This window comes from Arachis ipaensis, chromosome B9, assembly GCF_059453495.1.
Source record: "Arachis ipaensis isolate K30076 ecotype BB chromosome B9, ASM5945349v1, whole genome shotgun sequence".
NCBI classification, from domain to species: domain Eukaryota; kingdom Viridiplantae; phylum Streptophyta; class Magnoliopsida; order Fabales; family Fabaceae; genus Arachis; species Arachis ipaensis.
In genome coordinates, this window is record NC_142444.1 from 100,816,064 (window position 1) to 100,888,152 (window position 72,089).

The following is a 72,089-nucleotide window of genomic DNA, read 5'->3' on the forward strand; positions in this document are numbered from 1 at the left end:
CTTGGGACCTTTCGGGTCCGAGCTTCCTACGCTTCTATTGCACTGGCCGAGAACCTGGGTATACTGCCAGTTTATGGCATATTAGCTTGGGGTCTATGCCCGGCATGTCTGCAGCCCTCCATGCGAATAGGTCGAAATTATCCCTTAGGAGTTGTATCAGGGTCTTCTTTACGTCCTCATTTAAGGTTGTCCCGATATTTGTTGTTTTGTCCTGGTCATCTCTGATTTAGACTTCTTTGATCTCGCCTTCAGGTTGTGGACGGAGTTCCTCCTGACCTCGAACTCCCCCAAGCTCGATGGTGTGGATTTCTTCCCTTTTGCCTCTGAGGTTCAGACTTTCATTGTAACAACGTCGTGCTATCTTCTGATCTCCTTTTATTGTAGCAATCCCTTCTAGAGTTGGGAATTTCATGCATAGATGTGGAGTCAAAACTATTGCTGCGAGCTGATTCAATGTTGCTCGACCTATCAGGGCGTTGTAGGCTGAACTTACGTCGACTACAATGCAGTCTATGTTGAGTGTCCTTGACCGGGTTCCTTTTTCGAAGGTTGTGTGTAGTGAGATGTATCCAAGTGGTTGTATTGGAGTGTCTCCTAGTCCAAACAAGCTGTTCGGATATGCTCTAAGTTCTTTCTCCTGCAGGCCGAGTTTATCGAAGGCGGGTTTAAATAAGATATCCTCCTGATGGATATTTTGGAAAACAAATTCCAACACCCAAAACTCACCGGCAAGTGTACCGGGTCGCATCAAGTAATAATAACTCACATGAGTGAGGTCGATCCCACAGGGATTGAATGATTGAGCAATTTTTGTTAGGTGGTTGATTTAGTCAAGCAAACAAGAGTTGATTTGAGTGATTTGTATCCAATAGAAGCTAAATTGCATGAAATTTAAAGGGAGAGGGGTAATTGACTGTAAATTAAAGGGCAAAGAAAGTAAAGAAGCTGAATCTTAAGGTGCAAGTAATGTAAATTGCAGAAACTTAGATTGCAAGAAATGTAAATAATTGAATCTTAAAGTGCAAGAAATGTAAATTGCTTGAATTATAAAAGGAATTGGGAGTTGGGATTGCAGAAATTAAACAAGTAGAAGTAAAAGACAATTAACAGAGCAGTAGAGGAAGAATTAAGATGCAGCAGAATTAAACAAGAAAAGGAAAATTTCTTTAAAAACCAGACAGAAAGTAGAATGTAGTTCAATTATAAAAACTAAAGGGAAATTGAAGATCTCAGGGGTGGAGGAGACTAGAAAATAAGTCTAGATCTCAAGTCCTTCCTTGATCCAATAAGAACAAATGCAAAAGAAATGGAAGAGTGTATTGCAGAAGAAGTAGAAAAGAAAGCAGTAAAGAGAATTTGGATTCAAATCTTAATTGCTGAAATTTTTGCAGAAAAATAAACAAAGAGATCCCAAGGTGAGATTGAAACAGAATTTCTTCAATTCTTCACCCAAGATCCAAGACAAGTAGAGAATGCAAAAGTAAGAACAAGGAAGAAGAGAGATCAATTCTCCTTCCCAATTCTCCAAAATAAACTCCCAGATCCAAAATCAAAGTAAAACTTTCAAAATTACAAGTTAAAATTCTAAAAGAAAGTAAAAGTTCTATCTAAATCAAACTAGCTTCTATTTATACACTTCCTATTTTTGGATTTTTGAATTTGGAGTGGGCCTTTTAATTTGGTGAAGAATTGAATTAAATTGGATTTTAATTTGAAATTTCAGCCCATATGTTGCTTGCTCCCAGTGGTGTGCTCTGCTCCTGGTGAGAGCGCAGCATTGTGGCTCGTGTCCTTGGCCCTTTGTTGCGTGCCAAGCTTGGGTAGCACCAGGGTAGCGCTCTGCTCTCCTTGAGAGCGCAGCATCATGCTGCCTTGGAGCTTGTCTTGTGTGCACCAATCCTCCCTGGGCCGTGTCCATGTTGTGCGCATCATGCCTCCTTGGCCGTGTCACACTTGCACAAGGAATAAGGAAAGTAGCACTCTGCTCTTGGCAAGAGCGTAGCATTGGTGCTCCAAGGGAGGGTTCCTGGTTCGAATCTTGCTGGAGGCATGCGCTGGCCAATTTCTTTTGTGCACAAAGTGGCGCCTTGCTTCTTGCTTCCTTGATGTGCTTTGTTCGATCCTTGGGGGTAGCATTTTAGCCATTTTTGGCTTATTTTCCTTTGTGAATAGTGCTCCCTTCCTTCCTTAGGTGCTTGGTTCGAATCTTGTGGCAAGCATTGGCAACCATTTTCTTTTAATTTATTTTTGGAAGGCCCCCGATAATGCTCTTGACAAGAGCGGAGCATCATGCTTCTCCCCTTTCTTTCTTGGTTCATTATTATGCTCCGCTCTCAAGGAGAGCGTAGCATCCAAGCCTTGCTTCCTTGGTTCATTATTGTGCTCCCTTGGAGAGCACTGAGCTCTTGGAGAGAGCATTGTGGCTTTCCTCATTCATTGTGCCACGCTTCCTTGTTTCTTTTGCCACACTTTTCTCTTCCTTGGGCCATACTTCTTAGGCTATGCTTTCTTGTTTTCTTCTTTTCTTCACCTACAAGTAATCAAAACAACCAATCAAAGTATCACCAAATTCACAAGGTTTAAAATCATCTAAAAATCAATTAAATTCAGCTTAAACCTCAAGATTTAGTATCAATTAAATAGTGGTTGATTGATTCAAAGAAACCATGCAATACCAATCCAAATTACTAACTTACAATGCAAGAAAGTGTATAAAACCTAATGAAACAAGTGAAAAATGCTTGAAAAATTGGCATAAGATGACTTGTCATCACCTCCGAGCTTCCTTAGTCTACCAGTGTGCGGTGGAGATTTGCATTGGCCAATATGATAGTGATTACCATAGGATCGTCATGTCCCAGGATGATGCCTACTACGTCTTCTTGGGTGAAAGTAATTGTAGGGAGGTCGGATGATCCTTCTCCTCCCTCGACGTGATATATTTCTTTGAGGTGCCTTTTGCGAGATGATTTTAAGATCCCCCTCCTGCAAATCCTCCGTTTATCATGTGAACGTATCTTTCTGGGGTGTGAGGTGGTCGTTCTCTTCGTTTGACCTCTTCGTCTCTTCTTCTTTTTTGAGGCTCATCCGATTTGTTAGCTAAATACTGATCTAGTTGTCCTTCTCTTACCAATTTCTCAATAACATTTTTCAAGTCGAAGCACTCATTGGTAGGATGTCCGTAGATTCGGTGATATTCACAGTATTTTGTCCTATTTCCTCCTTCTTTCTTGCTTTTGAGTGGACGAGATGGTGGGATCTTTTCAGTATGGCATACTTCTCAGTAAACATCTATAAGAGGCACCCAGAGAGGAGTATAGTTGTTGTATTTTTTAGGCTTCTCGCCGTATTGATCTTCTTTTTTCTTGGACTCTTTCTCCTTGTCCCGGGATGAGTAAGAGAATCCAGATTTTGAGGTCTCTCCTAGCCGAGAGTTTTCCTCCATATTGATGTACTTCTCCGCTCGTTCCTGTACTTCATTCAGAGATGTTGGATGTTTCTTTGATATGGAATGACTAAAAGGTCCTTCACGCAGGCCATTGATGAGACCCATAATGGCTGCTTCCATTGGTAGGCTTTGTATGTCTAGGCATACTTTGTTGAACCTCTCCATGTAACTGCGAAGACTCTCCCGATCTCCTTGCTTGATCCCAGTAAGCTTGGGGCATATTTGGCTTTGTCCTTCTGGATGGAAAATCTGGCAATAAATTTTTTGGCCAGGTCGTCGAAACTTGTGATGGATCTAGGGGGCAGAGTGTCGAACCATTTAATTGCTGTCTTTGTTAGGGTTGTTAGGAGGGCTTTGCATCGAATGGCGTCTGAGGCGTCCGTGAGATACATTCTACTTCTGAAATTGCTGAGATGATGGCTGGGATCCGATGTGCCGTCGTATGGGGTCATGTCGGGAGCTTTGAAATCCTTTGGGACTTTGGCCTTCATGATCTCTTTGGTGAATGGATCTTGATCTTTGTGAGAGCTGCCTTCAGGGTCAGGTTGGATGTTTTTTGTTTGAAAGTCGGCTTCGAGCTTTAAGAGCTTGTCCTCTAATTCTCGACGTCGCCTAGTTTCTCTCCGAAGGTCCCTCTCGGCTTCCCGTTGATGTTCAGCCTCTTTTTTGAGCTGTTTGAGGCGATCTTGTTGAGCTCGAAGTGCCTCCATGATTTCCAAATTTGGCAAATTCTTGTCTTTGTTTGGTTGAGAAGTACCCTTTGGTGTGGTGTCTGCGTTCTTGTGCGGCGTCCTGTTTTCTAGATCAGAGTCGTTGTCATTGTCAAGGTTGTCTGCCGTGATGGTGGAATGACTTCTAGGTAAGCCGGCAATGGCGCCAATGTTCCGAGGGTTACCTGAAACTGTAGGTTGATCTCGGACGGGATCTTCTGTGCTGGTCGGTGTCGATGTGTCCGACTTATGGGTGGTGCTGATCCTTCATCACCGGAGGATGGTGGTACCTGTAAGGGACTCCGATGCTTAAGTTAGCAAGGGTATTAAGTAGGTCTTTTGTAGAATCAGAGTATGAGTTATACCTGGGTGACCTTTTGGAGTGACCTTTCTGGAGATAAGATAGTTATCTTATCTTATCTTTGAGTTAAGTCATCTTATCTTTAAGGGAACCACCCTTATCTTTCTAGGCTTGGGCTGCCTTTGGATTTGGGTCGTGTTCCTCTGTTTGGGCCCTTTTTGGGATTCTCCTGGTGATTTGGCCGAACTCTTTAAGAAGAGGTCGGATAATCATGATTTGAAGAGGTCGGTCGACTTGTCGCCTATCAGCCCGGGTCGTACAGCTCGACCCAGGGCATGAACAATTACAGACTCTTCCTTCCAATACAAACAAAACAGATACTCATCCTTCTCATTCTGCTAAAAAGGTTGGACTCCCTCAACAGGTCAGACTTTGAAATAGTAATCTTTGAAGTCATAGAAAGACTCTTCAAAAATAGAAGAAAACTTTCCTACCTTGGATAGCACGAAAGGAAGCCCACTACTATTTTTTAGAGCTAAGAGACTTAGTCAGTTGAAACAAATAAAAGAAAATCTTAAGGGACAAGGTTAGATCAAGTTTTCGACTAATTAGTTGATAAACCTTCATAAAACCCTATGATTTGGGATGAAGTTGAGTAGGAGCAACTTGGGAGTTCAGCAAAACATCTATTTCAAAGTCAATAAAAGGGAGTCTCGCACCTAATAAAACAAAAAGGTACTCGTACATAAAAAGAAAGTGGGTTTTGACCTATTAAATTGGGCATAGCAGATCATCTCCTCGGGATCGGGGGCTATAAGAATGTACTTCTCATTGTTTTGTTTTATATAGATAGGGTGTTTAACTTGAAAATTCTCTAGAGTTTTCCTATCCATAACTGACATAACAGCTAAAATTGTGCTATCTACCCAATTCAACTCATAAGGAATGTTAGAAGGCATTATTTGCACTTTGAATGAGACATATAGAGTATATACCTACAAAAAAGAAAGCAACTAAGTTACTACAAGTCAGATAAAATGCAAACAAGTCGGATCATCCTCAAAGGCAAGCCCAACGCAACATTTTGCCATTCCCAGTAAAATAGAAGCCAAAGCAAGGCTTTACTACATAAAATTTCAAGTGGCACCATCAGCAGAAGTGATTATTGTACTGCTAAGGGGCAAGATAAGGCCCCTAAAATTGCAATGAAATTAAACCAAAAAAGATCAAGTATGTTACTACAGGAAACAAGAACTAAAAAAGAATGCATCCCCAACAAGCTCAACAAAAAATGACATTTTTGTCGTTGCAGACAAAAACATCAAGGATTCAATAGAATCATTTTTCAAAGAACAAGCAAATATTTCTAACCCTTACAAAACGAAGAAATTCCCAGGACACACTTATGCAACGAAATAAATCCACAAACAACATGCAAGGATGACAAAACAATAAAGAAAAAGAAAAGAAAGCAATGCCAACCTTGATAATGGAGAAAGGAGAATGGCGTGCATGGAGAGAGATTGTCCCAGAAGGTGCAAAGAAGAACTCCAAGGAAAAGAAAGATCACCACGAACAAAAAAAAGTTGGAAAGAAAAATGGCATTGCAAGAATGTGAGAGAGAAAATGAAAGAATTTTTGTGAAATGAAAACGAAAAAAGAATATGAAGAAGGAGAATAATCGAAATTATATAGCCTCAAATAGGGGCAAATTGGTAACTTTATCCTATTTTTAAAAGCTTTTAATGACTGCGCACAGTTACCTTTACCAAGGTAACTGAAAAGATGCGAGAGCGGTTACAAAATGTCCGAAACGTCACATCAATCCAAAATCACATCGAGCTAGCCGACCTCTTCAAATGAGGTTACGTCGAGAAGCCAACCTGACCGACTTGTGCAAATAACAATGGGAACTCAAGAAGCGACTTGGTTGAATGCTCAAACCCAACTTGCAAGAACTCAGCCTCGAACAGAGACACTGTTCATGCCATGGCCCACAACTTAGTCAGGCCGAAAAACAGATAAGACCCAAGCTACAAAGAGTCTACCTACGTCTCGTTGCCACGCTCGATCTCTACGAACCGATTGCGACTCGGAATCTCAACTACTCCGACAATGAAATTTTAATAACCCCTAGATAAGAGAGAGAATAACTACCCACCATGGTAAGAGGAGAAATTACAAGAGTAATGATTAAGCCATCATTTCTTCTATATAAGTACCTTCTCAAAAATTAGGTATAGCTCAACTCATAACTCATAAATATATATTAAATCTTTTCTAGTTTAAACATTAGAGTCCCTTGTAGATACTACTACTAAAAGGAATTTAAACTTTACGTTCAGGTCTAAACCACTGATTTCAGATAACTTCCAAAATAGATATTATTTCTCTAAATTGAGATCAGTCTCATTTAATTTATTATTTTTAAAATAATTCACCTTTAATAAATATTAGAAGTAATATTCCAAAAATATTTTATTAAAATTGCTTGTATAATTTTACTAGACAATTAATTACTCACGAAGCATCAATTTGAAGTACCACGTAACTTCAGTTATTATATATACATAATAATTTATTTATGTATCTCTATATCATTTCTACCATTTCTGAAGCATTGAGTTGGAGGGGGAATGTTGTCCACAAACTTCATAATAATACAAATGTGTCCCTGTATGAGTTCAAGTTCATTATTATAGTTGTAAAATCTAAACCACTTTATTCGACCGAAACGAAAAATCCATTCGTTGATTATTAGGCTAGATGATTTAAAAAAAAAAAAAAAAAAAGTGAAAAAACTGTCGACCTCAGTTTAAAAGGGTTGAGTGTTGACACCAAAAAAAAAAAGGTTGAGTGAAAACGAAAATATATTGTTTGATTAAGATATGGAATGACGTTGAATTATGAGAGGTAAAAATTCAACAATAATAGAGGGGAATGAATGATAACAGAAAATGATTGAAAGGAAATAAATGAATTTTTCATGTGGTTGTTTCGTGAAAAGAAGTAAAGGAATCTTAGTAAAAAAAACTATATTAGTATTCTTTTATATAGAAGGACAAAAAATATAAATAAAGTTGTGAACAGTAAAAAAAATTATAAATTCAATTTCTACTATTTTCATTTCATTCTTTGTTCTTAATACTTTTATCGAAAAGTTGTGATCTTCTCTATTATTATGAAAGGGATTGTACTTATTCTACTACTTGTTAAGAGAATTGCCTAATCTCTATTACCATCATAATAATAATAATAATAATAATATAAAGTATTATTTTAATTTTTAATATTTAGGTCAAATCCTAATTTAGTACTTAACGTTTTAAATATTTTATTTTTGTCCCAAAATATTTTAAATAGGTTCAATGTTATTCTACTGTTAAATTTAACACGAATGATTAATAGAGTGATAGACGTAGATGTTAACAACATTGTTGTTAAGTCATGTGTTAAAAAAACATAACAAAAATCTTTTTATAGCACTTCTTCTTCTAGATCTTTTTCTTGTAAAAAAGTTTCAAAAGCCATCAATAATTAATACTCCAAAATTAAAGAAAAGGCTTTTACATTAGTGATAGTTGGTGGGTCTATTTTTATTACGCACTGAAATTGAACGTTATTGGCTCTTTAATATGATAATTGTTCATGTCAAATTTAATGGTGGGACAATATTGAATCCATTGAAAACTTTTGGAAACCAAAAGAGGATGTCTGAAACTTTAATTTTTAGAATTAAAATAAGACGTTTAAAATATTAGGGACTAAATTAAGATTTGATCTAAATATTTTGGACTACTTAAAATAATACTTTATAATAATAACAACAACAACAATAACAATATTATTAGAGATATGCATATTATTGACAGTCGTTCCAACGACCTCTGACGAGGCGTGATTTACCTTCGACTTAACTATCAGTGATAGAGGTAATCATCGCTAATAAAAGCACAAATTTTTTTTCGTACTCTTCATTTATCATCGGTAAATTAATTTAATAATTATTTAACTATTGTAATTAAAAAATTATCGTTATTAATTTTATCAACGTCCACTGCCATCCGTAAAAGTAATGTTTTAAAATTTTTAAAATAGCATGTTCACTAAATTTATCGGCGACTTGGCCGTCGTAAAATATATTTAAATAAAACGCAACATTTTGGGACGTCAATAATATAATTTATCAATACCTTGATCGTCAATAAAATTAATACACATAAATCAAATGCCTCAACCTCCTTCTTCCTCCTTTCATTCAGAAACTTCTCTCTCTCTCTCTCTCTCTCTCTCTCTCTCTCTCTCTCTCTCTCTCCCTCCCTCCCTCCCTCCCTCCCTCCACCTTCCAGGGCTGATTTCTCACTGGTGAAAGCTCTGTTTGCCATTCCAAGACTACTGTCATATTTGCAGTGAAAAGACCTTCAGTTTAATCAGTTTACTTTTTTATTTATCGCAATTTTTTACACATTTTAAATCTCCCTAGTTTTTTGAGTTTTTGGTTAATTTGGAATAATGTTAATCAAAATGTAGGTTCTTGTTGCTGCTATTATTAGAAGTCGAAGGAGTCAGTAGGTTTTATTACCTTTCGGTATGTTATCAAAGTTTACTAATTTCATTGTTATGAAAATATAGTTAAAATTATATTTAATAAGTTTAATAATGATATCGAAACTAAATAACGAAAAAAAAATTTTGCCAATTATGCATATTTAGGATAGAGACTAAAACCTTAAGATAGATTGTAGTGTTGGAGACGCGAAATGATTCTATGCAGCCTAGAGATCCTTTTGGTTTGTTTGATGTGGAGTTTGTTTGCATTTATTCCGTACTTGTTTGTAGGGTATAAGGTGATTAGTACAGTTAGGATTAACAAAGTAAATATTTTTTGCATGTTGATTGTTTATGTTGGGTTATGCTTCGTTAAATTTATCAAATACACGACTAAGATTGGTAATTGAAAAATTTAGAGTTTCCTAATGAAAAATATTCTGAAAAACTACTAAAAAATCAAGAAGGTTGTTTTGTAAATGAAGTCAAATGATGTTAAGATAGATTGTTGTATTAACGCCTGTATTATATATTACAAGAAAGACGAAAGACTAACCGAGTGCAAATTATGTAATACAATTCTCCTATATTTGATCCAAAAAATGTGCTAAGAAGATTCCATACAAGAGAATGCATTATTTATTCCTAATGCATAGACGCCAAAAGTTGTATGCATCAATGAGTTATGCTCCTCACGTGACCTGACATTTCAACAATCGCCGAATAGACGATGTCATGACCCACCCTTTACATGAGAAAGCTTGGTCTTTGTTATGATGGATTTTTTCCAAACATCCACTTTTGCATCTCTTATTCATGTTGGCCTATCATTGTTACCCCTTATACTATTAGAGATACAAGGGAGAGATCAGGAGCTTCCAGAAGGTTGCAAGAACCAGATCGATCAATGAAATGGTCAGGCAACGGATTCACTGGTTTAATGGTCCAACCAAGGTTCAATCGAAATTCAACCGGTTTAATTAAATATTAAACAAAATTATTAAAAATTCAATATATATATAATTTTAAATACTTAAATTCAATCATTTCTAATTTAATAAGATTCAAAATTTCACAATTTCACATAATACATTATCCATAATTTATCAATAAAAGTTCATAAACAACTTCAGATATCAAAGTTTGTAATTAAAGTAGATGAAAACACACGTAAATAACAAACACATGATGTTCTACCACGAAAACAACAACATTGACAAACAAGTTTTCAATTAAACAAAGACACTAATAATTAAAAACCATAATCGTCATTAAATGTTTCAAAATTTTCATCATAGGTAGGATTTCCAAAGCCACCGTCATCACAGTAGTAACACAATCTTGCTAAAACTTGCTATCCAAGACAATGGAACTAACATTCTTTCTATTAACACTTTTTGCTAATTTATGAGAAGTGAGAATTTTGTCTACCATCAATGTTTGCAAATTTTCTTTGTGATTGTATTTGTAAGGTCCCACATCGGTTGGGGAGGGGAATGAAGCATGCCTTATAAGGGTGTGGATACCTCTCCCTAGCATGGCGCGTTTTGACGAGTGAGTGTGGGGGCTTCGGCTATCATCCCTATCGTCAAAGGCAAAAACTGTGAGACCTTGTGTGCCAAAGCGGACAATATCGTGCTAGAGGGTGATTTGGGCTGTTACAGATGGTATCAGAGCCGGAGCCCAGATTGATGTGCCAGTGAAGGCGCTGGGCTCCCTTAGGGGGTGGATTGTAAGGTCCCACATCGGTTGGGGAAGGGAACGAAGCATGCCTTATAAGGGTGTGGATACCTCTCCCTATCATGACGCGTTTTGACGAGTGAGTGTGGGGGCTTTGGCTATCATCCCTATCGTCAAAGGCAAAAACTGTGAGACCTTGTGTGCCAAAGCGGACAATATCGTGCTAGCGGGTGGTCTGGACTGTTACAATATATACATTTCAAAGTAATGAAAACAATAGCAAAATGTATGACTCTTGATCAAACAATTTTTTTCCAACTTTTTTTTAAGTCAAGACAAGAACAACATATGATATACTATTCAAATATTAAACTAGAAAGTTAATTAAAGTTTGTTATGTTTGATCAGTTTAACTATCTATCATCAGTGTACAATCGAATTAAAATTTGATTTAAATATTAAAAACTAAAATACTACTTTATCTTAATACTAAAGAATAGGAGGAAGAAGTTGTTATTCCTTTCTGTGTTATTACTAATCAGTCATCATCCTTGTAACCGATTAGCCAAGTCTCCTACTTTTCTATTATTGTGTTATATAAAACAACAATAAAACTGTTTTTCGGGTTTTATTCATGAATATTGTAAAAAATATATATTCTAGAAGAAAGCCAAAATAATAAATTAATACAAAACTTAAAAATGTTTATATGATTTTTTTAGTGGATTATATGTAACTTTATATATAAAAGTGTTGCTTTTGATGAGAGATTTTTTCCCCTTTTTTCTTCTATTACAAATTACAATATCTTTTCAGGAGTCTTCCCTTGATTTGAAGTCCTAATCTTGCGACAAAAGTTAGTAAAAAGTTGAAAATGGCTAAATTTTTAAAATGATATATAATTTATACTATAAAAAACTTCTTAAAACTTGACTTTACGCACTACAAGATTTTTACTTATTTATGGGAGTTTTTTGTGGAAGTTTTAAAAAACCTCCATAACATATTTTATGTATGGCAAAATATAAAATCCCCATTGATTAAAGCTAGTTTAAACTTTTTAAGCCCAATTTTCTAAACCAATAACCAATCTCTTAACCTACTTTGATTAAACCTAAACAATGCAAATTTAACTCCAACCAAAAATTGTCCAAAAAATATCGAAAAGGGAGAAGATTGAGAATGAACCCTAGATCTACTAGCCGCCGCGGTATTCATCTCTTCGCCATTGTCACCATCAGGCATCAAGCTCGTCGTAGCATCTGAGATCAGAGGGAGAATAACCGGCGACGCCCGCGACGCCTCCTTGCCGAGGTCTAGGAGCAGGTTTCCATCCTCAACTCCGCTTTCTCATGGAAGGAGTCAGATCGAGCCGCCGCCAAGCGCGCCACTCACGCGCTCGCCGATCTTGCCAAAAACGGTAAATCCTCCGTTCCTCTCCCTCGATCTCTTAGCGTGTTGCTCCCTTCGTTTCGATTTTTGGCAAATTCAGTCGTGCATGTCTCAAGGTGTAAATTCTTCAGTGGTTGTGTCTTGTAGAGGAAGTGGTGAACGTGATTATCGAATGAGGAGCTATTCCGGCTTTGGTTCAGCAATCAGCACCTCCAAGCTCCTCCCGTGACGGAAGAAGACCCCGTTCCGAAGCTGTTGCTGTTTGAGCATGAGGTTGAGAAAGTGAGTGCTTTTGCACTTGTACTTCTTGCCGCTGTAGTTGCCGCGTTAAAAGCTTCTGAATCGAACCAATGTTTCAGTCTGTTTTCTTTTCTTCTTCAGTTTTCATTTGTTTTCATGTGGAGTGATTCCTGTGGTTAAAGTTCTCTAACTAATTTACTGAACTATTTTATCTATTTATCTTCCATTTTGGTTCCTTACTTTCCAAATCAGATTTGACAGAAGCTGGTAACTGGAGTTAAATTTTGGAGCTGAGCACTTCCTTTTCTTTTTGTTTTTACATGTATATATTTTTAGAAATCAGGTTAGAATACATATTCAAGAAATGTTCACATCAGAACAAAGTTAATAAAAAGTGATCTGAAAGGAATAAAAAGTGAGTTGAAGATAATATCTGAGAAGTTCTTAGTACTATAACTGAAATTTCCTTCCTTTCTCAGGTGAAAGCAGTAATGGAATCAAAGTGCTTAATGCTAAAAACACAATGCAGAAAGCAAAGGTAAGATAATATTAGAATAGTAGTTTAACATGAAAGAATTTTAGCAGGATCAATTAACAAACTTAATATTGTGATTTTCAGGAAAAGAATCTAAAGGGTTCCAGAGAGAAGCAACAATTCTCCACAGAGTCTTCAATAACTTCTATATGTGTGGTGGAAACTGCAGGTGGAGTTGCGAGTCCCGATGCTTCTGGATCACTTTAATGTGACTTATATAAGTGAATTTGGTGCTCCAGAATTTTGGTACCTCAGTTATAATTTCAATTTCAAATGAATATATGTCTCAATTTATATGTTAATGCAAAACGCTTGCACATTTTTCTAGGTTCACTATTTGCACATTTCTGGAACAATTTCTGCTTATGAGAGCTTGACTCTTCGAGGTTATGATGTTGTTGCTGTTGTTTTGGAAGATCACGGCCTTCTAAACGAGGGTCGAATAATGTCTTATATGTGGAACAAGTAAGCTTGATCATACTAGTTGCTATATTTGCTTTCTGCTTGTGGCATTACATAAAGAGAAATCTTCATACTCTTGAAGGATAAGCTATGTTCCTTATTTTTGTCTCGATTTTTCTTCTGTTTTTCAGTATGATCTCTACTTATATACTGTTGTTCACTTCTTCATGCATGCTTCCTGTTCTAGTGCTACCCCCTGTTCCAAAAGGTTTGTTTCGAGTGGAATATTTGGTTTCATCCTCAAAACTTTTTTGATTAATTGCCATTTGTCTTTTATCTTTTGTTATTACTATATTTATCTATCTAGTTATTTTTAATAATGCTTCTTAAATCTATGAATTTTTATTTTGCAATACTACGTGGAATATCTTAGGAGACCGAACTATCTTAAACTTGCTACACTTAGTGTTTATTTTAGAATTAGAGTCATGAATTCTATACAATTACTACAGGTGTCATATATGGTGATAAGTGATAACTTGTTACTACATGATTCTAGTTTGTTGGTTTTTTTAAAGGCTCAGAGCACAGAAGTTGTAGCTCTGCTATTTGATGCCTGTGCTAGTTGGTGGACTCAAGGACCTAATGCTATATTACAAGTCATCCTCTCTTCTTTCTTTCTTCTTCTTCTTCTTCTCTCTCTTTTTTTCTCTCTCTCCAGCTGGTTATTCTGAAATATGTTCTTTATGTCTTTCTTTTATTGTTAGATGGGATTGTAAAATTGTTGGCTGATTGTGGAAAAAACCTTGGTGGTTATTTTGCTTGTAGTAGTGTACTTAGACTTGGTATGTATCTTGCTATTATATGCCAAATCTTTGCAAAGCTTATTAAGAGTTGGATGCACCTTATCTAGTACTCATAAAGTTATTTTTAATGTATTTATTTCTAATATTATTAGTTAAATTAGATTAAGATTGTTATATTTTTTCTAGATTATATCATTGGAACCGAAGCCATTCACAGTTTGTGAGATAAGTCTGAGAAGTGTTACATTCTAGATTATATCATTACGCTCAGAGTCTTGTAGCTGCTATTTCCTCATATCAATTCTACTCCATAATGTGTTGTTTTGCCAAAATAATTGACTCTTGGGGTTACTTTCTTCAGAGTAAAATAGTTAATTACAATGTGTAGCAGATACTAATCCACAAATAACTTATAGAAAAAAGTTCTCAATATTGAACCAATAACAAAGTAAAATATCTTCTCTCTGTATCCATGCTTAAAGGGATGCCTCAGCTTTCAGAGTTGGAAATTTCTCAATGCAATCTTATGAAAAAGGTAGTGTTTGAAGATGATGATGCAAGTACAATGAATGATGAAACTGGCGAAACTATTCAGTTTCCATTGCTCCATTCTCTGTCTCTGCAACATTTGGATGCGCTTGAATGCTTCTATTCTCATCAGCCAACATCTTCTCCAATATTCCTTTTCAATAATCAAGTAAGTGTTCTTTAGTTTATTTATTTCTTTCATTTTATGGAGTATCGTGGATTTGAATAATTCTGACCCAACATAAATAATATATGTAATAAAAAAATAGTAAAATCAGTATCAGTAGTTGCTATATTTTATAAACTAATAAATATTAAATATATAAAAACTAATAAATATACTTATATTAACTTTGTTAACATACTGAATTAGTAAATTATTTTGTTAACTTATATTACTTTGCTTCTATTTCTTTTGCAGTGTGCCTCGGTCATTCTTTTCAGGGTTGTATTCTCTTGTAACCGAGTATTAAAATCTTGAAGGAGTTTCATTTCCTTGATTGGCAGATGCTGGAGATGCATCAATATTGTAGTGAAGCTTTGTACGTATGTCAATTGGCCTTGTTAATATATCTAACAGTCATGTTTAGTGAAATGAAGATTGGTTCTGACTTATTTTCACCAAGAATAGAGATGTTTTCCTTGCATATGTTCACATGTTAACCACTAGCATATTATTAATTCAATGGCTTAGTAACTCATTTTCTCATTGTGCTGTTTAGACTTTCTTTAATGTTACAAAGCATTTAGACAGCTTTATTTTTGGAATAGGTTTATTTGAGTTGTTGTTAGATTCTACTGGTATAAATATACTATTCATTTGTAGTTGTAATTAATGTGATTGAAAAATGATGGTAGTGTACTATATTTTGTTTTAAAGTATTTTTTTATTTTAATTTTCTTCTACTTTTTAATGTCTTGTTTAAATATTTCTTTTTAATAATAAATGATCAGTAGTATAACAATAATGTAAATTAATTTTTAAAAATTATATTGACAGGTTTGTGAAGGTTTGAAACCTCCACAAAATAGCTATTATTTTTAAAATGGAAAAGTCTTTTTGTGAGGGTTTTGAACTGCCATAAACATTGACCAAGAACTGTCACAAAAATTCAATATAAAACCCCCACTAAACACACAGAAAATTCCCACTGAATAAATTGTGGAGGTTTTTAAAAACTCCCACAAAAGACCTCGTGGCACCTCAAATTTTGGGGGTTTTAGAGACCTCCACAAACCATTTGGTGGAGGTTATAAACCTCCACAAATAAGAGAAAAAACTGCCACAAATAAATAAAAACCTTGTAGTGATGAATAAAACTAAAGAAATGACACCTTTTCATTTAAAATATAGTTAAATGACATTTTTTTTTAATTTATAAAATATATACTTTCTTTTTATGTAAGATTAAAATAACTTGTTTGTAGTCTATTTAATAAAAATATAATTTAATAATCACTATAATTATATATAAATTAGTGATAATTTTTTGGTGATTCATGTAGTAGTAATAGCAACATCAATAATATATATATGTTTTGGCAAGGATACTCCTCCGAGTTGTATCCTCGTGAACTCGACCTAGATGCGAGTATCCTCGTAAATTCGGATCCAAGCGTGGTATTAACAAAAAGGGACTCCGACGCTCAAGTCAGTGAAGAAATACTTAAGAAAGATGAGTATTTAATCAATATTGTTGTGTTGGGTAATCTTCCGGCTATAGTCGGCCTTATGCCCGATTTATAGACTGGTTGATGTTGAATGAGTCGAGATCTTCGTGACTGACCTCGTGGCGAGATCGTGCGTGGTGGTTTGTTAGGATAGAACCGTTTTTTATTTTTAAATGTGTATCGTGCTAAGGTATAATTCGGTTTGTCCGAGATATTAGGGGTACAGTACATAGCCCCAAACTTGACTTAGAAAACGTAGTTTAGCAAATTGAGCTTTATGTAGTTATACCTCGGTACTTTATTGTAGCCCACAAACTCAACGTGTGCTAATGACATGTCAGGCTTGGGTTATGTTGTTTCAGATATTCAAAGGTTAAAAAGAAAAAATATAATCTAATAATTTGCCTTGTTAATTGGTTAGTAATTAATTGTTTCGTTGATTGGGATACGGACCGTTTGTATTGGGTATGTAGACAGTTTTTTGTTTTAACTTCCCACTAAATTAGTGGGTTGCAATTAAAATTTATTACCGTTTCCTTATTGGGAAGAAACACTACGCACGAGTCACCTCCCTTCTGCTTAAGTGAAAAAAAGACATATCTTCGAAAGGTTTGTCTTCTTCTTTTAGCTTTCTTTGAAAAAATGGTTAGAGAAAAAGATAAAATCAAGGTTGTTGAGGATAACAAAGAAAATCCTTACCACTGGGTTCACGATGATGTGAGGACTTGTGCGCCATCGTATAATGACACTGCATCACTTCGTGATCTCCAAGCTTTAAAGCTTGCTAAATATGGGTTAGGTGTTGACATGGTGAAAATTGGCGAGTCAAGAATTGTTATAAGATATGCGTTGCAAGTATAGTTCTTAACCAACCAGAAATCTGCTTATCAATTTAGAAGGGTGTCACAAAAATTAAAATTAAAATACTGGGAGTATGAATCCCAGGTCATCTCCCAACGAGTTGTAGAAAGGTGTGATATTTTATTAATCAGATGTTTTCAAAATAGTTTAAATTGAATAACAGGAAATTAAATTAGAGAATTTATGTAATTTAAATAAAAGCCTTAACTGTGAGTAGATTAGCTGGAAGCCCTATTCTTGTTGGAGTACTCTCAAGATTAATTGACAATTGAAGGTTGTCCTGCTTAGTTATCCCTTACTAGGTAAGGGAAAGTCAAACAAGTTGGAATGCTACTTCTATTCACAAGTTCCAACCCACCCAATTAAAAGGGATTGGTGTTAGTGACTAGAGGGCAATCCAACAATAAACCCAATTACAATTTTTCTTTTTGAGCATTCCAACTCAAGGGTTCTTTTCAATTAACTCCCCATCAAGTTAGGGAACTACTCGCTCATTGTGAATGTAGAATTCATAACATAGGAAAGGGAATTAAAGAACGACATGATAAATAAAAATCAAAGAAATCAATTAAAAATAAAAGTAATTCTTGTATTAATAAATTCTAAAAATAATTCAATAGTAAAATTGAGTAAATTAAAGGACATGGAAGAGTAAGAGCCAAGTAAAGAAAATGAACTAGAATGACGAAGTCTTGATGAGGTAATAACTCTTCTCAATATCCCAATGCAAAAAGCAATAGAAATAAAATCCTAAGAACTATGAATGTGTACAGAGAAAACCTAGAGGAGGAGTAAAACTAGATCTAAAAACTAAAAATTGTGTAGAATCAATGTTGTTCTCGATCTCTACATGTTCTCTGGCTCTAGTCTGCTTTTCTGGGCCGAAAACGGGGTCAAAACAGGGCCCAAAATCGCACCCAGCGAATTCTGCAGATTATGCAGATCGCGCACGTCACGCGATCGCGTCATTCATGCGGCCGCGTCATTCGGCGTTTTGTCCTACCACGCGAGCGCCTTGTCTACGCCTCCGCGTCACTTGTGCTATTCCAATCTGCGCGGTCGCGTGAGCCATGCGGCCGCGTCACTGCGAATTCCTCTCTTTCGCGCGGTCGCATGAGCCATGCGGCAGCGTCACTTCTCGCTGGTCATCTCCTCAATTTCTTGTGTTCCTTCTATTTTTGCAAGCTTCCTTTCCAATCTCCAACTCATTCATGCCCTATAAAGCCTGAAACACTTAACACACAGATCACGGCATCGAATGGAATAAAGAATAATTAAAATACATAATTAAAAGTCTCTAGGAAGCAAGTTTTCAATCATGTAATAATTTTAGGAAGGAAATATAAATGCATGCTAATCATATGAATAAGTGGGTAAAGATCATGATAAAACCACACAATTAAACACATTATAAACCATAAAATAGTGGTTTATCAACCTCCCCACACTTAAACATTAGCATGTCCTCATGCTTAGTTGAAGGAGATAAAATAAATGAGTAGGAACTTGTAAAACTCATGCAATGCAATGCAACGTATATATGTGAATACAACTATATGATTCTTATCTACTTGATCAATAGTAAATAAGCTCTTCAAAACAATTACAAATCAAATTCCACTAATTCAATTCTTATACAGTAAGAACAGATAAAAATACAAGAAGGCAGCTCATGAAAGCAGGGAACATAGAATTTTAAGCATTGAACCCTCACTGATGATGTATGTACGCTCTAATCTCTCTAGTGTATAGGGCAATCACTCTATCCTTCTCTAATCATGCTCTCTAATTTTTGTTCTTCTCCTAACCAATCAACAATATTTAATATACCAATACAAACATCATGAGGTCTTTTCAAGGTTGTAATGGGGCCAAGGTAATGGTAAGGATACATATGTGGCTAAGTAAGCTTATAAACTGAATCTTTAATTAACCCAAGATTTAACATAACCTATATATATTCTTTATAACTTTAGAATTCATACCTAGCTACCCAGAATTTCCCTTTTTCACATTCCATACTCGTGTATCAACTTTTTATTTTAATTTTATCATACATGCATTGATCTTTGAATTCTTAACTTAGCATTGGGGTAATTTTGTCCCCTTATTTATTTATTAAATATTTTTGGTTTTTTTTTAAATAAAAGTAAACATAGCTTATCAATGCACATAGATTTTTAATTCTTATAGTTTCACATGAGTAGGTATCCAAATTCCCATTATATTATCATGACACATTCCCTTATTATCTTTTGTTCCCATAATTTCCCATACTTAATTAGCACACACAATTCTATCTTAAGCTAACCAAAGATTCAATTTGGGATATATAATTATCACAAAAATATATACTGACCGACCTCCCCACACTTAAGGCTTTGCACCGTCCTCGGTGCCATCTGTTAGGAACAAAGGTGGGCTGGTAACAGTATCTCCACAGTTGGGACCATCATGGCTTCCTGTGCTGGTAAAGGAAGTGGAGTCTGGGGTGTTTGAGTCCTTGAATTTTCCCATAATTAGCTCCTTGAGGTATGTAAATCGGCGCTTGTTACGGCGCTCTCTCATCTTAGCTTTGTGTTCCTACCGATCCAACCTTTCGAGTATCTGATGGAGCAGTTGGTCTGTTGTAGGTGCTTGTGGTGTTGAAGAAGGAATATCTTCAACCGGTTTAGTAGGATGGCTTGTGGCAGCTGGTGGAGGTCGATGTATTTCCCGTTAGGGACATACTGATCATCCCGTGGGAGCATGGCTTTGGTGTTCCCAGCTCTGTAGGAAATTTTGGCTGCTGAGACAAGATCTGAGACCAAGGCAGGAAAAGGTAAGTTGCCCGCAATTTGTACGTGTCCCATGGCATTCCGGATGTGTCTTGGTAGGTTCAAAGGTTGGTTTGTAAGGATGCACCATAGTAGAACGGCCATGTCCGCAGTGAAGGAGGACTCGTGAGTGCTCGAAAAGACGTAATGAGACATGATCTGTGCCCATACGCGAGCCTCCAAGGTAAGTGTTGAATCCGATATTCCCTTAGGACGGGTACGATAGTATCCGTAGATCCAACGGCTTCCAGGTAGTGCGATAACTCTGAGAACGGCGTCCCAGTCAAATTGGTACATATGGCGCTTGAGTGCGGCTTCTTGAAAGGCGTCCAATCCTTCTGGAACAGCGGGAAGACCTAGAGCTTTTTGGATGGCCTCTTCTGTAATAGGGACTTGCTTCTGACAGACAAAGACAGACTGCAGGGTAGGCAGGTGGAAGTTGGAGTAGAACTCGACTACCCAAGAAAGATTGACCTGCCTCGGCTGTCTCTGTAGGAAACTCCATTGTCTTGTGCAATTTGCGGTTCAACAAAAGTAGCAATATGGTTTGGGAGGAGAAGAAGGTATTTGTTGTTGTAACTCCTTTCTGCCAGGATGGGGAACATCTGCTCACAGTAGCGATTGGGAAATCGCACAGTGTCCTTTGTTGGGAAGGCTTTTTCTTTATCATCAACCTTTATAATCCTCTTAGTTCTTTTTGTTGAGGGTTTAACCACAGTTGAAGAGGCTCTGCCACTAATGCTCTTTTTGTTCCTCTTTTTGCTGGTGGTTTGGGAGTAGCTTTCTCTTTTTCTTTCTTGGTGGCCATCCTGAAAAGGGAAAAAAAGAAAGTAACGTAAATTCAAAGAGATAGAGCAAGGAAGAGGGTTGTATAAGTGATAAACAATGCACGGTAAAGAGGATGTTGTTAACACATGGTCATGACTACATGTGAAAAGTTCATCAATGGAAATATAGCAAGTGCATTGGAGGATAATTAAATGCAAGGGGTTTATTGGCATGCAGGCAAAGGCATGAGTAGCATAGATCAAGTATTTAATTAGTTGAATGTGTTATCACTCGTAACAAACTAGCCATCACGTTTGTATTGACAATTAAATTCAATTAATACAATAGTAAAGGGAATTTGTGAAAAGTAAGCATTGAATAGTAAAATAGAATAATGTAGAAAAATGCATGATGCCATATGGGCTTTTCCACAAACACATAGCATGCATGGTAAATAAGGTATAGAAAGTATTGAGGTGAACATGCAAGCAACCCTTTAAAAAAGGTAATATATAATTGCCAAACAATTTTACAACAATCTACAAGCATATAATGAGAAATAATGACTCAAATAAATTTCCAACACCAAGTAAAAAGGAAAAAAAAGAAAAAGAAAATATGGATAATGAAAGTAAAAAGAAAAGAAAAGAAGATAACAAATAAAAATAAGAATAATAATAGAAAAGTAAGAGGGGAAGAAGAAAAGAAAACCTTGTTAATGGGGGTGAGAGAGAGAGAGAGAGAGAGAGAGAGAGAGAGAGAGTAGAAAGTGAGAAGGAAGGAAGAAGGAAGAAGGAAGAAATAAGGAGGGAAAAGAGAAAATAGGATTTGGGGAAAAGAAAGATAAGATAATTGGCAAATCAGGGAAGCTGTGCGGTGCAAGCGACGCGGTCGCATGGGGCACGCGGTCGCGCGACTTGCACTTATACTAATTGACATGGTCGCGTCGGTCACACGGTCGCGTGACCCGTTTTATGCTACTGGCGCGAGGGCAGCCTCGCACTTGCACAACTCTCTGTTCAAACTCTTATTGCGCCAAATGTTGGGTGATGCGATCGCGTAGGGCATGCGATCGTGTGAGTGGCCATTAGAAGGATATGACGCGGACGCGTGAGCCATGCGTCCGCGTGGGAAGAATTGTGCGTTCAGCACCAATCCAGCACCACTCTAGCACAACTTTCGGTCGTGCACCCTTTTCACGTCGAATTCCAGGGCACGCGGCCGCCTAAGTGATGCGGTCGCGTGGGAGGCCAATGTTCCCACCCGACGCGGACGTGTCAGCGACACGGTCGCGTGGGGCGATTTGTGCCGCGGGCACGCCTCTAGCCACGCTCTCGCGTGACTCTCTGTTTGTTTTATTATTTTCTCCAATCACCTGCGACGCGGATGCGTCAATAATGCGGTCGCGTCGCGTGAATTTTTTTTAAATAAAAGTATGTAAATGTAGATGCACGAAATGTACTAATAAAGAGAAGAGTTATTGAATAGAAAAACTAAGAATAAAGAAAAGAACGATCATACCATGGTGGGTTATCTCCCACCTAGCACTTTGCTTTAACGTCCGTAAGTTGGACGCTCCACTAGCTCAGTCTTCGGCTCTGTGGAGAGGAAGATCTCGAGCTCCTTATTTTTCTTCATCCTCTCTCCATGGTACAGCTTTAAACGTTGTCCATTAACTTTGATAAGTTCAGAGCTTGAAGGATGACTTAGGTGGAAAACTCCGTACGGTTCAGCCTTCTCTACTCTGTATGGACCTTCCCATCTTGATCTCAACTTGCCTGGCATGAGCCTCAGTCGAGATTTGTAAAGGAGGACTAAATCTCCAGGTTGGAACTCTTTTCTCTTGATGTGCTGATCATGTAGAGCCTTCATCTTCTCCTTGTATAGTCTTGAGTTCTCATAAGCTTCTAGGCGAAGGCTTTCCAGTTCTTGCAGTTGTAACTTCCTTTCAGCTTCGGCTTTCTCAATTCCCATGTTGCACTCCTTTACTGCCCAAAAGGCTTTGTGCTCTACTTCAACAGGGAGATGACAAGCTTTTCCATAAACTAAGCGGAAAGGACTCATCCCAATGGGTGTTTTGTATGCTGTTCTGTATGCCGAGAGTGCATCTTGTAGCCTGGTGCTCCAATCTCTTCTATGAGGTTTGACTATCTTCTGCAAGATACACTTTATCTCTCTGTTTGACACCTCGGCTTGCCTATTAGTCTGAGGATGGTAGGCTGTTGCAACCTTATGAATTATCCCATGCTTCTTCATTAATCATGTTAGTCTCCTGTTACAAAAATGGGTGCCTTGATCGCTCACGATTGCTCGTGGTGATCCAAAGCGACAAATAATGTGGTTTCTCACAAAGAAAACAATAGTGTTAGCATCATCAGTGCGGGTAAGAATTGCTTTCACCCATTTGGAAACGTAATCCACAGCTAACAATATATAAAAATAACCATTAGAATTTGGAAATGGACCCATGAAGTCAATGCCCCAAACATCAAAAATTTCATAGAAAAGCATAATTTTTTGAGGCATCTCATCCCTCTTGGATATATTACCAAATTTTTGGCATGGGAAACAAGATCTACAAAATTCAGCAGCGTCTCTAAAAAGAGTAGGCCACCAGAATCTACAGTCTAAGATTTTTCTAGCTGTTCTTTGAGGGCCAAAATGTCCTCCACTCTCAGATGAGTGACAGGCCTCTAAGATGGACTGGAATTCTGATTGAGGCACACACCGTCTAATTACCTGGTCAGCGCCACATCTCCATAAATATGGGTCATCCCATATATAATATTTAGACTCGCTTTTCAGTTTGTCTCTTTGATGCTTAGAAAAGTTTGGAGGAAAGGTGCGGCTAACTAGATAATTAGCTACAGGTGCATACCAAGGGACTACCTCAGATACTACTTGCAGGTTATCAAATGGGAAATTATCAGCTATAGGAGTGGGGTCATCTGTAATGTGCTCAAGGCGACTTAAGTGGTCTGCCACTAAATTCTGGTTACCACTCCTATCCTTAATTTCCAAATTAAATTCTTGTAATAGCAGTATCCAACGTATAAGCCTTGGTTTGGACTCCTTTTTAGCTAATAGATACTTTAGAGCTGCGTGGTCTGAGTACACTACTACCTTTGTACCAAGTAAATAGGCTCGGAATTTATCCAGAGCAAAAACAATAGCAAGAAGCTCTTTCTCAGTAGTAGTGTAATTGAACTGAGCGGCATCTAAAGTTTTAGACGCATAAGCAATAACAAAGGGGTCCTTACCTTCACGCTGAGCCAGTGCTGCTCCTACTGCATGGTTGGAGGCGTCGCACATTATTTCAAATGGCTGGCTCCAGTCTGGTCCTCTCACAATTGGAGCTTGAGTCAAGGCGGTCTTCAGCTTATCAAACGCTTGTTTGCAATCCTCACAGAACTCGAACTCAATATCCTTCTGCAGTAGTCTGGATAAGGGAAGTGCTACCTTACTGAAGTCCTTAATGAATCTCTTGTAAAAACCTGCATGGCCAAGAAACGAACGGACTTCCCTCACAGAGGAGGGGTACGGTAAACTAGAAATAACATCCACCTTTGCTGGATCTACAGAAATGCCAGTATTAGACACAACATGTCCTAGTACAATACCTTATTTTACCATAAAGTGACATTTTTCAAAATTTAATACAAGGTTTGTACTGACACATCTATCTAATACTCTAGATAATCCATCTAAGCAAAGGCTAAAGGAATCGCCATATACAGTAAAATCATCCAAAAAAGCTTTTATACAGTCCTCAATAAGATCAGAGAAAAGACTCATCATGCACCTTTGGAAGGTAGCTGGTGCATTGCACAAGCCAAAGGGCATTCTCTTGTAAGCATAAGTCCCAAAAGGACATGTAAAAGTGGTCTTTTCCTGATCCTCAGGAGCTATATGAATCTGGAAATAACCTGTGTAACCATCTAAAAAATAATAATGTGATTTACCTGACAGGCGATCCAGCATTTGATCAATGAATGGAAGAGGATAGTGATCCTTACGAATGGCCTGGTTGAGGCGTCTGTAGTCAATGCAGACCCTCCAGGCGTTCTGAACTCTGGTTGCCATGAGATCTCCATGCTCATTCTTCACTGTAGTGACTCCAGACTTCTTGGGCACCACTTGTACTGGGCTTACCCATTCACTGTCTGAAATGGGGTAGATGATATCTGCCTCCAGTAGTCTGGTCACTTCCTTCTTGACAACCTCTAAGATAGTGGGGTTCAGTCTTCTCTGGGGTTGACGGACAGGTCTTGCTCCCTCTTCTAAAAATATCCTATGCTCACAGACTTGAGGGTTGATGCCTACTATGTCTGCCAAACTCCAACCAATTGCCTTCTTGTGCCTCCTCAGCACACTAAGTAACTGCTCTTCCTGTTGAGAAGTGAGTTCCCTTGCAATAATAACTGGAAACTTATGCTCGTCTTCCAGGTAAGCATATTTGAGGTGTGGAGGAAGGGGTTTTAATTCTAACTTCTGATCATGGTCAGGCTCTGGGTTGTCTGGAGCTGGTAACAATGGTAAAGCACTGTCATTGTCCTCTGAGAATGTCCCCACACTTGGACCTTGTCCTATGTACTTCTCTTCAAATTCCTCCTGGTGAACTTCAGCCACGGTTTCATCTATGATGTCACACTAGAGGATAGAATGTTCCTCTGGATGATGCTTCATAACTCCATTCAGATTGAAGATTACTACTCGGCCATCTATTTCAAAAAAGTATGTTCCTGAAAAAGCATCTAATTTGAACTTCGAAGTCTTCAGGAATGGTCTTCTGAGTAGGATTGATGATGGCTTCTCTGAGTCATTTTGGGGCATCTCCAGGATATAAAAATCAATGGAAAATGTGAGCCCCTTAATACCTACTAATACATCTTCAGCAACTCCAGCCACTGTAATAATACTTTTATCTGCTAACACAAAACGAGTTGCCGACCTTTTTAAGGGAGGGAGCCTCAAAATATCATATATAGACAAAGGCATTATACTCACACATGCAGTCAGAAAATACTACACCACCAATAGTACAATTAACCATACATGGACCTGGGTCACTACACTTTTCAGGTAAACCTCCCATTAAAGCAGATATGAAACTACCTAAAGGAATAGTTTCTAATTCATTAATTTTGTCTTTATGTATACATAAATCTTTTAGAAACTTTGCATATTTAGGTACCTGTTGAATAACATCAAAAAGAGGAACAGTTACCTCAACCTTTTTGAATATCTCTACCATTTTGGGATCAGGTTCTAGCTGCTTCCTGGGCTTCCTTGCAAGTTGTGGAAATAGAATGGGAGTGGTGTCTTCTGCAGTATCTGCGCCCTTTGGTGCTTCCTCCTGTGGTTGAACTTCTTCTTTTTCAGCCATGTCCTGTATGTCCTCTTCCTCTTCAACATCTTCTATTTCCACTACCTCTTCAGCTGAGGCGTGTTCTGGTGGGCTTGGCTGCTCCTGATTCCTCTCCTGCAGTGTGGTTCCGGACCTTGGGGTGATGGCATTAAGGCTGGTTCTGGTTCTGCTGCCTATTGTTGTTATTATTCCACCTCTGATTTCTCTGATTGTCTCTGCCTCCTCTGTTGTTGTTGTCCCTCCAATTCTGGTTAGAATTGTCCTGCCACCCATGGCTGTAATTGCCACCTTGATTGTGCCCTTGGTTGGGGCAGTCATAGAAGTTATGAGTTGCTGCCACGGTGTTGTCTTCCTGCTAGAGCTGCGGACATTCATCAGTATAATGGCTATAATCAGCATAGACTCCGCAAACTCTCTGTGGGACTAACTGTTGGCTTTGCTGTGGTGGAGAAGGTTGAGCTTGTTAAACTTGTTGTTGATTCAATTGCATCTGCTTCAGCAAGTTGGTCATTTCACAGATACTCTGAGTTAGAGCATTAGTCTCTCTGCTAGAGGATACTTCTGCAACGGCTTTTGAACAGCCTTGTTTCTGCCTGTGATTCCGAGTAGATTCAGCTAAGTTGCTGATCAATTACCATGCCTCATCAGTGGTCTTGTACTTTTTCATAGACCCATTGCTAGCACTTTCCAATGTGGTCTTATCTTTGGGCCTCATGCCCTGTGTGATGTAAACGAGTAACACTATCTTGTCAATCATATGGTGGGGGCATGCTTCCAGAAGATTATTGAAGCGCTCCCAATATTCATAGAGAGTCTCGGATTCGTCCTGAACAATCATGGAAATGTCTTTCCTCAGTTTATCAGTAACTTCAGCTGGAAAGAACTTTTCCAAAAATTCTCTTCTAAGTGTATCCCAGTCGGATACAGTTGCTACGGGTTGAGTGTAGTACCACTCTCTTGCCTTTTCCTCAAGAGAAAACGGGAAAGCTTTCAACAAAATTGAAGTTTCATTTGCACCATCACGCCTGACAGTAGAACAGGCTGCTTGAAAATATCTCAGGTGCTTGATAGGCTCTTGAGCAGGTAAGCCATGAAACTTGGGCATCAAATTGAGCAGTGCAGTCTTTATTTCAAAATCTGTAGCCACCGCTGGGTGATGCGCTTGAAATGGTTGCATTGAAAAATCAGGGGCTCCAGCCTCCTGGATAGTAACTCTTCTAGCTGCTGCCATGTTACCTACACGTAAATCAACCGAATCAGTAGAACGGGAGCTGGTTTCTTTCTCAAGTGATGTTTCGAATCCGCCCTCAAAGAAGACTAACCGACGCCGAGCATGCCTTATTCATGAAATAGTTCTTTCAATCTCAGGATCGAATACTGGCAAGCTTGGATCAGGAAGTGAACGTGTCATCTAACGAAAGAAACAAGCAGCTCATAGTAGCAGGATAAAATAAAATGCAAATAAATAAATTCCAATTAATAACTTTAGCACTCTATTGCAACTCCCCAGCAACGGCGCCAAAAATTGACGTGGCAGAAATTGGCGAGTCAAGAATTGTTATAAGATATGTGTTGCAAGTATAGTTCTTAACCAACCAGAAATCCGCTTATCAATTTAGAAGGGTGTCACAAAAATTAAAATTAAAATACTGGGAGTATGAATCCCAGGTCGTCTCCCAATGAGTTGCAGAAAGGTGTGCTATTTTATTAATCAGATGTTTTCAAAATGGTTTCAATTGAATAACAGGAAATTAAATTAGAGAATTTATGTAATTTAAATAAAAGCCTTGACTGGGAGTAGATTAGTTGGAAGCCCTATTCTTGTTGGAGTACTCTCAAGATTAATTGACAATTGAAGGTTGTCATGTTTAGTTATCCCTTACTAGGTAAGGAAAAGTCAAACAAGTTGGAATGCTACTTCTATTCACAAGTTCTAACCCACCCAATTAAAAGGGATTGGTGTCAGTGACTAGAGGACAATCCAACAATAAACCCAATTACAATTTTTCTTTTTGAGCATTCCAACTCAAGGGTTCCTTTCAATCAACTCCCCATCAAGTTAGGGAACTACTCGCTTATTGTGAATGTAGAATTCATAACATAGGAAAAGGAATTAAAGAACGACATGATAAATAAAAATCAAAGAAATCAATTAAAAATAAAAGTAATTCTTGTATTAATAAATTCTAAAAATAATTCAATAGTAAAATTGAGTAAATTAAAGGACATGGAAGAGTAAGAGACAAGTAAAGAAAATGAACTAGAATGACGAAGTCTTGATGAGCTAATAACTCTTCTCAATATCCCAATGCAAAAAGCAATAGAAATAAAATCCTAAGAACTTTGAATGTGTACAGAGAAAACCTAGAGGAGGAGTAAAACTATATCTAAAAACTAAAAATTGTGTAAAATCAATGTTGTTCTCGGTCTCTGCATGTTCTCTAGCTCTAGTCTGCTTTTCTGGGCCGAAAACTGGGTCAAAACAGGGCCCAAAATCGCCCCCAGCGAATTCTGCAGATTATGCAGATCGCGCACATCACGCGATCATGTCATTCATGCGGCCGCGTCATTCGGCGTTTTGCCCTGCCACGCGAGCGCGTCATCCACGCCTCCGCGTCACTTGTGCTATTACAATCCGCACGGTCGCGTGAGCCATGCGGCTGCGTCACTTCTCGCTGGTCATCTCCTCAATTTCTTGTGTTCCTTCCATTTTTGCAAACTTCCTTTCCAATCTCCAACTCATTCATGCCCTATAAAGCCTAAAACACTTAACACACAGATCACGGCATCGAATGGAATAAAGAAGAATTAAAATACATAATTAAAAGTCTCTATGAAGCAAGTTTTCAATCATGTAATAATTTTAGGAAGGAAATATAAATGCATGCTAATCATATGAATAAGTGGGTAAAGATCATGATAAAACCACACAATTAAACACATTATAAACCATAAAATAGTGGTTTATCAGGTGTTCATGCTGAACTCCTCTCCTTTACTAGTGAGGAGAGAGTTTACGAGAGGAGGGGGATTGGGGGTATTTTCTCATGTACACTCCTTGTTTTACTGAGTTGCATGTGAAGTTCCCCTTTTCTGATTTCGAATGCCAAGTCTTAACTCAATTTAATTGTGCCCCCTCGCAATTGCATCCTAATTCCTGGGTGTTTTTGCGCACCTATGAATGTTTGATGGATTTTTTTGGAAAATTTCCTTCTCTGAATGTTTTCTTTTCTCTGTTTCTGTTACAAGCACGGAACTAACCGTGTTAGTGGAAATTGAAAGAAATATGAAAAGTAATTTACCTTGTTCTGATTTTTTGAGTATAGGTGGTAAGCCTAAAAGGTTTTTGAATTCGGCAAAGGCTTTTTCACAGTCGTCCATCCAGACGAACTTCTCGGCCTTCTTCAAGGTATTGAAAAAGTGGTGTGATTGAGCAGCTGCTGCTGGTAAGAATCGGGACAGGGCTGCTAGGCGACCTGTGAGTTATTGCACTTCTTTGATGGACCGAGGTGACTACATGCTTATTACGACCTGACACTTGTTGGGGTTAGCTTCTATTCCCCTATTTGTAAGTAGGAATTCGAGGAATTTTTTCCCCTGTACTCCGAATGCACATTTTTCTGGATTTAACCTCATATTGTATTTTCGGAGTTGTTGAAAAATTTCATCAAGGTCAGCCTCGTGCTGTTGCTCCGAGCCTGACTTGACAACCATGTCGTCGACGTATATTTCAATGTTTCATCCGATTTGGTTTTTGAAGATTTTGTCCATCAGTCTTTGATAAGTTGCTCCTACATTTTTTAGTTCGAAAGGCATTACCTTATAGCAACAGTTACCTTGGTCAGTTACAAATGCTGTCTTATTTTTGTCGTCTGGGTGCATTTGTATTTGATTATAGTTGAAATATGCGTCCATGAAGCTCAACACTTGGTATCTTGAGGTATTATCTACTAGTCTGTCAATGTTCGACAGCGGATAAGAGTGCTTCAGGCAAGCCTCGTTCAAATCTGTAAAATCTACACATATGCGCCACTTTTCCGAGCTCTTTTTGACCATCACCACGTTTTCTAACAAAGATGAAAAGCGAAGTTCTCAGATGAAACCCGCATAAAGTAACTTTTGTGTTTCTACTGTCGCCGCTGTATTTCTTCTTTCTGTGCCCATATTCTGTTTCTTTTGCCTTATAGGTCAGGTGTTGGGGTTAACTGCCAACTTGTGGCATATGAAGTTCGGATCGATCCCTGGCATGTCTGTGGGTGTCCACACAAAGAGGTCGAAGTTTGACTTTAGTGTGTTGATCAGCCTTTGTTTTGTCCTTGTAGAGAAAGCGGAACCGATGTTAGTAAATTGGTCTGTTTTCCCAAATTGTACCTGTTCTAGGTTGTCCATGGGAGCAGGACGGCTGTTGTTGTTCCTTGATCTAGCTCGGCCAACATTGGAATGCTCTCCGAGTTGTAAACAGTATAGATTCTTGGGATAGTCTCCTTTGGTGTTAGCTTCAAACTCGCATTATACCATTGTCTGGCCTCTTTGTGGTTTGCATGGACTGTTGCTATGATGTTATCCTACGCAGAAAACTTGACACACAGGTGAATTGTGGAGATGATGGCTCCAAAGGAGTTAAGTGGCGGGGGCCCCAAAATAACTTTGTAGGGGCTAGTACAATCGACTACTAAAAGTTGAATATCTAGGGTTTTTGAGCTTCGAGGCTCCCCTAGTGTTGTTCTTAGCCATACATAACTTGAAACAGGGACTCTTTCTCCAGAGAACCCTACCAATTCTCCAGGTGACAGTTGCAGTGCTTTATCACTGAGTTACATCTTCTTGAAGGTAGAGTAGAATAAGACATCGGTGCTACTGTCTAGGTCGAGTAGGACTTTTTTTACTGTGAGCTCTCCCATATGCAAAGAAATTACTACTAGGTCGTCTAAATTTGGACACTGTGACTTGAAGTCAGATGCGTCGATGGTAATCTTGGCAGCTGTAGTGGGAGTTTGAGTCTTTTGTTGAGATCCTTCCATTGTCATCATGGCCCTGAAACTTCTCTTCCTAGCAGTATTAGTTGCTACGCCTCCTGCAAAGCCACCTGAAATATAGTTTATTATTCCTTTGGATGTAGGGGTTTTGACTGGCCCATACCAAGTTCCTTTTTCTTTTTGGTCGGAGCTATACCCCAGCCTGTCGGCATCCCTTGTTTCTCTTTGGCTTCTAGAAGTGATATATTTTGTAAAATCTTGTCAAACCGTAATTAATTAAATAATAAATTAAATATGAGAGAATATGATTAGAAAATTTAACAATTAAAATTTGATCATTTAAATATGATATTTGGACTCAGTAGATTTTTCTGAGTCGAAAAATATAGTTTTCTACGTCAAAATGCACAGTAAAAATTTGATTGGCAATACCGACTGAGATCTGTCCGGTACTACAGCTGAGGAAATTAATTTGAAGTGAATAAGGTTAAGAAATAAGAATTTATAATTTGGGAAGATAGAAATATTTAAAATACAATTTAAAATGCTAATCGTAAAGGTTTTGGCCCAAAATTGGGCCAACGAGTTAAACCAAGTGACCCGGGCCCAAGTGAGCCCAAGACCCAACATATATATGGCCTTATTAAGGCCATTCAGATGCCACAAACCCTTTTTTTGGGATATTCACGGTGGGAGAGAAGAGAGGAAAAGGAAACTAAAACCATAACCCCTCTTGATCTTCAAACCACCATAACTTGAGCTACGGAGCTCTAATCGACGAGCCGTTTGCGGTCACGCGTCGCTTTTCTCGTCCTCTTTGATTCTATCTAGTTATTGTGGTGAGTATTTGATAAACCCATATTTTATGATATATTTTGTGATTAATTTAAGTGATTTATTCAATCCTTCACCCACTTATTCATATTAATTGCATGGTTTTACTTTCCCTTCCTTATTATGTGATGTATGTGAAAAACATGTTTCCTATGCTTTAATATTAATTATCTTAATTACCTTTATTTCCATTCGATGCTGTGATTAGTGTGTTGAGTAGTTTCAGATCTTCTAAGGTAGGAATGACTTAAAGGATGGAAAGGAAACATACAAAAATGGAAGGAAAGCACAAAACGGAGCTTCTGAAGAAAATGGCATCCACGCGATCGCATGGACAAAGCGATCGCGTGCCAAGCGCGAATCAGCAGCGACGCGGCCGCATGGCTGACGCGACCGTGCGCCTTAAGCAGAACGCACATGACGCGGTCGCATGACTGACGCGACCGCGGGGCAAGGAAATGCCCCGAATGACGCGACCGCGTGACCCACGCGGATGCGTGACAGAGGCCACGCACCAGAAATTGCAGAAAATACTCATAGTGAATTCTGAAGCCCTTTTTGGCCCAAATCCAAGTCCAGAAGGCATAGACCAGAGGTTACAAAGTGAGGGAATGCATCCATTCAGAGGGAGCTCGCCAATTTTCACTTTCCATGATTTAGATTTAGTTTGAGAGAGGTTCTCTCCTCTCTCTCTTAGGATTAGGATTAGGATTAGGATTTAGGACTTCTCTTAGTTTGTAAGAGTGACTCTCGATCCCGGTTTAATATTTACTTTAATGCTTTTATTCGTACCTATAAATGTTGCCAACTTGACTTATGAACCCTTTCCATGTTATGATTTGGATTAATGATTATTTGAGGTATTTCAGTTATTGATTGCTTTCTCCTTAATTTGTGTTACCATTGCTTACCATCTAAGGACATTTTTTATTCCAACAATTTTACTTTTTTCCTTTTGGTCTTGGTTAAGAAATCAGTAACTCAACATTATTAAACTCAGCATAATTGATAATCATTATCTTGCTAATTGAATTGAACTTCAATAATCCCAATAAATAGGATTCGAAGGTCAAACTAATTAGTCCCTTGACTTTCCTTTACTTTAGTAAAGGTTAACTAAGTGGAATTTAGATTCAACTTTCATTATTGTTGAGAGAGATAACTAAGTTGGACTTCCAATTTCTGTTACCTTGCCAAAAGATTGCTTTACCGTATTTATTTATTTTAATTGCCATTTAAACTATTTGTCATATCTACTCTTCACTCTCAACCCCGATTTTACAACCTCCACAACCAATAATAAGAACATACTTCCCTGCAGTTCCTTGAGAAGACGACCCGAGGTTTGAATACTCGGTTAACAATTTTTAAGGGATTTGTTACTTGTGACAACCAAAACGTTTGTACGAAGGGATTTTTGTTGGTTTAGAGACTATATCTACAACGCGACTGTTTTTATGAACTTCTTTACTGGCAAAAACCACCGACGTCAAAATGGCGCCGTTGCCGGGGAACTGCTAACGTGTGCCTTATTATTGGTTATTGTAAATATTTTTCTTTTGCTTGTTTATTTATTTTTGTTTTTCCTTTTCATCTTTATTTGCTACCATGAATTCTCAGCCCTCTCGCTTTGAGTTTGGTTCTAACTTTGTTGAAGGAAATAGAAGTTACAGCAGGAATATGCATCAAGGTCGGACCAATCAAGGATGGATGGAGCCAAGAGGATCTAATCAACCCTTTAGGCAGCAACACCCTCCGAGATATCCTAGACAAAGACCATTCTATTGTGCATACCCAGCTGAAAGATATGGTGGACAACCTTGTAACTACCAACAAGCCCCACCCCGTGCATATAAACCATCCTTTCAACATAACCTCGAACCACCACACTCACAAGCTTCTCTTCACCATTCGTCACCATATGATCCTTCCTTACCCCAGTACCGATCCAATCACTCCCAGTCACCACCACTTTCCTTTGTATCATGTCCAAGTCCGGCAACCCGAGAAGCAGAGGTTCGCCTAAAGGAAACAGTAAATAAATTTCAAACAACCATTCGACAATTGGAGCAAGTAGTAATTCAATAGGTTTCTAGGCGCTCAAATACACAAGGATCAGCCACAGCCCCATGTGAACAGTCTAACGAAGAGCGTAGTATGAAGGAGATACTAGAAACTCCAGTGGATAAGACAGAGAATGAATTCGTACTAGAACAGGTAGAAGAAGCTGTCATTGTTCAAGAAGAAGAGTTGGTTGAAGATCTAGGAGATGCTGAACCTCCATGGGAATCCAGAACTGAGGAGAACTCCGACAAGGATGCTACAGTTGATTCTAAGGAGGATATTGTACAACCTCCAAGGCAAGTTGTTTATGAAGAATCAGATGGAATAACCCAGGACACAAATTCCCTTGATGATGATAGTCACAAGTCAAATTCTCTTAGTAATGAACTTGCATCCGCAAGTGAATTCTCTGAGATCGAAGAATCTTCCCCAAGTGAATATGAAGATGATGCGGAGGTAGATATCTCTCAACCTCCAATCTATGACTCAAGTGATGAGGAAGACATAGAAGACTTTGACCAGGACACAGATACAATTGTAGAACCTTGCAAGGAAGTGGAGGAATTCACAGAAGAGCACAAGGGAGTAGAACTTACAGAACCACCAGAAACATATATCCCAAGGCCATTACCACCTAATACAAGCTTCAAGTAGGTACAATCCTTAACCTTTAACTTTACTTATTCACTTGAATATGGTTTACTTGAAACAGATGGCCAGCTTAGAGCTCTTTGCGGCTTTAAAAGTAAGAGGGAAATGGCTCGTACTCAGAGTTGGTGCACAAGGTTCAATAAGGTTCCACGCTTCACCTCGAAGTACACGGATTGGTATCATGCTCCATTGCATGGATCACGGAGAACGTTTGGTCACCATGGTGAGATTCTACTTTTTAAACCGCCCGGATGGAAACATATAGATCAAGACGGAGGCGGATTTAATAGCAAAGCTTGGGATCCTGGAATCTATTCTGACATTCGTCACCCCGGAAGCCTGAAAATTTGTCTGAAGCTGCTCAGAAGCTTTACATGCCTAGTATGGGACCCCGGAGGCTATTGGCATTCCAAGCACTGGTGGAGATTTTTGGATGAATTTAAACATAAGCCGCCATAGCAGGAAGCTCCCCAATGTCCAACTTAAGGACTTTAACTAAAAGTGCTAGGTGGGAGACAACCCACCATGATATGATCATTCTTTTTGCAATTTTAATTTTATTTAGTTTTGTTTGTTTTCGAATTTTATTTCATTTTATTGAACCTGGAATCATGCATAGCATTCATATTAATCATTGCATTCTTCATACTGCATTCAGCATTCAAAAAAAAGGGATGCACGACGCGACCACATGCCCCATGCGATCGCGTCGTACTGCGAATACACTATCCACGCGACCGCGTCATCCACGCGGCCGCGTGCCTTGGAGATCGGCGTCAAAAAAATCCAACGTCCAGAGAGTTAAGCTGGAATCGTGCGGCCCTTGTGCGTTTTGCACAAATTGGCCCACGCGATCGCATGCCCCATGTGATCGCGTCACTTGCACAAAACTAATCACACGCGACCGCGTGAGCGACGCAATCGCGTCGCATGGATTGCACAAAACCCTAGGACGAGACAGAGAGTTGCGCTGAAACGGTGCTGGAGTCGTGCGTTTAGCACAATTTCCAGCGATGCGGTCGCGCGACCCACGCGATCGCGTCATCCCCTCTTCCACCCCTCTCATGCGATCGCGTGCCCCACGCGATCGCGTCACTCCCATTTTCACCCCACCATGCGACCGCGTCCCCCACGCGATTGCGTGGATTTGAAAATATAACCCCCCCCAGCCACGCGAACCCTATCAGTCGCGCAGCCCCCCCAACCCTCTTCTCCCTCTCTTCCTCTTCTTCTCTCAACCACCACCCAGCCACCATTGCCGCCACCCCGACCCCCACCCAGACGCCGCCGCCGTCCAGACGCTGCCGCCACCTGCCCCCTTCCTCCCTCCCCTTCTTTCTTCTTCTTTCTTCCTCTCTTCCCCTCCTCTCCGCAGACCACCACCCACGACCGCCGGCCATCCCAGCCGCGCCACCCCCTCTCCCCTATTTCACCCATCACCCCCTCTCTTTCCCCTGACCAAACTGCAAGCAGCCACCGCGCCGCCGTGCCCGCCACCGTGCCGGACGCCACCGCAGCCACAACCCAGCCGCTTTCTTACCCCGTTCTACTACTCACGCCTACCAGGTTCCGATGAATGCCGCCTTCCTGTCCTTTGCAGTTATTTTACAATTTTTTCTGTTTCTGTTCATAATTAGGATAGATAGATATGCATGCTGTAGTGGATTTTTAGGTTGTTAGGTAGCTTAGGCTGTGGTTAGTGGATTTAGGTCTGTTTACTTGCACTGTTCATGCTTCTGTTTTATCAAAACTGCAATTCTGCTATTCCTGTGACCTTGTTCATATGCTGTGATTTCCTGCATTTGCTGCTTGTTACTCTGAATTTTCATGTTTCTATTAATTATAGATAACTACAGCAAGTTTTTTTAATTCATATGAACTGCCTTGTTTGCTGTTTATTTTCTGGGACAATCCAATTTTAGCCGGAATGCTGCCCAAATTTTTTGTAAATTGTTTTCATTCATGTTTTGCTTTGACAATCTGAACTCTGTTGTCCTCTGCTTTAACCAAACCGTTTCATGAATGCGATGGCAGACTTTCTTATCCTCTTTGATTTCCTGGTTTATAAACTGCATTTGTGATATTCTGATTCCAGTTCTTGCTTTCTTTATATCTATTAGAATCAACATCACCCTGTTTTCCTTGTTCGGTTGTGAGTTAATTTTAGTCATAATTGTGAATCCTCGTTATATGGAATATTTTCTTTATGCCATTTACCTTAACCCACATTTTACTGACTCACTAATTTTAATTTAATAACTTCTTTTTCAAATTCTAACATTACCAACCTTTTCAAAATCTCTTTTCTGATTTTTTTTCAATTTCCTCTAACTTTCTAACCATGGCATAATGACTATTTTTTCTATTTAACTTGAATTCTGATACATTTTGGATTGTAAATTCTTCCTTTCCAAATTTTAAACTACTAAACAATCCTTCATGCACATTTACTTGACTCATTTACCTCATGCTAATTCTCCTTTGCCGCTTTGAGTTTTCTTTGTTTAAATTGCCTATTTGCTTCCCTATTTTTATCCATATCCTGGTTTCCCGTTTTTCAGGATGTCTGCCTCACAAAGGAAAGGAAAAGGCAAGGCTACTGGCAAGCGCAAGAGAGGAGATTCCTCCCAGTCCATCATTGCCCTCATGCATGATTCCTCATGGAGGGAGAAGAACTTTACATAGCAGGAAAAAGCTGACCAGCTGCTCCCTGCAAATGATTCAATAAAATTTACAAACCGGTACTGTGAGCTGATGTATCTGGCATTTGCAAACTCCAGGAATCTATACCTGGAGAGAACTCTGAAGATTTCAGAAGCACTCCAGCAGTACACCACTGAGCAAATCAAGCAAAGAGGCTGGTTCTTTCTGGAGAGAACACTAACAGAGGTCAATGCATCTTGGGTCCGGGAATTCTACTGCAACTAATACATCACCACCCTAGATGCAGTAAACCTGAGAGGAAAGTAGATTCTGGTCACTGAGGAGGCCATAGAGGACATTCTCCAGCTCCCAGCCAAGTCCGATCAGCCTGATGGTTATTCAAAGGCTGAGGAGGACATGCGCCTGATGCAGTTTGATTGGGATGTTGTAAAGGCACGGATAGCTCTCGACCCGACTGTTCCTTGGGAGATGGGTCAGGACACCACCATGCCTAGAGGGATCAAGAGGGCGTACTTAAATGATGAGGCTCGGTTATGGCACCAGATCTTGAGCAATTATGTCATGCCGAGTACTCATGAGACAGAGATCCCAGCTGCTATGATCACCCTCCTATGGTGTGTGCTAGAGGGTAAGGACCTTTATCTACCACGCTTTATCCGGCATTATATGGCCAGGGTCCACGTCCGAGGCACCCTCCCTTTCCCGTATCTGGTTACACAGCTAGGCCGTCGAGCTGACGTGCCATGGGAGGATGCCGATGAGAGACCATCAGCGGCGGACTGTAGGAAGATCATTCCTCACAGCAGGAACTTCCTAGCTTTGGGCTACAGACCACCACCCTTCACTGCTACTGATGAGACATCCCCACCGTCTGCTGGACCCTCCTCATCCACAGCTGCCCCTGCTGCCCCTACTGCCACCACTGCACATCCACCTGCCTCTGAGCCCGTATACCGCCTCGTGCACCGCCTATTCCGACAGCTCGATCAGATGGAGTGCCATAACCGGCGCTGTATGAGAGATTGGAGCGTCGCAGCCAGCGACGCTATTCGCATCTGAAGCTGATGATCAGACAGGGTGGTGACATCCCCTCCGAGCCCGACACACCATCAGAGCCATCCGAGGAGGAGGAGGATGAGCCCGAGGAGGAGACTCATTTTCAGGAGGAGACCCATCAGCAGGCAGACACAGAGCAGGCTGCACCACATCAGGAGGTTACACATCAGATCGAGGCTGCAGATCCGGAGATCCTGATCCAGTCAGCACCGCCTCTACAGCAGCCAGACGCTTAGCCTACCACCACCACAGAGCCTCCAGCTACCATCCCTACCAGTGATTACACCCCTTCACACCCGGCTTGACTGAGCATCAGGGACGATGCTTCATTTTAAGTGTGGGGAGGTCGCCATCTCTGGCGTTTTATTTTGGTGAACCACTACATCTCTTTTTCTTTTATTTTGGATATTTTTCTGTATTTTTCTTTTTTTCTGAGTACTTATACATTGTTGCTTTTATGTATTTTTACTCTATTTTTGCATTTTGCATTTTTAGTTCATATTTTTAGTTATTTAGTTTAGTTTGTAATTCTGACTTATTAGTGGATTAATTAGTATAGTTTACTCTTTTTAGCATAAGATAGCATAGTTAAATTGAAAAATATAAAAAGGAAGTAAGCTAGGAAATTGAACATAACAGATTTAAATCCATAAACCTTGTATATATAGCATTACATCATATAGTTAAGTTGACAATATTTCATCAAGGAGGAACATTAAAACTTTAAAGGCTACCCTAAATAATTTTTTTATGAGAATAATGGGAATTTTTAACTAAACCTGCATAACATATATGAATGATATATGATGCTTGAGTTAGAGAACACACAGCCTGTGAGTTTTGAGCTTAATTGTATGGTTGCATTCAAACCATAATTTCATTCCTGTGTGTTTCACTTCTTTTTATTCTGATGTTCTTTACTTTGCTTTAATCTATATGTCCAATTATAGAATATAGATACATGCCAAAAGAATGATTAAGGCAATTATTTGATTTTAGCTCACTTACCCCAAAATAACCTACCTTTCACATCACCCTTGTTAGCCCCCTTGAGCCTTTAAAATTCCTTTTATTCTATTTAGCCACACTACTAGCCTTAAGCAGAAAAATAAAATAAAATCCCAAGTTGAATCCTTGGTTAGCTTAAGATAGAAAATTATGAATAGATTAAAATGTGGGAAACCTATTGGGAACATGGATGATAGAAACAAAAGGTAGAAAATTTGAAAGAAATACTCAGAAAAATTTGGGAAGCATGCTCATGAGAAATCAAAGTGATCAATTACCATGTGCATTAAAAAAAAGTTATTTTTCAGCATTTAATAAAAGGGGATACAAAAGAATTCCCCAATGCAAAATAAAAGCAATGCACATGGGATAAAAATAAAAATTGAAACATGAGCATGTAACAATAAGTGGGATAATATGGGAAAATTGGTAAAGAAGCTTGTTCTACTAAATATGTATGTTAGGTGAGATCTTAGTCTAATTAAGGATTCACTTATTAGCTCACTTAACCTTATACATATATCCCTACCTTTACCTTGGCCCCATTACAACCTTAATTAAAGACCTCATGACTTTTGGTATGACTGTACTCTATAATTGTTGATTGGTTAGATGAAGAACAAAGTTATAGGAACTAAGAATAAAAAGAAAAATAGAGTGAATAAACCCAATAAACACTGAGTGACTAGAGGGTAAACACAAATTCCAGTGAGGGTTCAATAACTCATCAACATATATCTGTGCTTAATTTACTAATTGTTTTGCAAGTTTGTACAATATTTTTATTTCCCATCTCATTTGCTAAAATGCTTTATTATTTAAGGGTTGGCTATATATATATATATATATGACTCCTTGAGGATGTAAATTAATTTGACTACATGTAAGCTTTATATATGAGTGGATAAATTGGAATTGCATGACTCATTTAGGTAGATACATTTAGAATAGGTTGCATTGCATAACATTCCACCACTTTAACATTACTTTTTACTTTGGATTTAGCATGAGGACATGCTATTGTTTAAGTGTGGAGAGGTTGATAAACCCATATTTTATGATATATTTTGTGCTTAATTTGAGTGATTTATTCAATCCTTCACCCACTTATTCATATTAATTGCATGGTTTTACTTTCCCTTCCTTATTATGTGATGTATGTGAAAAACATGTTTTCTATGCTTTAATATTAATTATCTTAATTACCTTTATTTCCATTCGATGCCGTGATTAGTGTGTTGAGTAGTTTCAGATCTTCTAAGGTAGGAATGACTTAAAGGATGGAAAGGAAACATACAAAAATGGAAGGAAAGCACAAAACGGAGCTTCTGAAGAAAATGGCATCCACGCGATCGCATGGACGAAGCGATCGCGTGCCAAGCGCGAATCAGCAGCGACGCGGCCGCATGGCTGACGCGACCGCGCGCCTTAAGCAGAACGCACATGACGCGGTCGCATGACTGACGAGACCGCGGGGCAAGGAAATGCTCCGAATGACGCGACCGCGTGACCCACGCGGATGCGTGACAGAGGCCTTAACTCTCAATTTTCGCTTTTTTTTTCTGCAAGCTTTGTTCTTTGCTGCTTTTTCTTGCTTCAAGAATCATTTTTATGATTTTTCAGATTATCAGTAACATGTCTCATGTTCATCATTCTTTCAAGAGCCAACATATTTAACAGTCTTAAGCAACAAATTTAAAAGACATATGCACTGTTCAAGCATTCATTCAGAAGACAGAAAGCATTGCCACCACGTTTAACTAATTAGAATTTCTCTTATTAAAACTCGAACTTTTATTGCCTCTTATTTAAAAGATCTACTACTTTATTCATGTTTGCTGATGATGAGAAAAATAAACTATAGCTTAATTGGAGATAAAATCAAAATAGATACTAATTACTACTATATGACTCCTAAGGTAAACTTCTATAAGGACACTGTCACAAAGTTAAGGCAGAAATTGGAAATTAACAACCTTTATTCTGGGGGAACGGGGGTTCCTCTGATCCTTGGGGTGCTTGGTCCTACAAGAGAAGACTTTTGGCACTTCAATTCCCTTAAGTCACGCCCCTGCTCCTCTTGTTCTTTAAACATATAGGTCAGCATTTGACTGTGTTCCTTCTGTTCTTTTATTATTTGCTCCATAGCTTCCCGTATCTTGGTAACAGATGTCTCAAGATACTCCCAGTATTCAGATTGAGGGATCTCTGGGAGGAATTCCTGTGCTCTCTTCTTGATGGGATCCTCCTGTGCTTGTTGTTTTTCCATTGATGCTTTGGTGATTGGCTTTTCAATTAGGATATACTCAGTTATTCCCATCCTTACTCCAGCGTCCTTGTAGAGCAGAGAAATCACGTTTGAATAAGCCAACCTGGCCTCTTTTGAATTTTTGTTAGCAATCTTGTAGAGTTCAGTTGAGATCAGCTGATGAACCTCCACTTCCTTTCCCATCATGATGCAATGGATCATCACTGCTCTTTTAACTGTGACTTCAGAACGGTTGCTAGTGGGCAACAGAGAACGCCCAATGAAATCCAGCCATCCTCTGGCGACTGGTTTGAGATCCTCTCTCTTGAGTTGATTTGGGACACCCTTAGTGTTGGTGGTCCACCTGGCTCCAGGGATACATATGTCCTCTAGAATCTTATCCAGGTCAATGTCTGCTCTCATCATCCTCCTGTTGAAGGAGTCTGGATCATCCTTTAGCTGAGGTAGCTTTAAGATCTCCCTGATCTTGTCAGGGGTGGTATGAACAATCTTTCCTCTGACCATGGTCCGAAATTCATAGAATGCAGTTCCAGATAGTTTTTGCTTGTCAGTTTGCCACATATTAGCATAGAACTCCTGGACCATGTTCCTTCCCACTTTCGTTTCAGGATTAGCTAGGACTTCCCAGTTCTTGATTCGAATTTGCTCCTGGATCTCCGGATATTCATCTTCTTTCAGATCGAATCTAACTTCCGGGATCACTGATCTCAGACCCATTACTTTAAGATAATGGTCTGAATGTTCTTTAGATAAGAACTTCCCTTGATTCCAAAGTGGTTTTGGAACGCTCTCTTTCTTGCCTCTTGGAGTGGGTTGTTTTCCTTTAGGAGCCATGATCTTAGTGATCTCGGATAAACACACCAAACTTAGAGGTTTGCTTGTCCTCAAGCAAAAGAAAAGAAAGAAGAGGGGTAGAAGGAGAGCTAAGTGCAATTGTTGATGGAGGAGGAGGGAGGCCGAACCCAAATTTAAAGGGATGGGGGGGTGGGTTTTCGAAAAATTGGAAAAGATAAGATAAGAAGATTGAGTTGAAAAAGATAAGATAGAAGATATAGTTTAATTTTGAAGAGATATGATAGATTTTTGAAAAAGATAAATCTGAATTTTGAAAAAGATAATATGGAGATTTGAAAAAGATATGGATTAGTTGAAAAGATTTTAGAGTGAAAAAGATAGATTTGTTTTCAGAAAAGATTTGAAAAGAGTTGGATTGAATTTGGAAAGATGGATTTTTAGAAATTAAGGATTTTAGAAATCAAGGTTCTTGACATGTTCATGTAAAAATCATGCATTGAAGCATAAAATTTGAAATTAAAATGGAAATACGTGTGGAAAAAATGAATTTGGCTCCTCCCTGCTGTCCTGGCGTTTGAACGCCCAAACACTGCCTGTTTTGGGCGTTCATCGCCCAAATGCTGCTCTCCTGGGCGTTCAACGCCCAGCTGCTGCCATTACTGGCGTTCAACGCCCAGTGGGTGCCCCTTTCTGGCGTTGAACGCCCAGATTGCTACCATCACTGGCGTTCAACGCCCAGTGGATGCCCATTTTGGGCGTTGAACGCCCAAAATATACTTTTACTGGCGTTTTCTTGCCAGTGAGCTCTTTTTCTCTGTTTTGTGTGACGAGGTCTTCTGTAAATGATTATTTACCTTGTTGCCAATGAACTCTATATAAACAAATAAGAATAAAGATAGAAATAGGGCAAAATGCTTAGAGGATTGTTGCCCCATGGCTGGGTTGCCTCCCAGCAAGCGCTTCTTTATTGTCTTTAGCTGGACCTTGCTGAGCTTTTAATCTAGCTTCAGCCTTGAGCATTCTTGCTCAATGTTGCCTTCAAGATAATGCTTGATTCTCTGTCCATTGACAATGAACTTCTTATCAGAATCAATATCTTGAAGCTCCACATAACCATATGGTGACACACTTGTAATCACGTATGGTCCCCTCCACCGGGATTTCAGTTTCCCGGGGAATAGCCTGAGTCTAGAGTTAAACAACAGGACCTTCTGTCCTGGTTCAAAGATTCTAGATGACAGCTTTCTGTCATGCCATTTTTTTTATTTTTCTTTATAAAGCTTGGCATTTTCGAAAGCTGTGAATCTGAATTCCTCTAGCTCATTTAGCTGGAGCAATCATTTTTCTCCTGCTAATTTGGCATCAAAGTTTAGGAATCTGGTTGCCCAGTAGGCCTTATGTTCCAGTTCCACGGGCAGGTGACATGCCTTACCATACACGAGTTGGTATGGAGAGGTCCCTATAGGGGTCTTGAATGCTGTCCTGTAAGCCCACAGAGCATCATCCAGGCTCCGTGCCCAATCCTTTCTACGGGTATTTACTGTCCGTTCCAGGATTCTCTTTAATTCTCTGTTAGAGACTTCAGCTTGCCCATTGGTTTGTGGGTGATATGGAGTGGCCACCTTGTGGCAAATTCCATACCGAACCATGGCAGAGTAAAGCTGTTTATTGCAGAAGTGAGTGCCCCCATCACTGATTAGTACTCTAGGGACACCAAACCTGCTAAAGATATGTTTCTGGAGGAACTTCAGCACTGTTTTAGTATCATTGGTGGGTGTGGCAATAGCCTCAACCCATTTTGATACATAGTCAACTGCCACCAGAATATAAGTGTTTGAGTATGATGGTGGGAAAGGTCCCATGAAGTAAATTCCCCATACGTCAAACAACTCAATTTCCAAGATTCCTTGTTGAGGCATGGCGTAACCATGAGGCAGGTTACCAGCTCTTTGGCAACTGTCACAATTACGTACAAACTCTCGGGAATCTTTATAGAGTGTGGGCCAATAGAAGCCACATTGGAGGACCTTGGTGGCTGTTCGCTCACCTCCGAAATGGCCTCCATATTGAGATCCGTGGCAATGCCACAGGATCCTCTGTGCTTCTTCTCTAGGCACACACCTACGGATAATTCCGTCTGCACATCTCTTAAAGAGATAAGGTTCATCCCACAAGTAGTACTTTACATCAGTAATTAATTTCTTCTTTTGTATCCTGTTGTACTCCTTGGGTATGAACCTTGCAGCTTTATAGTTTGCAATATCGGCAAACCATGGTGCTTCCTGAATGGCGAATAAATGCTCATCAGGAAACGTCTCAGAGATCTCAAGAGAAGGGAGGGACGTCCCTTCCACTGGCTCTATCCGGGACAGATGATCAGCCACTTGGTTCTCTGTCCCTTTTCTGTCTCTTATTTCTATATCAAACTCTTGCAGAAGCAATACCCATCTGATGAGCCTGGGTTTTGAATCCTGCTTTGTGAGTAGATATTTAAGAGCAGCATGATCAGTATACACAATCACTTTTGATCCTACTAAGTATGATCTAAACTTGTCAATGGCGTAAACCACTGCAAGTAGTTCTTTTTCTGTGGTTGTGTAATTTTTCTGGGCATCATTTAGAACGCGACTGGCATAATAAATGACATGTAGAAGCTTGTCATGCCTCTGTCCCAATACTGCACCAATGGCATGATCACTGGCATCACACATTAGCTCAAATGGTAATGTCCAGTCTGGTGCAGAAATGACTGGTGCTGTGACCAGCTTAGCTTTCAGCGTTTCAAACGCCTGCAGGCACTTTGTGTCAAACACAAATGGCGTGTCAGCAGCTAGCAGATTGCTTAGAGGTTTTGTGATTTTTGAAAAATCCTTTATAAACCTCCTATAGAATCCTGCATGCCCCAGAAAGCTTCTGATTGCCTTAACATTGGCAGGTGGTGGTAATTTTTCAATTACCTCTATTTTTGCTTGATCCACCTCTATTCCCTTGTTTGAGATTTTATGCCCAAGAACAATTCCTTCAGTCACTATGAAGTGACACTTTTCCCAGTTTAAAACTAGGTTGGTTTCTTGGCATCTTTTCAGAACAAGTTTCAGGGGATCAAGACAGGAGCTGAATGAGTCTCCATATACTGAGAAGTCATCCATGAAGACTTCCAGAAATTTTTCCACCATGTCAGAGAAAATAGAGAGCATGCATCTCTGGAAGATTGCAGGCGCATTACATAGCCCAAATGGCATCCTTCTATAAGCGAACACTCAGGATGGACATGTGAATGCTGTTTTCTCTAGATCCTGGGGATCTACTGCAATCTGGTTATAGCCTGAGTAGCCATCCAAAAAGCAGTAATAATCATGACCTGCTAGTCTTTCTAGCATCTGGTCTATGAATGGTAAAGGAAAATGATCCTTTCTGGTGGCTGTATTGAGCCTTCTGTAGTCAATACACATGCGCCACCCCGTAACTGTTCTTGTAGGAACCAGTTCATTTTTTTCATTATGAATCACTGTCATGCCTCCCTTTTTTGAGACGACTTGAACAGGGCTCACCCAGGGGCTATCAGAAATAGGATAAATAATCACAGCCTCTAGTAACTTGGTGACCTCTTTCTGCACCACTTCCTTCATGGCTGGATTTAGCCGCCTCTGTTGTTGAACCACTGGTTTGGCATTATCCTCCAATAGGATTTTGTGCATGCATCTAGCTGGGCTTATGCCTTTAAGGTCACCTATGGACCACCCAAGAGCTGTCTTGTGTGTCCTTAGCACTTGAATAAGTGCTTCCTCTTCCTGTGAATTTAAAGCAGAGCTTATGATCACTGGAAAGGTGTCACCTTCTCCCAGAAATGCATATTTCAAGGATGGTGGTAGTGGCTTGAGCTCGGGTTTAGGAGGTTTTTCCTCTTTCAGAAGAAAGTTTAGAGGCTCTTTCATGTCCCTTGAATCCTCCAAATCAGGCTGAACATCTTTAAAGATGTCTTCCAACTCTGATTCGAGACTCTCAGCCATGTTGATCTCTTCTACCAAAGAGTCAATAAGATCAACTTTCATGCAGTCTGTTGATGTGTCTGGATGATGTATGGCTTTGACAGCGTTCAACTTGAACTCATCATTGTTGACTCTCAGGGTTATTTCCCCCTGTTGGATGTCAATGAGGGATCGTCCAGTTGCTAGGAAGGGTCTTCCTAGAATGAGAGTAGCACTCTTGTGCTCCTCCATTTCCAGCACAACAAAGTCAGTGAGAAAGGCGAATGGACCAACTCTGACAATCATGTCCTCAATCACGCCTGATGGGTATTTAGTGGAACCATCAGCAAGTTGGAGACATATCCGGGTTGGTTTAACTTCTTCAGTTAAGCCAAGCTTCCTGATAATGGATGCAGGTATTAGGTTGATGCTTGCTCCAAGATCGCATAAAGCTGTCTTGGTGCAATTATCTTCTAATATGCATGGTATCAGAAAGCTCCTAGGGTCTTTAAGCTTTTCAGGAAAGCTCTTCAGAATGACTGCACTGCATTCTTCAGTGAGGAGAACTCTTTCTGTTTCTCTCCAATCCTTCTTATGACTCAAGATCTCTTTCATGAACTTGGCATAAGAAGGTATTTGCTCAAGTGCTTCTGCAAATGGAATATTTATTTCAAGAGTCCTGAGGTAATCTGCAAAGCGAGCAAATTGCTTATCCTGCTCCTCTTTCTGGAGTTTTTGAGGATAAGGTATCTTGGCTTTATATTCTTCAACCTTAGTTGCTGCAGGTTTATTGCCTACAGAAGTGGTTGAAGAAGCCTTTTTAGAGGGGTTGTTATCAGTATTTGTGTGTGTATGATCCCTCACTGGCACTTGAGTGCCAGAGTTAGAAGCTGGAGTGAAACTGGACGCCAGCTCCTTGTCTGCTCCTGGCGTTTGAACGCCAGAACTGTGCCATTTTTGGGCGTTCAGCGCCAGATCCTGCCCATTTTGGGCGTTCAACGCCAGATCCTTGCCCATTTCTGGCATTGAACGCCAGTCCTACTGTATCTCTGGCGTTGAATGCCAGTTTTGGCCATGGTCTGGGCGTTCAGCGCCAGCCTTCCACCAATTTTCTGGCGTTTTAGTGCCAGAATTATTTTTCCCTGGGCTCTTACTGTCCTCAGGTGAATTTTGGGTGGTTTGCTCATTTCTTAGCTTTTTGCTGCCTTGAGGTGGGGTATTTAATGTTTTTCCACTTCTTAGTTGAACTGCTTGGCATTCCTCTGCTATTTGCTTTGACAGCTGCTGCTTTGTTTGCTTAAACTGTTCGTCCATATGTATATTAGCCATCCTTGTCTCTTGTAACCTGTCTTTAAATTTGGCTAGCTGCTTTGTTAGAAAGTCCAATTACTGATTGAATTCAGCAGCTTGTTTTACAGGACTGAGTTCAGCAGTTACTGTTTTAACCTCTTCATTCATGGAAGGGTTGCTGCTTAGGTACAGATGCTGATTCCTGGCAACTGTATCAATGAGCTCTTGAGCCTCTTCAATTGTCTTTCTCATGTGGATAGATCCACCAGCTGAGTAATCTAGAGACATCTGAGCTCCTTCTGCAAGCCCATAGTAGAAGATGTCTAACTGAACCCACTCTGAAAACATTTCAGAGGGGCATTTTCATAGCATCTCTCTGTATCTCTCCCAGGCATCATAAAGAGATTCATTATCTCCTTGTTTAAAGCCTTGGATGTCCAGCCTTAGCTGTGTCATCCTTTTTGGAGGGAAATATTGATTCAGGAATTTTTCTGTCAGCTGTTTCCATGTCCTTATGCTGGCCTTAGGTTGGTTATTTAACCACCTCTTAGCTTGATATTTTACAGCAAATGGAAACAGTAATAGTCTGTAGACATCCTGATCTATTTCCTTATCATGTACTGTGTCAGCAATTTGTAAAAACTGTGCCAGAAACTCTGTAGGTTCTTCCTGTGGAAGACCGGAATACTGGCAACTTTGCTGCACCATGATAATGAACTGAGGATTCAACTCAAAGCTACTGACTCCAATGGAGGGTATGCAGATACTACTCCCATATGAAGCAGTAGAGGGGTTAGAATATGACCCCAGAGTCCTCCTGGACTGTTCATTTCCACTTAGATCCATGATGGAGAAAGGGAGATGATGTAAAATAGGAAAAATATTTTTATTTATTTATTTATATATTTATTTCGAAAATGAAATAAATTAAAATAGAATAAATAAAAATTGAGTGAAGATTTTCGAAAAACTGAGGAGAGAGAAAGTGGTTAGGAAGTTTTGAAAAGGATATGATGATTTTGAAAAAAAAGTTTTAAATTTTGAAATAAAAAATCTGAATTTTAGAAATATATTTCGAAAATTTGTTTTTAAAAAAGAGAGAAAAGATATTTTTGATTTTTAAGAGGAAAGAGAAAAACAATAAGATAGCACAAGATTTTAAAATTTTTAGATCTAATGCTCCCTATTTTTGAAAATTTTGGAGGGAAAACACCAAGGAACACCAAACTTAAAAATTTTAAGATCAAGTCACAAGGAAAACTCAAGAACACGAAGAAAGAACACCAAACTTAAAACGAAAACCAAACCAAAATTTTCGAAAATTTTAAGGAAAATCAACAAGAAAACACCAAACTTAAAGTTTGGCACAGGATCTAATAGAGAAATTATTTTTGAAAACTATATTTTTTTTTAAAAAAGAAAATAAGGATTCTAAAATTTTAACACGACAATAATAAGAGACTCTAAACAAAAAAAAAAGAAATTTTTCCTAATATAAGCAACAAAATAATCCGTCAGTTGTTCAAACACGAACAATCCCCGGCAACGGCGCCAAAAACTTGGTGCACGAATTATGAATCACACTTTTCACAACTCGTACCACTAACCAGCAAGTGCACTGGGTCGTCCAAGTAATACCTTACGTGAGTAAGGGTCGAATCCCACGGAGATTGTTGGTTTGAAGCAATCTATGGTTATCTTGTAAATCTTAGTCGGGAAGTCAATTATGTTTATCAGTAGAATTTCGAATAACCAAGAGAGCATAAATTAAAGGTTATTTGTTATGCAGTAATGGAGAATGTGTTGGAGTTTTGGAGATGCTTTGTCTTCTGAATCTCTGCTTTCCTCTGTCTTCTAATTCACGCACACACGTCCTCCTATGGCAAGCTGTGTGTAGGTGGATCACCGTTGTCAATGGCTACCATCCATCCTTCCAGTGAAAAGATTCCCAATGCGCTGTCACCGCACGGCTAATCATCTGCAGGTTCTCAATCATGCCGGAATAGGATCTGCTATCCTTTTGCGTCTGTCACTACGCCCAGCACTCGTGAGTTTGAAGCTCGTCACAGCCATTCGATCATTGAATCCTACTCGGAATACCACAGACAAGGTTTAGACTTTCCGGATTCTCATGAATGCCGTCATCAGTTCTAGCTTATACCACGGAGATTCTGATTAAGGAATCTAAGAGATACTCATTCAATCGGATATAGAACAGAGGTGGTTGTCAGGCACACGTTCATAGTTTAAGGAAGGTGATGAATGTCACGGATCATCACCTTCATCATAGTTAAGCGCGAATGAACATCTTAGATAGGAACAAGCGTGTTTGAATGGAAAACAGAAATACTTGCATTAATTCATCGAGACACAACAGAGCTCCTCACCCCCAACAATGGGGTTTAGAGACTCATGCCGTTAGAGAATACAAAGTTCAGATCTAAAATGTCATGAGATACAAAATAAGTCTCTAAAAGTTGTTTAAATACTAAACTAGTAGCCTAGGTTTACAAAAAATAAGTGGACTATGATGGATGATGCAGAGATCCACTTCTGGGGCCCACTTGGTGTGTGTTGGGGCTGAGATTTAAGTAAGTCACGTGCAGAGGCCATTTGTGGAGTTGAACGCCAGTTTTTGTGCCAGTTTGGGCGTTCAACTCCAGCTTTTGATCCTTTTCTGGCGCTGGACGCCAGAATTTGGCAGAGAACTGGCGTTGAACGCCAGTTTACGTCGTCTATCCTTGCGCAAAGTATAGACTATTATATATTTCTGGAAAGCCCTGGATGTCTACTTTCCAACGCAATTAGAAGCATGCCATTTCGAGTTCTGTAGCTCCAGAAAATCCACTTTGAGTGCAGGGAGGTCAGAATCCAACAGCATCAGCAGTCCTTTTTCAGCCTGAATCAGATTTTTGCTCAGCTCCTTCAATTTCAGCCAGAAAAATACCTGAAATTACAGAAAAACATACAACTCATAGTAAAGTCCAGAAATATAAATTTGTCCTAAAAACTAATAAAAATAGACTAAAAACTAACTAGAACATACCCAAAACTATATGAAATTAACCCCAAAAAGCGTATAAAATATCCGCTCATCACCTATGCACGTGTAAAGCTCAATGCTTATCCCAAGCACACACCAAGTGGGCCCCGGAAGTGGATTTCTGCACTATCTGCACTTAGTTACTTAATTTATGCAAACCCTAGTAACTAGTTTAGTATAAATAGCACTTTTTACTATTGTATTCACATCTTTGGAATCTTTGGATCAACTTTATCATCTTAGGACTTGGAGGCTGGCCATTCAACCATGCCTAAACTATTTTCACTTATGTATTTTCTACGGTGGAGTTTCTACACCCCATAGATTAAGATGTGGAGCTCTGCTGTTCTTCATGAATTAATGCAAGTACTATTATTTTTCTTTCAATTCAAGCCTACTTCTTCTCCAATATATACTCTCGTACTTAGTTCAGTTAAGTCAGAATGAAGGGGTGACCCGTGATAATCACCCAATCTTCGTTACTCACTTAGCCAAGATCCGCGTGCCTGACAACCACAAGCGGTCTACATGATGTTCAACGTTGTCATTGGACGACAGCTGGAGTATATTCTCTTGGATATCTAATACACGGACCGAGTCCGTGAGATTAGTATCTTCGTGGTATAGGCTAGAATCAATTGGCAGCCATTCTTGAGATCCAGAAAGTCTAAACCTTATCTGTGGTATTCCGAGTAGGATCTGGGAAGGGATGACTGTGATGAGCTTCAAAAGGACAAGGGTCCTATTCCGACGCTAGTGGGAACCGACAGATGATTAACCGTGCGGTAGCTGTACTTGGTATTTTTCATCCGAGACGATAAATCCGACAGTTGATTAGCCGTGCAGAGATCGTACCTGGTATTTTTCATTTGAGAGGATCATACAGCTTGCCATGGAAGGAAGCACGCATGATTGGAAGAAGACAATAGGAAAGCAGAGGTTCAGAAGTAACAAAGCATCTTCAAACGCTTATCTAAAATTCCCACCAATGAATTACATAAGTATCTCTATTTTATTTTATGTTTTATTTATCTTTTAATTACAAAACCTCATAACCAATTAATCCGCCTGACTGAGATTTACAAGATGACCATAGCTTGCTTCAAGCCGACAATCTCCGTGGGATCGACCCTTACTCACGTAAGGTTTATTACTTGGACGACCCAGTGCACTTGCTGGTTAGTTGTGCGGAGTTGTGAAAATTGTGAATCACAATTTCGTGCACCAAACAGCTTTTTGGTGGTGCTGCATTGTATGCATACACATACATCCTACACGCACACGCAATGGCCAAAAATGTGTACCCACGCGTACGCGTGGCTCGGGGATTTTATGTACGCAAAACTCCTCGTATGCAACCAGTCGATTCTGCCTAGTTCGCATGCGTACGCGAAGAGGTCTATGCATACGCGTGACCCACGCGTACATGTGACCTGGAATTTTTGGCGCTCACGCGTACGTGTGACCCTGTTTTCAGCAAATATGAGTTTTGCATTTTTAAAACCAAATTTTAAACTTCCAAGCCCCTAGTTTCATTCTTTTAGTCCTGAATTAGAATAGTATGCCTAGTAATGACAAGAAGCTAGGAAAGGTGATTACTTGGGAATGACGTAAGGGGAGATTTTATGATGAATTGTGAAAATGATGATGGTTATGAGATTGTTAGCGAGAGTGATGATGATGATAAGATTGTTAATGAGAATGATGATTATTAAGAGACTGATAAAGAGAATGAAAATAATTAAGAGATTGATATTAAATATGTTCCTGATTGTGATACACTTGCCTAGATAGATGCAGTAGCAGTGATTCCACTTGCTCTGGGACGTGGTGAGATATACCTACTTGGGTAGATGCAGTGGCATCGCTTTCACCTACTTCGGAATGTGGTGAGATATACCTGCCTGGGTAGATTCAGTGGAGTGATTCCGCTTGCTCCAAGATGTGGTGAGATATACCTGCCTAGGTAGATGCAGTGGAGTGATTCTGCTTGCTCCGGGACATGGTGAGATATACTTGCCTGGGTAGATGTCGTGGAGTGATTCCACTTGCTCCGGGTTTAGTTTGAGACTCCTGGGGTAGATGCAGTGGTTAGTTCCCACTTTCTCCCAGTCGAGGTTGATTTAAGATTTGTGAGACTATTTGAGTTTTGGATTTCCTTGGGTAGATATAGTGGGTCGGCTCCACTTGCTCCAGGTTGAGATCCGAGATTCTATTGACCCTGCGTCGTAAGATGTGGCCAAACACTTAGACTTTTCTGGATGAGCTCTCCCCTATAGATATTTTATTTGATTGATTATATTTTGAGCTTGGGATGCGCGCTTGTAGGGACAGTTCAATGGTTAGCTACCAGGACGTGTTGGAATGGCTATGTAACCAACAGATGATATCATCAACCATAGGGCAGGCATACATCCATTTGCATACGTTTGATTTGTTTGGGTTTGCCTATTAGTTTTGGATTTCTGTATTATATATGCTATGTTACTTGATTATATGCTATTTGTTCTACTTGTACCTTAATTGTGTATTACTTGTCTGTATTGATTGTGTTTATATAATTGAGAGGTCCCTCATGCTGGTGTCGGTTGACGCTGAGGGATGTTCTTGTTGGAAGGAAATAATGGGATGATTGATTAATAATGATTAATATTAAATGAGATGATTTGAGCTCCCTGGGTAGACGCAGTGAAGTGATTTCACTTGCTCCAGGTGGAGATATGAGGTATTGATATAGAATTGCTGAGATAGAATAGCTGGTGATGGTTTTGTTTATGATCCTAATTCTATTTTGTTGGAGAGTTATAAAGTTGGGAAGCATGAGAAATATGAATTAGATTTAGCATTCATTTATAACAGTTGCTTATTTATTGATTAGCAAGAACATAGGATGAATAATTGATGAAAGGAAGATTAGGATGCTTAGTGAGTTTTTATTATAGTGCATTGTATTTATTTGGCACTTTTACCATACTGGAAACCCATGGGTCATGGGTTCTCATTCTGTATATATCTCTTATTTTTCAGATGCAGGTCCAGGTGCTCAGCATTGAGATGTGGTTCATCTGAGAGATAGCGAAGACCTTTATATTCCTGCTTTATTTTGTTTAGAATCCTCCACTTTTGTTTAGAAACACTTCTGTTATGTATTTGATCCTTTTGAAAACTTGCCTATAGAGGCCCTATGTATCCTTTGGGAGAGATAGGAAGTATTGTCATCAAACTGTCTTTATTTTGTATCCTAGTCGGCCTAAACTTCGCGAGTCGTGACTAGTGGCTAATTACTTATGTTATATATCTATATTCTGACTTTTTCTTATTCTCCTTGCGATTTTAACTTTATATCGTTTTCAATTTACACTTTATTTTCTGTTTGGCGATACGTGAGTGTTACAACTTCGCGATTTTATTTTTACTATTTTCAAGCTTCTCGGTTAATACTCCTTTCAATTACACTTATAACTATGTATTAAAACTCCACCTTGAGAGTCGTACCACCTTATTATCATTGACTTATGACTCTAGCATAAGGATTTGAATATTAGGGTATTACATATTTGTCCAAGAGGCCCTGTCTTGCTAGCCTCTCCAATAAGTCTTTGGCTACTATGCATTTGTCGGTGGTGTGGTCGTATTTCTAGTGAAATGTGCAATGTTTGCTTCTGTCCACATACTTTTGATTTTGATATGTGCCTGCTTTGCTTGGTGGTTTTATTAATTTGTTGTGTAGAATCTTCTTGATGATGTCTTCCCTTTTGGTGTTAAATTTGGTGTATGAGTCGAATTTGGGTGTTAACTTGAAAGGCTTTTTGGGATCCTTGCTTTGAGGTCAAGTAGTCTTTTCTTCCTCCTTCCATGCTGGTCTTTCATTTCTCCGAGCTTCACGCAGCTCTTCTATTTCGATTTGTCCGGTTACTTTGTCTTTGAACTCCTCTAATGTCTTCGGTTTTGCAACTGCTATTGCTTCTTGGAACTTTCTAGGTCTGAGGCCGCTTTTTCTCGCATGTAACTACACTTCTGGATTGAGGTCTAGGATTTCCATGGTTGTTGTTGTGAAGCGCATCATGTAATCCTTCAAGCTCTCATGCTTACCTTGTTTGATTGTGCAGAGGTAGTCTGAGTCTCGTACGTAGATTTTGGATGCTACAAAATAATTTATGAACAATTTGGCAAACTCGTCGAAGCTGGATATAGAACCTACAGGTAAACTAGAAAACCATAATAAAGCTGCTCCATCTAAAAAGGTTAGAAAAGATCGGCACAAGATGGGATCGGAGTCACTATTTAGAAACATGATGGATTCGAATTTTGTAACATGAACTTTAGGATCTTCAATCCCTTTGTATGGTGCCAATGTCATTGGAAGTGTAAAGTTTTTAGACATTTTAAAATTCATTATTTCTTCTAAGAAATGGCAGGTCCGTCTTCTTTCTGTTTTGGGAAGTGTTTCCCCTGTCTTCACATTTGATTCTGACTAGTATTCTTCTTGGGGGTTAGGTTGGTCTTCTTATGGTTCTTTTCATCGTGATTGTTCTGCGCTGCTGCTAGAAATTTGGCCATTGGTTAGTTTTCTGCCTGTAGAGCAGTGTTAGCGGCCAAGAGTTCAGCATTGGTTGGATTGGCCTGAGGGGTTACTGAATGATCCGTCATGATCTCAGACCTGCAAAGAAAAGGAAAGGCAAACCAAGTATAGTAGCGTTAAATCAAAACCAAAGGCGAGGCCAGGGCCCCACGGTAGACACCAAATGTTCTGGCAAGGATACTCCTTCGAGTTGTACGTCGGTCTGTTGTTAACCTGGAGCTTCTAGTAACTCGACCTGGATGCAGGGTATCCTCGTGAACTCGGACCCAAGTGTGGTACCTGCAAAAAGGACTTCGACGCTCAAATCAGTGAAGAATTACTTAAGAAAGGCCAGTATTTAATCAATATTGTTGTGTTGGGTAATCTGCTGGCTATAGTCGGCCTTATGCCCGATTTATAGACTAGTTGATGTTGAATGAGTCATCGGCTTGAGTCGAGATCTTCGTGACCGACCTCGTGGCGAGATCGTAGGTGATGGTTTGTTAGGATAGAACCATTTTTTTTAAATGTGTATCGTGCTGAGGTATAGTTCAGTTTGTTCAAGATATTAAGGGTACATTACAAAATATATATATATATATATATATATTGTAATAAGGTTTACTTATTTTTAATATTTAATCACATAATATAAAATATTTTGAATTATAACAAATATTTAATTTAAAGTTTTTTATATATTCATGATTAATGATAAATTATTTAACATAAAAAATTTCCTACATTAACAATGAATATATTATTATTACTACTACTATATATTATTATTGTACATTATTACTATTATTATTATTAACTAAATAATTATCACTAAGTTATACATATAATTTTAATGATATTATTAAAGGGTATTTTTCTTATGTGGACTAAAAAATATATTATTTTAATAAAAGAAAAAAGTATATATTTTATAAATTAAAGAGAATAGAATGTGATTTAAATATTTTGTAAAATAAAAATATCATTTTCTCTAAAATTTATCTATAACTTAATGGAGCTAAATCCAGTTATGTTTTAGAGACTACAAGAAAAAAGAGCTATTTTAACACTTTTTTTAACAGCCATAATTAAATGTAAAAATTAATATATATTTTTGACAAATATCACAAATGTCAAATTCTCTATGTTTTCTTGATGAATAATTTGACTGTAGAAAATTACTCCTCAATTTTGATACTCATTTATTTTTAATTTAGTCCACTATTCTTCTTTTTCTCTGGGCTCCATCAATTTCGGCATCACACTGCTCTCAATTTGGAATCATACTACTCATTTTTTATCTTCAAAATCCCAGTTTATTCTTCAGTTTCAAGATCTCATCCCATTTTTTATTAAAATTTTTTGTTGAGAATTTTTTATGGTCAATAAATGTCAAAATAAATAATATTTTTTACGGTTAATAAGTAACATAGAAAATATATTCTCAAATTTTTCTAACAAATTATTTTTGACAGCCAATATTTATCAAAATAAGATTTAAGCTTTTTTCACAATTACTTATATGTTTAAAATACTATTTTTAACAAAACTTTTATTAACATATTTTCATAGTTAAAATAGTGTCAAAATTTATTTTTTGACAAATTTTAATTCTTTTTTACACATATAACTCTCAAAAATAATCTATATTGTTGTAGTGAGAGAAGACTTGGTAAGAAAGCATAAGTCTTTAAGATATAGAGTAATCGATTGAATTGAATGGATCCTTCTCAAAATGATTTTGTGATATCGGGCTATTTATTTTTCAAGTAAAGTTCATCATGTATGTTTCTATCTATTTTCGAGATGAGCTAAATCTAAATTACCCTCCACTCAATATATATATATATGGGAGTTCTACGGTGAGATTAGTTTATAACATAAATTTGATCTATAAATAAAATATTAACACATGGTAAGAAAATTAAATTTAAGATCAAAATAATTTTCTCTTTCTCTTATAATTTTTTATGATTACTTTTATCAAAATAATTTTTTAATTATATTTATAATTATTATTTTATTATTACTTTTATTTTTAAAAAATAATTTCTTATCATTATTTTTATAATTATTTTTACTAAAATGATTTTTTATAATTATTTTTTATTTAATAACTTCTAAAAATAATATCAAAATTATTTTTATAATTATTTTTATTATAATTTTTTATAATTATTTAGTAAAAATAATAATAAAAATAATTATAAGAATTTATTTTTTAAAAATAAAAATAAAAATAATTAAAAAATAATTTTAGTGTTATTTTTAGAAATTATTAAAATAATAATAATAAAAAATAATTAAAAAACTAAAAATAGTTATGAAAATTTATTTTAGTAAAAATAATTATAAGAAATTATTTTTTAAAAATAAAAATAATAATAAAATAATAATTATAAATATAATTAAAAAATTATTTTAGTGTGTTTTTTTTTTAATTATTATTTATAATCATAAAAATAATTATAAGAAATTATTTTGATAAAAATAATCATAAGAAAATATATAAGAGAGAGAATTATTTTGGTCATAAGTTTATCTTACCATGTGTCAGTATTTTATTTGTAGATTAAACTTATATCATTCTTAGTCACCAAAAATAATGCCACCATAAAACTCTCCTATATATATATATATATATATATGCTAGTAAATTGGGAATACAAGAGCCATAAACCTTAAAAGTTTGAAATTGAATAAATAACTATTTTGATGTTTAAAAAATTAAGATTTTGACTAAATAAATCTTAAAACGATATAATTAATGACTTTTCAAAAATAATTTAATAAATAAGTAAAATATAATTGTTGTCTTTAAAATTTGTTAGCATTTTTAAAAATAATCTTAAGTTTTAAAAATAAAATTAAAATAAAATAAAATTTAAAAATATTTTATATTTTTTAGTAAATTTTAAGAACAAAAAATGTATTGTATTTTAATAAATTGAATCAAATGTTTAACCAATTTACTTATATATTTATTTATCAAATAAAACATATATTTAAATGGTGTTTTGTTATTTATATTTTTAGAGTCTATTTTATTAAAATAATAATTTTATGTAAAAATGAGTATTTATTTTTTAAAATAGATATAAATGAGCAATGAAAAAGGAAAATAGAGAGAAGATGAGAGGGGAGGAATTTTTTTAAATAAAAAAAAATCATATTTACTCTTTTAAATATTTTTCTAATTGTTTACCATTTTAAATATTTACTAACAATTTCGTAGACAAAAGCCTATTGCACAGACTCTAACTGTAAAGTAGAGGAACAAAATAATAGTATAGTCCATGCCAGCGCAATAGAAAAAGAGAGATTTTCGCTCTATTGTGCAACTGCTTCTTGCGAAAATAGGAGGGACCACACTATGAAACAATGTAGACAGTGCCTGTGCAGTATACTAAAATCACTTGTTAAAATTGCAAGTTGTTAGAGTTGAAAGACAAAAAGAGAAAGAAGAAGAAAATGAAAAAAGAAAGGAGAGAAAAGAAAATTTTGTCATAATGACTTGGAGTAATGACATCAATCGTTTGAATAAAGGCAAATATATGGCAGGCCACATTGATGACCAGGTTAAAATTTAAATTAATTTTTTGTTTATTATATTATTATTGTTAATTGATTAGTTAATAGTTATAAGTTTATGATAACTTTAATATATAAGGGAATAGATATTTATAATATATAAATTAGGAGACTTCTAAATTTAATGTAGAAATCTTTGGATTTAGGCTTCATGTTGTAGATTATTATGAAATGAGATAAATGTTGATTTATAATTGATAGATTTTAAGAGATGTTTTACATAATAGATGTTATTGGTAGATATTGGGAGGTATTTAATGTAGAAATATTTGGATTTAAGCGTATTGTTATAGCTTATTATGATTGAGATGAATGGTGATTTATAGTTGATAGAGTTTTAGAGATGCTTTACATAATGGGTATTATTGTTAATGGTGACTTAAATTGAGCTTGATGTTAAAATTACACAGAGTTGGCAGGTCCTATTTCCGAGGATGAATAAGGACTCAGGAGTAGAAGGATCGCCTACTGTATTACTTCCTTATTTAGAGGAGGCTGATTTTACCTATGTAGCTTGAGATAGAGATTTTCACTTCGACGGAAAGGTTACACATCTCCCTTGGCACAACATTGATGCTCTTAAATAGATTGGTAGTCATGTAGCCAAATCTTTGACTAGAATCACAGTGTCGCAGCCAAACCTATTTACGAAACGTATTTGTCCACGTCGCAAAGTGAGATCTTTTAGCGCTCTCATATAACCCAAGTATTGCTCCTCATTTGGGGAATATGCTGCATTCATCAGGGGTTATTTTTCTTCTTTACACTTGAACCAACTCATGAAATTAGCAGCATTATGACGAATACAAGAAGCATGGTATGTCTCTAAAGGATGTCATCCACTATTCTTCTCTTCTGTTGCAGTATGTATGACTCTAGCTCTATTAGATATTGCAAGAATACCTTACCGTGACATGCTATGTTGCTGCAAATTCTTTATAAAGAACAACTAAGACTCCGTTGACTCCGACTCAACCAATACAACAGCGATAAGAATAATGCTTGAGTTTCTATCTTATGCAATGGCCAATAATAGAACCCCTTCATATCGCCCATACAAATGTATGCCATCAATAGATACTAGAGGCTTGCAATACTTGAAGGCTTCATAACGTGGCACAAGCCTGATATCATGAATCCTACCAGGCAAATATTGTTCAATCATATTCAGCAACCTCGAAAAATGGTTGTATGATTCTTTGCAATCCCCATAGATTTGAATAATTGCTTTTTGCTTCACCACCCAAACCTTCCTGTATGACGGCTTAAATCTATAGCTCTACTATACTATCCCTTGTAGTGCTCTAATTGAAATGGAAGGATGACCTAAATTGATTAATATATCAACCAATTTTAGATATCTTACAACAATAACATGTAACCATTTTTTCAAAAACAGAGGCAAAAATTAAAAAAATTTACCTTCTATCATGGAAAAGGTCACTTTGCATATCAGGTTGCTGTCGAGATTTGAATGATCTTGGGACAGTGTTGGCACTAAGCACGTGTGCATAGCTTCATATTTATAAACCTCCCAATAACTAATATTCTGTCAATATGCAACCTGAATGCTCCACCGACAACCTACAACATAATATCTTCACTAACAATGATACTTCAGATAATCTGATTCAACCACCTGATACTCTACACTTTGACAAATGATGTAGTTCTTGATGGCAAGGTGAACGAACTCTCTACTGTAGAATCTATGGCCAACCCTTATTTATGTGCTCCCATCTATGTTACAGTCATCAGCAACCCCGGACCAAAAGGCATTGACTCCATTTGCATAACATCTAGGTCCAATATTGAATAATAGCTTGGAACTTGGTCTTGGCTAGAAAGTGGTAACCATGGAGGCAATATATGTCGTGAGGAAGTGGTGCACGAAATTGTGATCCCTCGTAATGGCTCCAAAAACTTGGTGCTCTAATCTTAATTCATAAGTTGTCACAACTTCGATACAACTAACCAGCAAGTGCACTGGGTCGTCCAAGTAATAAAACCTTACGTGAGTAAGGGTCGATCCCACGGAGATTGTTGGTATGAAGCAAGCTATGGTCATCTTGTAAATCTCAGTCAGGCGGATATCAAATGGTTATGGAGTTTTCGAATAATAATAATAATAAATAAACAGAAAATAAAGATAGAAATACTTATGTAATTCATTGGTGAGAATTTCAGATAAGCGTATAGAGATGCTTTCGTTCCTCTGAACCTCTGCTTTCCTGCTGTCTTCATCCAATCCTTCCTACTCCTTTCCATGGCAAGATTTATATAGGGCATCACCGTTGTCAATGGCTACATCCCATCCTCTCTGTGAAAAAGGTCCAAATGATCTGTCATGGCACGGCTAATCATCTGGAGGTTCTCGATCATACTGGAATAGGGTTCACCCTCCTTTTGCGTCTGTCACTACGCCCAGCACTCGCGAGTTTGAAGTTCGTCACAGCCATCCCTTCCCAGATCCTACTCGGAATACCACAGACAAGATTTAGACTTTCCGGATCTCAGGAATGGCCATTCATGGTTTCTAACTTATACCACGAAGATTCTAATATCTCGGACTCGGTCCCCTGTATTAGATATCTAAGAGATACTCATTCTAGCTTGTTTGCATGTAGAACGGAAGTGTTTGTCAGGCACGCGTTCATAAGTAAGAATGATGATGAGCGTCACATAATCATCACATTCATCATGTTCTTGGGTGTGAATGGATATCTTAGAAGCGGAATAAGTTGAATTGAATAGAAAAACAGTAGTACTTTGCATTAAATCATGAGGAATAGTAGAGCTCCACACCTTAATCTATGGAGTGCAGAAACTCTACCGTTGAAAAATACATAAGTGAAAGGTTCAGGCATGGCCGAATGGCCAGCCCCCAAACGTGATCAATAGATAAAAAGATAATCCAAAGATGTCCGAAGATGAAAATACAATAGTAAAAAGTCCTATTTATACTAAACTAGTTACTAGGGTTTACAGAAGTAAGTAATTGATGCATAAATCCACTTCCGGGGCCCACTTGGTGTGTGCTTGGGCTGAGCATGAAGTTTACACGTGCAGAGGCTTCTTTTGGAGTTGAACGCCAAGTTGTAACGTGTTTTTGGCGTTCAACTCTGGTTCGTGACGTGTTTCTGGTGTTTAACTCCAGACTACAGCGTAGAACTGGTGTTCAACGCCCTTTTGCGTCATCTAAACTCGGCCAAAGTATGGACTATTATATATTGCTGGAAAGCCCTGGATGTCCACTTTCCAACGCAATTAGAAGCACGCCATTTTGAGTTCTGTAGCTCCAGAAAATCCACTTTGAGTGCAAGGAGGTCAGAATCCAACAGCATCAACAGTCCTTCTTCAACCTCTGAATCTGATTTTTGTTCAAGTCCCTCAATTTTAGCCAGAAAATACCTGAAATCACAGAAAAACACACAAACTCATAGTGAAGTCCAGAAATATGAATTTAACACAAAAACTAATAAAAACATCCCTAAAAGTAACTAGATCCTACTAAAAACATACCAAAAATAATGCCAAAAAGCGTATAAATTATCCGCTCATCACAACACCAAACTTAAATTGTTGCTTGTCCCCAAGCAACTAAAAATCAAATAGGATAAAAAGAAGAGAATATACTATAAATTCCAAACTATCAATGAAACATAGCTCCAATCAGATGAGCAGGACTTGTAGCTTTTTGCCTCTTGAATAGTTTTGGCATCTCACTTTATCCATTAAAGTTCAGAATGATTGGCATCTATAGGAACTCAGAGTTCAGATAGTGTTATTAATTCTCCTAGTTCAGTATGTTGATTCTTGAACACAGCTACTTTATGAGTCTTGGCCGTGGCCCTAAGCACTTTGTTTTCCAGTATTACCACCGGATACATAAATGCCACAGACACATAACTGGGTGAACCTTTTCAATTTTTTTCGCCATTTTTTTTCTTTTTTTTTTCTGCAAGCTATTTGTATTCACTGCTTTTTCTTGCTTCAAGAATCATTTTTATGATTTTTCAGATTATCAAATAACATGTCTCCTTGTCATCATTCTTTCAAGAGCCAACATATTTAACATTCATAAATAACAACTTCAAAAGACATATGCACTGTTCAAGCATTCATTCGCAAAACAAAAAGTGTTGTCACCACATCAATATAATTAAACTAAGTTCAAGGATAAATTCAAAACTCATGTACTTCTTGTTCTTTTGAATTAAAAATATTTTTCATTTAAGAGAGGTGATGGATTCATATTCACTACTTTAAGGCATAAACACTTAGACACTAATGATCATGTAATAAAGACACAAACATAGATAAACATTTAACATAAGAAAACGAAAAATAGAAAATTTAAGAACAAGGAATAAGTCCACCTTAGTGATGGTGGCGTTTCCTTCTTGAGGAACCAATGATGTCCTTGAGCTCTTCTATGTCTCTTCCTTGTCTTTGTTGCTCCTCCCTCATAGCTCTTTGATCTTCTCTAATTTCATGGAGGATGATTGAGTGCTCTTGATGTTCCACCCTTAGTTGTCCCATGTTGGAACTCAGTTCTCCTAGGGAGGTGTTGATTTGCTCCCAAAAGTTCTGTGGAGGAAAGTGCATCCCTTGAGGCATCTCAGGGATTTCTTGGTGATGAGCTTCTTCATGCGTCTCTTGAGATCCATGAATAGGCTCTCTTGTTTGCTCCATCCTTTTCTTAGTGATGGGCTTGTCCTCATCAATGAGGATATCTCCCTCTATGTCAATCCCAGCTAAATTGCATAGATGGCAAATGAGGTGAGGAAAAGCTAACCTTGCCATAGTGGAGGACTTGTCAGCCACCTTGTAGAGTTCTTGAGGTATAATCTCATGAACCTCCACCTTTTCTCCAATCATGATGCTATGGATCATGATGGTCCGGTCTATAGTAACTTCAGACCGGTTGCTAGTGGGAATGATTGAGCGTTGAATGAACTCCAACCATCCTCTAGCTACAGGCTTAAGGTCCAGTCTTCTCAGTTGAACCGGTTTGCCTTTTGAGTCAATCTTCCATTGAGCTCCTTCTACACATATGTCCATGAGGACTTGGTCCAACCTTTGATTAAAGTTGACTCTCCTTGTGTAGGGGCGTGCATTCTCTTCCATCATTGGCAAGTTGAACGCCAACCTCACATTTTCCGGACTAAAATCTAAGTGATTCCCCCGAACCATGGTAAGATAATTCTTTGGGTTCGGGTTCTTACTTTGATCATGGTTCCTAGTGATCCATGCATTAGCATATAACTCTTGAACCATTAGAATTCTAACTTGTTGGATGGGGTTTGTAAGAACTTCCCAACCTCTTCTTTGGATTTCATGTCGGTTTTTCAGATACTCATTTCTCTTGAGTTTGAAAGGGACCTCGGGGATCACCTTCTTCTTGGCCACAACATCATAGAAGTGGTCTTGATGGGCTTTGGAGATGAATCTTTCCATCTCCCATGACTCGGAGGTGGAAGCTTTTGTCTTCTCTTTCCCTTTTCTAGAGGATTCTCCGGTCTTAGGTGCCATCTATGGTAATGGAAAAACAAAAAGCTTATGCTTTTACCACACCAAACTTAGAATATTGCTCGCCCTCGAGCAAGAGAAGAAAAAGAAGAAGAAGAAGAAGAAGAAGAAGAAGAAGAAGAAGAAGAAGAAGAAGAAGAAGAAGAAGAAGAAGAAGAAGAAGAAGAAGAAGAAGAAGAAGAAGAAGAAATGGAGGAGAGGGAGAGAGAGTTGTGTTTCGGCCAAGAAGGGGAAGAGAGGGTTGTGTTATGTGAAAATGAAGAAGAATGGAGGGGTTTATATAGTGTAGGGAGAGGGGTTAGGTTCGGCCATTTAGGGTGGGTTTGGGTGGGAAAGTGATTTTGAATTTTGAAGGTAGGTGGGGTTTATGAGGTAGGTTTATGGGAAAGAGTGGATGGATGTGAGTGGTGAAGGGGTAGTAGGGAAGAGAGCTTGATGTGATTGGTGAAGGATTTTGGCGAAGGGTGTTTATTGGGAAGAGAGGATGAATGAGAAGAGGGAAGAGTATGAGTGGAGGTAGGTGGGGATCCTGTGGGATCCACAGATGCTGAGATGATCCTGTGGGGTCCACAGATCCTGAGGTGTCAAGAATTTACATCCCTGTACCAATTAGGCATGTAAAATGCCTTTGCATGCAATTCTGGCATTTAAACGCCGAATTGATGCTTGTTCTGGGCATTCAGCGCCCAGATGCAGCATGTTTCTGGCGTTGAACGCCAGTTCTATGCTTGTTTTTGGTGTTCAGTGCCAGCTTTTCTCAGTGTGCATTCCTGGTGTCTAAACACCAGGATGCTGCTTGTTTTGGGCGTTCAACGCCAGATCCATGCTCTGTTCTGGCGTTGAACGCCAACCAGATGCTCCTTACTGGCATTTAAACGCCAGTAAGCCCTTCCTCCAGGGTGTGATTTTTCTTCTGCTGTTTTTGATTCTTTTTTTTATTTTTCTATTTATTTTGTGACTCCACATGATCATGAACCTAATAAAACATGAAAGAACAATAAAAATAAAATTAAAATTAGATAAATAAAAATTGGGTTGCCTCCCAACAAGCGTTTCTTTAATGTCAATAGCTTGATCAGGTCAATTTTATAGACTTCCCTACACCAAACTTAGAGTTTGGATATGGGAGTTCAACACCAAACTTAGAGTTTGGCTGAGGCCTCCCAACACCAAACTTAGAGTTTGAGTGTGGGGGCTTTAGTTGAATCTGTACTGAGAGAAGCTTTTTATGCTTCCTCTCTATTGTTACAGAAGGAGATTCTTGAGTTTTAAACACAAGGTTGTCCTCATTCAGTTGAAGGATCAATTCTCCTCTATCTACATCAATCACAGCTCTTGCTGTGGCTAGGAAGGGTCTTCCAAGAATGATGGATTCATCCTCATCCTTCCCAGTATCCAGGATTATGAAATCAGCAGGGATGTAAAGGCCTTCAACCTTTACTAACACGTCCTCTACTTGTCCATAAGCCTCTTTTCTTGAGTTGTCTGCCATCTCTAATGAGATTCTGGCAACTTACACCTCAAAGATTCCCAGTTTCTCCATTACAGAGAGTGGCATGAGGTTTATTCCTGATCCAAGGTCACATAGAGCCTTCTCAAAGGTCATGGTGCCTATGGTGCAAGGTATTAGGAACTTTCCAGGATCTTGCTTCTTTTGAGACAATCTCAATTGATCCAATGCATTTAGTTCATTGGTGAACAGGGGAGGTTCATCTCCCCAAGTCTCACTACCAAATAAATTGGCATTCAGCTTCATGATTGCACCAAGGAACTTTGCAACTTGCTCTTCAGTAACATCCTCATTCTCTTCAGAAGAAGAATACTCATCAGAGCTCATGAAGGGCGTCAGGAGGTTTAATGAAATCTCTATGGTCTCTAGATGAGCCTCAGAGTCCTTTGGTTCCTCAGAGGGAAACTCATTGTTGATCACTGGACGTCCCAGGAGGTCTTCCTCCTTGGGATTCACGTCCTCCCCTTCCTTCTTGGATTCGGCCATAATGGTTATATCAATGGCCTTGCACTCTCCTTTTGGATTTTCTTCTGTATTGCTTGGGAGAGCACTAGGAGGGGTTTCAGTGATCTTCTTACTCAGCTGGCCCACTTGTGCCTCCAAATTTTTAATGGAGGACCTTGTTTCATTCATGAAACTCAGAGTGGCCTTAGATAGATCAGAGACTAAGTTTGCTAAATTAGAGGTACTTTGTTCAGAGTTCTCTGTCTGTTGCTGAGTAGATGATGGAAAAGGCTTGCTATTGCTAAACCTGTTTCTTCCACCATTATTAAAGCCTTGTTGAGGCTTTTGTTGATCCTTCCATGAGAGATTTGGGTGATTTCTCCATGAGGGATTATAGGTGTTTCCATATGGTTCACCCATGTAATTCACCTCTGCTATTGCAGGGTTTTCAGGATCATAAGCTTCTTCTTCAGAAGATGCCTCTTGAGTACTGTTGGATGCAGCTTGCATTCCATTCAGACTCTGAGAAATCATATTGACTTGCTGAGTCAATATTTTATTCTGAGCCAATATGGCATTCAGAGTATCAATTTCAAGAACTCCCTTCTTCTGAGGCGTCCCATTACTCACAGGATTCCTCTCAGAAGTGTACATGAACTGGTTGTTAGCAACCATGTCAATGAGTTCTTGAGCTTCTGCAGGCGTTTTCTTTAGGTGAATGGATCCACCTACAGAAGTATCCGATGACATCTTAGCTAATTCAGACAGACCATCATAGAATATATCCAGGATGGTCCATTCTGAAAGCATGTCCGAAGGACACTTTTTGGTCAGTTCCTTGTATCTCTCCCAAGCTTCATAGAGGGATTCACCTTCTTTCTGTCTGAAGGTTTGAACATCCACTCTAAGCTTACTCAGCTTTTGAGGAGGAAAGAACTTGGCTAAGAAAGCCTTGACCAGCTTATCCCAAGAGTTCAGGCTATCCTTAGGTTGAGAGTCCAACCATATTTTAGCTCTGTCTCTTACAGCAAACGGGAAAAGCATAAGCCTGTAGACTTCAGGATCTACTCCATTAGTCTTAACAGTGTCACATATCTGCAAGAATTCAGTTAAGAACTGAAAGGGATCTTCAGATGGAAGTCCATGAAACTTGTAGTTTTGTTGCATCAGAGAAACTAATTGAGGTTTAAGCTCAAAATTGTTTGCTCCAATGGTAGGGATGGAGATGCTTCTTCCATGTAAATTGGAATTAGGTGCAGTAAAGTCACCAAGCATCCTCCTTGCATTATTATTATTTTCGGCTGCCATTTCCTCTTCCTGTTCGAAAATTCCTGTAAGGTTGTCTCTGGATTGTTGTATTTTAGCTTCTCTTAGTTTTCTTTTCAGAGTACTTTCAGGTTCAGGATCTGCTTCAACAAGAATGTTCTTGTCCTTGCTCCTGCTCATATGACAAAGAAGGGAATAACAAAGAAAATATGGAATCCTCTATGTCACAGTATAGAGATTCCTTTGTGTGAGTAGAAGAAGAAAAGAATGTAATGTAAGGAAAGAGAAGGGAGGAGAATCCAAACACAAGGGTGAGGAGAGCAGAGATATGAGATGAAGAGAAGTGTTAGTAAGTAATTAAATAAATAGAAGAAGATGAGGGAGAGGAAATTTCGAAAATTAATTTTGAAAAAGAGTTAATGATTTTCGAAAATTAAGATAAAATTAAAATTAAAATTAAAAATTGAAACAATTAATTGATTAAAAAGAATTTTTGAAAAAGAGAGAGGTATTTTCGAAAATTAGAGAGGGATAGTTAGTTAGGTAGTTTTGAAAAAGATAAGAAACAAACAAAAAGTCAATTAGTTAGTTGAAAAAGATTTGAAAATCAATTTTGAAAAGATAAGAAGATAAGAAGTTAGAAAAGATATTTAAAAAGATAAGATAAAAAGATATTTTTGAAAAGATATGATTGAAATTAGTTTTGAAAAAGATTTAATTTTTAAAATCACAATTAATGACTTGATTCACAAGAAATCACAAGATATGATTCTAGAACTTAAAGTTTGAATCTTTCTTAACAAGTAAGTAACAAACTTGAAATTTTTGAACCAAAATATTAATTGTTGATGATATTTTCGAAAATATGATATAAAATTAAGAAAAAGATTTTTGAAAAATATTTTTAAAATTTTTGAAAATAAATAAGAAAAATGAAAAAGATTTGATTTTTGAAAAAGATTTTGAAAAAGATAAGATTTTGAAATTGAAAATTTGATTTGACTCATAAGAAACAATTGAATTTTAAAAATTTTTGAAAAAGTCAATCCAAATTTTCGAAATTTATGAGAGAAAAAAGGAAATATATTTTTTTTTATTTTTGAATTTTTAATGATGAAAGAGAAAAACAAGAAAAATGATGCAATGCATGAAAATTTTGGATCTAAACATGTGATGCATGCAAGAACACTATGAATGTCAAGATGAACACCAAGAACACTATGAATGTCAAGATGAACATCAAGAACTTATTTTTGAAAAATTTTCAAGAAAAGAAAACATGCAAGACACCAAACTTAGAAATTTTTCATGTATAGACACTATGAATGCAAGAATGCATATGAAAAACAAAAAAAGACACAACACAAAAATATGAAGATCAAACAAGAAGACTGGCCAAGAACAACTTGAAGATCATGAAGAACACTATGAATGCATGAAATTTCCAAAAATGCAATTGACACCAAACTTAAAAATTGACTCAAGACTCAAACAAGAAACACAAAATATTTTTGATTTTATGATTTTATAAATTTTTTTTATTTTTGTATATTTTTATTTTTTTGAAAATTATTTGAAGAAGAAAAATAAAGATTTCAAAAGTTTTAATATGAATTCCAGGAATCTTGTGCTCTTTAGTCTAAAGCTCCAATCTGAGGGTTAGACATGGCTTAATAGCCAGCCAAGCTTTAGAAGATACAAATCAGTCATACAATAACAAATTTGATTAGCAACAACTAGCTTGCTCTTGTAATGATGACTTGGGAGCCTCATTCCAAATGAATTTAGACGTGGCTCTACAGCCAGCCAGGCATCTACATGCTTCATGAAACACTAGAATTCATTCTTAAAAATTCTGAAGAAAAATGTATTTTTGAAAATAATTTTTTTTTATTTTTTTCGAAAATAGGAATAATAAAAAAAAAGGTTAAAATTAAAATAAAGTTACCTAATTTGAGCAACAAGATGAACCGTCAGTTGTCCAAACTCGAACAATCCCCAGCAACGGCGCCAAAAACTTGGTGCACGAAATTGTGATCCCTCGTAATGGCTCCAAAAACTTGGTGCTCTAATCTTAATTCATAAGTTGTCACAACTTCGATACAACTAACCAGCAAGTGCACTGGGTCGTCCAAGTAATAAAACCTTACGTGAGTAAGGGTCGATCCCACGGAGATTGTTGGTATGAAGCAAGCTATGGTCATCTTGTAAATCTCAGTCAGGCGGATATCAAATGGTTATGGAGTTTTCGAATAATAATAATAAATAAACAGAAAATAAAGATAGAAATACTTATGTAATTCATTGGTGAGAATTTCAGATAAGCGTATAGAGATGCTTTCGTTCCTCTGAACCTCTGCTTTCCTGCTATCTTCATCCAATCCTTCCTACTCCTTTCCATGGCAAGCTTTATATAGGGCATCACCGTTGTCAATGGCTACATCCCATCCTCTCTGTGAAAAAGGTCCAAATGCTCTGTCACGGCACGGCTAATCATTTGGAGGTTCTCGATCATACTAGAGTAGGGTTCACCCTCCTTTTGCGTCTGTCACTACGCCCAGCACTCGCGAGTTTGAAGTTCGTCACAGCCATCCCTTCCCAGATCCTACTCGGAATACCACAGACAAGGTTTAGACTTTCCAGATCTCAAGAATGGCCATCCATGGGTTCTAACTTATACCACGAAGATTCTAATATCTCGGACTCGGTCCCCTGTATTAGATATCTAAGAGATACTCATTCTAGCTTGTTTGCATGTAGAACGGAAGTGTTTGTCAGGCACGGTTCATAAGTAAGAATGATGTTGAGCGTCACATAATCATCACATTCATCATGTTCTTGGGTGCGAATGGATATCTTAGAAGCGGAATAAGTTGAATTGAATAGAAAAACAGTAGTACTTTACATTAAATCATGAGGAATAGTAGAGCTCCACACCTTAATCTATGGAGTGCAGAAACTCTACCGTTGAAAAATACATAAGTGAAAGGTTCAGGCATGGTCGAATGGCCAGCCCCCAAACGTGATCAATAGATCAAAAGATAATCCAAAGATGTCCGAAGATGAAAATACAATAGTAAAAAGTCCTATTTATACTAAACTAGTTACTAGGGTTTACAGAAGTAAGTAATTGATGCATAAATCCACTTCCGGGGCCCACTTGGTGTGTGCTTGGAATGAGCTTGAAGTTTACACGTGCAGAGGCTTCTTTTGGAGTTGAACACCAAGTTGTAACGTGTTTTTGGCATTCAACTCTGGTTCGTGATGTGTTTCTGGCGTTTAACTCCAGACTGCAGCGTAGAACTGGCGTTCAACGCCCTTTTGCGTCATCTAAACTCGGCCAAAGTATGGACTATTATATATTGCTGGAAAGCCCTGGATGTCTACTTTCCAACGCAATTAGAAACGCATCATTTTGAGTTCTATGGCTCCAGAAAATCCACTTTGAGTGCAGTAAGGTCAGAATCCAACAGCATCAGCAGTCCTTCTTCAACCTCTGAATCTGATTTTTGCTCAAGTCCCTCAATTTCAGCCAGAAAATACCTGAAATTACAGAAAAATACACAAACTCATAGTAAAGTCCAGAAATATGAATTTAACATAAAAACTAATAAAAACATCCCTAAAAGTAACTAGATCCTACTAAAAACATACCAAAAACAATGCCAAAAAGCGTATAAATTATCCGCTCATCAGGAAATTAAAGATGATAGTTGAGTTTCTGGGACAAACTCTGTATCATCATTGCTATCACTATCAGAACTTGATTGGACCCACTGGTTGTCTGACTCAGATTATTTGGAAAATAAATCAGCTTCAGGTTTGACCATTTGGAGAGAAAATCGAATTCTTATTGGGGGATTCAGTTCTTCTCACCTGACTAGGTCCTGCTGCACAACATGTTGGGACTGCACGTGAGGTAGAAGAACTACTGCGTTATATGAAATGCAAAGCTCAGTATCAGTTATATGAACGTAATTCATCTCATTTACTAGATTCTCTTCTTTTCTCTAATTACCAAACCTGAAACTATGATCAAGCCAGCCAATACACCACCTAAAAGCCCTCTTTCAACCAACCAAAAGCTATGCACAAACTGTTCCACACATGAGAGCCCTAGGAGTAAAACAACATCGATCACTATGAAGAGGAAGGTGCTTAGCTGCCAGCACTCTAACCCATAATTTCTCAGGTTGTTTAAGAGATTGCCACACCACCAAACAAGGAGATGTTTGTGCATAAATGATTTCTAATGCTTAGTCCACCAAATTTTTTGGAAGTAACCAAAGCCTTCCAACTTGTAAGATTCATGCCTCTATTCTTTGCTTGGACTTTCCAAAAAAAGTTTCTCATCACGGAAAAAATTTTATCAGTTACTACCTTTGAAAAAGAGAGATCTGCATCCAATAGTTAGGAATGGAAGTAACCACTGAATTGATTAAGCAAAGTCTTCCTGCCCTATTAAGCAATCTGCCCTTTCAGCTAGCTAATCT

General features: G+C 38.1%; 2 non-coding genes across 2 annotated transcripts; both read left to right on the forward strand.

Moving 5' to 3' along the window:
- The first annotated feature begins 26,825 nt into the window (after positions 1 to 26,825).
- LOC148545641 (small nucleolar RNA R71) lies at positions 26,826 to 26,933 on the forward strand. The gene has a single exon (XR_015901760.1). It is a non-coding gene; the product is annotated as a small nucleolar RNA R71 (small nucleolar RNA).
- A 40,201-nt stretch (positions 26,934 to 67,134) lies between these two features.
- LOC148545642 (small nucleolar RNA R71) lies at positions 67,135 to 67,242 on the forward strand. Its single transcript, XR_015900264.1, has one exon. It is a non-coding gene; the product is annotated as a small nucleolar RNA R71 (small nucleolar RNA).
- The last annotated feature ends 4,847 nt before the right edge of the window (positions 67,243 to 72,089 follow it).